Genomic DNA, 72,089 nt, shown 5'->3' with positions numbered 1-72,089 from the left:
CAGTAGTACTACATTGCCAACATTTTGACTAATTAATAATATATACAAATTATTTATGGTGTATTGTTATATTAAACCAAATCCATACAGAGATCACTTGTTGTGTGTCAATTTAAAAAGAAGCTTGAACAAAAATCAAATAAAAGAAAATATCTAAATGTAGATACGGTCAAAAAATTTCATAAGCATATTTGAGATAACTATAGGGGTATTATTCAAAAATGTCATACACAGGGACTGAAAAGTCCTTAGATTAACAAAGAAAATACGCTGTTTTTTTGTTTCTTTAAATTTTTGATCGTTTTATGAAGCAGATCCCCCATAACACTTTTCAAGCCATTGCTGAGCTCGGACAGTATTTTTTTCCTTCAAGGAGCAGTGTTAAATTCAAACTTTAAATTGTTTGTGATCCTTTTTTTTTTAAAGCAATAGTTGCGTAATTTTTAGCACAATAACGCAGAAACTGAAGAGCAAATTTTCATGTAATTTTAACAAGTGTTTTTTTTTTTAAACTTGGTACTAACTGAAACATAGGTGAGTTAAAAAACACATCGTATATGTGTGAAGCCGATAACTTTTCCTCCCTTGTTATATATTCGCAAGCTCCATTGCATGTGAAAAACTGGATGTGTAGTTTCATCTTTTTTGTGAAAACAATGGAATTTAGAAAGTTTGATAAAAATATTTTAGGCCAAATAAGTTTTAAAAATAAAAGATTTATTATATGGTATATGGTTTGTAAATTGGATGGACAAATAAACCCAATAGATTTATTGAAAAGTTGTATTGTGTGTCATATGTTGTCAACCAATTATTTTAATTTTACTTTTTAATAGACAAAACGATTTACCAAAGCAATTTAATTTTCAAGAAACAATTGGCTTAGAAAGTTCAAAAGAAGAACATCACCCCAAAAAGGAATTGCGAACACATCTATAAATGTTCCTCAATCAAGTGCCGATTTCATTTTACCGCAATTTATTTATTTCTCTATAACATCATTATTGTAAAATAAGGACAATTCGAATTTTGATGTTGATATTTGCACAATGTACATAGTTACAGCAAACCGCAAAAGCATGATGCAGAAATGCAACATCAAGGCTTTACAATGACATTAAGTGTTTAGTTTATGTAATATATATATATATATATATAGAAAGAGAATCTAAACTAAGTATAACAATACAAAATGCCGGAGGCATTTTTTAACTCTATATTTATTCAATAGTTGATTCATTAAACAAAACACTCTCATAAAATATTGTATCTTTTTTGTTAATACTTGTTGTTCTCGCATATTAAGCAGTACCATTCCTTAAGGCACTGAACTCCTTAAGATATTTAGTTATGTTCGGTAAATTCTTTTATTACGAGCAACATTCGTGTGGGAGAAGTGTTTGTCTCAACGTCATCTCATCGATAATGTCTTTATTCATGGTATATATGTACACGTAAATTTAAAACAATATTAAAATGAAAAGAAATAATAATAGTTTTAAAAAAATTACGTTATGACTGATGATCTAAAGAGTACTTTAGTCACCAGAGTACCACCTGACTATAAAGAGATATCTGGTAAAAAGAAATAATTATACAAAATCAAAAATCGGATTTAGTTATTTTTTTGCCATTCTTTCTTATGCTTCATGGGCTTTGTGTTCAAAGTAAATACTCATATATATTAGCAGGTGGACCATTGAAATTTGAACACTTACTTATTCATTAATAAATTAAGGTTTATTGATTGAAGTTCATTCATATTTCGTTATGTTAAAGTATTAATAATTAGTTACAAAACAAAAAACAAATCTAAGCCCTCTAGCTTACGCACAAGTCGAGAATATGACCCTTAAACCTATCGACGAATATCGTGCCCTCCAAGCAGTTGGGCGTCTCCAGGCCTACTGTCTACGTCGTCAGATAGTTCAAAGCATTCGAGAGGAAACAAGAGAAAAAGTGGGTGGAAAGAGCCGTGTGAGGTGGAGAGGTCACTTTTGACAGCATCAATTCAAGAAATCCATATCTTCCGCTGCAAAACACTTGAAAGAGATTTGAATGAGGCTTTATGAACTCTTTTTTTTTTTTTGACACTTTTCGACCCCAACCTACCTTAGTCAATCCCTCTCGACTACTCTTTTTAAGTGCATGTCGATGAGAAGGCATTCTGTGTTTGTCATCCAAAAACCAAGGCCCTAAAATCCACTGTCAGCTAGTACTGGGACGTCAGGACAGAACACTATATCTCCAGCCAGTGCCAGACCTTCTGCCGCCGCCTGGAAGCCATCACTACCACTAAATAAGGCAACAATAATTATTAAGTGAGCTCAGATGCAACATCTATTTAAAGTTTTTTTTTTGTAGAAATTTTACAATTAATTAATTGATAATATGTTGTGGAAGTTTATAATTCAAAATGTTTAGATTTAAATATTCCACTGGTAGAATATCGGAGGGAATCTGATATAAGATACCATATGTAATCAAATAAAGGGTATAATTCCAGGAGCTATCTTCTAAATTTGGAATCGTAATGAATAAGCTGCAAATCTTGCAGAGACAGACATAATTATTTATCTCAGATATTCTCTACATAATGTATCACAATTAGCTGACTTTTGAAGGGATGATAACTTTGAAATTTAACAGAGTTAAAAATATTCTCTTGAGCCCAACGTGCGTAGGATCTTGCCAAGGTGATTCTTACAGAAAGAAATATACTTTATGTATATGGACTTCACACAAAATTCCTAGGTTAATCGGAGTAATTGTTATACTATAATGTTTACTTAATTTAGTCAGTGCAACTCCATCAAACTAATTAAAGGAACATAAAAAAATGTGGTATCATTTCCCTAATGTTATGCTCGGGCCCCTTAATGATGATGGAAAAGATATACTTAACAACTCTGATGGTGACCATTTTTAAGGTACCTTTCAAAAAAGTTGAAAATAGGTGAGCCATCAATAATATCAAAGATTATGATTGATGTTTGAACTGGAGTTAAGCGTTCAATCTATGGATTTGTTATAATAGTGTTGCGTGTACTTCATGAATTTTTTTTGATAAATAAATTATTCAAACTTTAAAATAAATAAAAAAGTTGCATAAGGAGAAGAAAGTGTTATTTTCTTATATGGTTTTTCTTCCTTGTCACAATTACGTAGTGAAAGAAAATAAATTCAGGAATATGGCAAAATTAAAAACTTCTATCCACAATTATCTCTGTTGCATAACAAAATGCCAAGAATATAAACTGACTACCCTGCGGCAATGACTTCAAGTTCTTGAATATTGCCATTGAGTGCAATTGAATCGAGTCTGTAGATTTCTTCTGAGGTTATTTCAAGTCGATATCCATAACATATGTAAGGTCCATAGTATTAAGGGTCTACGTTGTGTCGTGAGTCTTAGCTATTGAGTCTAAGATAAGTCACACGCCTTTGATTATGATATCAACTCGAGTCGCAATTCTTCAAAATATTTATGTACTCAAGTCCTGGCCAATTTGCAAAACTCAAGCAACCACATGTCTCTGCCTCTGAAGAGTACTACCATAGAGACAGAATTACATAGAAACGACAAATGGATTTCGATGGGCAGTTTACCATAGTTAGGATGAAGTACATTAAAATATTCAGTCGTCAGCAATGAATGTAAGCTATGGCACATGAAAAATGTCTAAAAAATGAAATATCTTGCGATACGAGTGTAGCAAAATACGAATTTTTATTATATACGGGGATAGGCAATAGTCGATGACGGAACACGAGTGTCACTTCAAGTTTAAGTTTTTTAATTGGTCGTATAGAGATGGACTCTTCATCTATTGCAAGGCAATGGTTGAAACGGCTTCATATTAGCAATTGCATGGAACATGCAGATTCAAATGCGATTTTAGAGGAGACTGAGTCCCCCGGATAGGCTTATTGTAACGTCCTCGCGATATAAGGATACGTGGAAGATTGATTGGCTCATCTCCAAAGTACAAAACATAACATACGCAGTGAAGCTCAAAAACACAGAGATCCCTTTGTGGCTCACTGATTACGTCTCTCAGGCAATTATTATCCTTAAGTCCCCCTCAACTTATGGAAATACTAGTACACAATGTGGAGTGTAGACCAATAATTATTTGTCAGAACTAGCTGAAGATCCTTTTTTCATACAAATTTGATGTTTAAATTTTTTTGTTTATTTCTTTCAGGATTATTTTTTCGGACTTAGACTTACGAGCACCTTAAAAAACATCAAGTATAACTCGTATGTCAAGGTACTACTCTATATTATTTTATTTATGAGATATTATAATTTCAACGTTAGCTGAAGTACAGAAGTTGATATATTAACTGTTTTAACCCCTTATTATTTAATACAGATAGTGAACTGGGTAAAGAATGTAACCGAAAATAAAATATTAAACAGTTGAACACCTATAAATAATTACTTCATCTAAATTTTGTTTCATTTTTTAACCATTTCATGCATTTTGCACTTTAAATATGAATTCAAATGCTAAAAATACTTAAATGAATATAAGACATTGAGAAAAAATATAAATTTTCATTTTAAATTAATCTTAACAACATGGATTCGGGGTTTTAATAAGGTATACTTAAAAATTATTATAGTAAAATCATGAATTTTGGGAATCAAATAAGTATGCATCAGTTCTTAATGAGGTACCGTATATAATATAAAATAATTGCTACAATAATACATTTTTGAAAACTACTGTTGAAGAAAAGAAGATTTCATGAAATCAAAAGGAAAAACAGAAGAACGACTTTTTTTAAACATTTAAATTGGATAATACCCAAATACATCTACATTTAGTCGGAACTACCGACTATTTAGGTAGAAAAAACAAACAAATGTGACGTCATATTATACCCTGTCGTCATATGATACATTTACTCAATCATTTGCACATATTTTATGTATTTTTATTTACTTGTGCCCCAATCCACGAATCAATTTGTTATTTCAATTGAAAATGAATGTTCTATACTCTGAACAATTAAAGTAGCTCGTAAATCAAGGTATTGCCTATATTTAGATATTTGTTTGGAATATCAAAACATGTTTGTCATCTAATTTTGCGAGTACTAACTTCTTATTTAGAATGGAGATATTATCAAGTACAAATTGTAAAATTTTCAGGTTATATCATTATGAATTCCTTCAAAAAACCTTTCATCAATATTAGTAGCACTAAAATGATGATTGATCAGATATATATTTTTATATGCAGCAGTAATATTTTTGTCTCTAAAAACACACGTGCATTCAGTGTTTTAATGCACCAATAACCACTATATAATAACGGTATCAGTCTTTATGTTAGTTTGAAGAATGGAGGTTTGTTTTTACATAACTAATTATGTGTTTTTATGTGCATAATTAAATATAGTGTTTGGTTGTTTTTCTGGACTATTGCCAAAGGGAGTGATGATGATATTCCATCATGTTAACCATCTCATTCAAATAAATATATTCAATGTGTACATAATAAATAGGATTTCATATAATTGTTTGACTTGTAAATGAGCTTGACTCTCTTATAGAAGTTTTGTGGATGTGTTCTTGAAGTTCATTAAAAAAAAGTATTGTTTGTTAGTACTATTATATTTTTTTTTTCTCCTGTCATATCTTTATTTGAAATATTAAATCGTATTTACAAGTTATTACTTATAATTTCCTCCATCAAATAAATATTTACTATTATAAGGTAACAATAAACAAAAAACCAATACGGGTGCCATATCTTTTTTTTTCCACTTTCTCCAAGTATTTCTCAATATCAATATCTAAAAAATCAAAAATACCAACGATGGTGCATCATCAGTGACAATCAATTAATTAATTTGTTTTATACGGGTGAGTATCGTTCTAAAAAACTAGAATATTTTGTACAAACCTAAATATTTTTTCTTGTACAATAAAACTAGGTCATGGTGTTGTGTTATTGCATCAAGTCGAAATCGAATCATCGAAGGCAACCTCTTGGAGCTCTTTCGTTGCTGCCGTCAGGAATCCTTTGTTTATATTCATCCTCATCGCCAATGCTGCGACTACAATCTTTTTGGAACTATGTATAGTACTATTTATTTATGTAACATGTAACAAAGATTTCATATAATAGGAACGTAAATTGCTTACTTTATCTCTTTATAATATACTAGAATCGGGTTTCCCGGCATTCGCCGGGACATTAAGAGATTAAAATTAATTACGAACTCTTCTCCTTAATATATAACAAAAAATTTATAGCTTATAATTAAAACCCTAAATTAAAAAACGATCATCTCTATAAACCTGGTAAACAGATAATGTACATTATGATAACTACATTTTGTCTAAAATATTGTTAAAATATGTCCATAGCTATAAAACAAACATTTAAAATAATCCTAAGTATTCATATTAAAATATTAACAATAAATCAATAAATACCAAATATAAACTTTCAACAGCAATTAAAAGAAAGACAACTATTGAAAATTTGAGGCGTAGAAATTCTTAAACTGTCAATGGATACGTATCAGACGACGAAGAAACTTACTATTCTTATTCGAACTTGAAGGGTAGTAGGGAATAAGATCTCCTGCATATTTCCACGATAAACCACCCAGATCAGGAATTTTGATGGTGAATGCTGAATGCCTTGCAGCGGTCCCAATGAAAATAGGTCTTAGTTCTTCCTTTCTGACTGGTTCGTCTTCAGTTCACATCCCAGCTATTCTACTTTTACAGCTTTAGAGAGCAAACTCCAAGGCATGTGTCTTTATTGGAGTATTAGCGACATTTGATGTGACCCCGAATAATAGCAGAGGTGTTACAAACTTATCCCGTAGTCCAGATATGTTAAGGGAAATAAATTCTTTCATAATGCAAAGAGCAGGGTAGTCAGCAAGCATGTATTGCTGTATTAAATAATTTCCCACAATCTTTGCAAGGATAATTAAAAAATAGAACTCCTGTGGAGATTTGAAATGGCGAATTAAAACTTTTTCCATCATTAATTTTCACAATTGAGCTCTTAATTCTCTTTTTCCATGATATCGATAGGTTTAAAACTTTAAAAAACTTGTTGCATATTTCTTCAGCATCTTCGATAAAATTTGATTCGAAATACATTCTTTCATGCCATGGAATGGCATTATATGAAATTCTGCAGCTTTCACGAGTGGATACAAAAATTTGCACCAGTTAAACGTTGAGTTGTTGCCTAAATCGTGAATCGAAACTTGATAAAAGCCAATCATTTCAATTTTCTTGGTTCTAAAATGTTTTTAAAATAAAATTTCCTATTGCAATTTTGTCCCGCCACGTCAATGGTCAAGGACGATAATAAAGACGGTGTTCCTTTCCATAAAATCCTTAGAATTGCTGCTAAATAAGGAGAAAATTTCTCCAGATGATTATTTATAAAATCCATTCAAAGCATTAGCCAAGTCTAATACGGACTTGATGAGATAGTGGATTGCCACTCAACGTTCGGATGTCGCGTAAGATCAATTAAAAGTTTAAGGTATATTTTAGGGATTATTCTGGCAAGTAGAGACAGTCCTCCTCGGATAACAGATTTGGGTCCATTGATTGAAGGTAAATAAAATCTATAAAACAATCGATCGAGCCAGCTAGATTCTATTCCGATTGCTTTCTCGGCCAGCTAAGGAATAGCTGTTGCTTTGTAAATTGTATTAGGAATTATTAATAAGTTATATATATCGATTCTCTTCTGAAGATTAAACTTTCCCCAAGATCATATTGCTGAAAGAATATGATTATCCAAAAACGACCAGTTCGAAAAAGAGGCACTGTTTATGTCCCATCCGATCCCAAGAATTTCAATTGCTCCCCTAACCACACAATTTGCAATTTGAGAATTTTTAAAAAGGATTCAATTTACCAATAGGAGGAATTGTGGTTTTTAAATATTTTATTTATCTGAATGATAGAAAAACCATTGGGACTCCTTTACAAGGAATGGAACAACATAACGAACAAATGTATTATTTTTCATAACGGGTGCTCAATAAATCATAGAAGTTGTTATCAAAATTTGGATATTTTAAAAACTTTTTGAGAAATTAGATCAATATAAAGGTTGATAAGGATTTCTAACAGATATACCGTGTGTAGAGTTGAAAAGTATACACCCCTGAAATCGTTGCTAAAAAAGGAGGCTGGTAAGCCCTTTGTGAGGCTGGAAAGGCCATTTTTGAATCCAGTCATTAAAAAGACCCATCTCTGACGTTTTCTAATGCATACATTTTATGTGTACGTCTAGCTTAAGTACTTACAATTAAATTTAGCATTTCATCGTATATTGCTTATTTCAAATGTCATATAATAATGGCCTACTCTTGTCCGACATCCCTTTTCCCCTTACGGTATCGAACGAAGTTCCAATGATCGGTATCCACTCCGAAACAGGGGGGAAAATATTAAGGGATGTTTATACACTGTTCATTTTAAATTAAATTTAAAATAATAAAAATTGTTGAAATGAAAAGAACGAAGAGAAAAAAAAATATTGTCATTTATATGTTTCAAGAATTATTTATATTAGTTTTCTTGATAAGATTCTTCAGAATGGTATTAATATTGGAAATGGTTTACCATAACTATTCTTCTTTTTGCTTTGTATGATACATTCTTCTGCGAATCCATTTGAATTAGCATACCTCCATCCTCATAACTATTACAAAAGTCACTATTCCAGCTACAGTGTATATAAGTGTCGAAAACGATTTTTCCACTGCGTCGAATATAAAGGTCTTTGCTTGGTTCAGTATAGTTCCTGCGGCTATTGTAATACCTTCTGTATTCGTAGCCCCTATTTATTTTTTTTTCAATTTTTGATATGAATTATAATTTTCGTTCTTCCTTCTTTTATTTTTTATAGTTACAAGTTTAATGAACCTAGTCTTTCTTCAACAATTTGCATCGTTTCATTTAATAATTTTATAAACTCCTCCGTAATGAGGCCAGGCCCCCTGACTATCTTTTTTAGTTTTCCAATAAGGTCATTACCTTATTTATTACGTACAGGTTTTATAAATATATTATTATTTATATATTCAATTTTCTTTGACATTAAAGATTTTCTTTATATTCATATTTTATATTCAGTCTGTTCAGGTCAGCTTGTGGTATAGCTGCTGCAGAGAGGCCAAATATTAGTAGAGACGTTTTTCTTACAAATTATCTCTGTATAATCTCAGTTCTTATAATCCTCTTTCATTTTAATAAATCTAAAATGGCTTTACATTATTTTTCTATAGACAGGGTTTCCAACAAACGATTTGAGCCTGTCTTGTAGCTTTATACTGGAACGTTTTGGTCTGCAATGCAGTTGATATTGTATTAATTAGTTCTTGGAATTGGAGAAGGGCTATTTTGATCTCTACGTATCCATAAGAGATGCTGGTTATCATCTTCTTATTTGAGATAAACACGCCCAATTTCTTGTCATCTATATCTTTGAACTGAGCCATGTTTGGAGATTGATAGCCACAGCCCATAATATCAGAATTTGCCATAACATTCTAAAAAGATACTTAAACTTTTGATTTGTGAAGATTATTTTTCTTTCTTTATTAATTTTTATTATTTGCACATATAGTTATATACGTCAAAAAAGGTTAATTTTATATTTATTCTATCGTCGAAGAGGCTCTTCCGGATGTCGTCCTTCTTCTATCTTAACTTTATTTTTAACTGCGGCGGATGTGGTCCTTTCGATCTGACTTTTCACAAAAGTCTTTGGCTTTGTGATCTATGATGGCAGAAATGACAATTAGTATGGTTTTGGACCGATAATAGTCGAATTTTGAACCCTAATGAATTGCTGTCAGCTTTTGCCTTTTTTTTTTTTTTTTTTTTTTTTCGGTGTTCTCTTTATTTAAGTTTCCTGTCAGTTACTATTATGGGGGGTACACTAAAATAACTTATCCATTTGATAGTAGCGCTTTGGTTACTTCTTCAGCTGTTTTCTTTTTTAGTGGCAGTAGGATGGGTTATTTTGAATATGGGTCAATAACGTTGATGATATAGTGATAGCTGTTCAAAGGTTTGCCCATCAATATTAAGTGTGCATGAATCCTTTTGTTAAGTTTTGCTAGATTTCAACCTTTCATTTGCGCTCCTGCATTCGCCATTTGACATAAGTTCCATGACATAACATAATTTTCAGCTGCTGATCTGTCATTATGAATATGGAAGTACATTCTTACTTTATTTAAAGTATGTATGATCCCTTGGAGTCTTCCAAATATCATGTTATCGGGATACATTTTCAAAATTTATAATACTTGAGCTCAGGTGCGACGATCACGGTATCCTTGCCCTTCCGCTAGCATAGGGATATCATTATAAATTGCCAGGATTCTTGTCCTTACATTATTTTGATTAGCTGAACCAAATAGGTATTGTTTTTCTGAAGATATTTCAACTTGTCTTGCGTTACGTTTTTGAGTTGAGTATCTCAGTGGTAAAGCTTTTCGATTTCTTCATTTGAATATACGCCGATCCTGCTTCTCCTCCTCTCTCTGGATCTCTTCTATGTAAATTAACGTGCCTTTAATCCATACATTGTTGACGTTCTGGAAAATATTCCGTGTATGGTATTTAATCCAAATTTATAAAAACAAAAACCAGTCCCTGTAATTCTTATTAGATATCTTAAATGAAACTTAGTACTTTTCTATTAGTTCACTATTAGATCCGGATGCTGTTTATAAGATTTTTTTTGTTTGTTTCTTTACTTGTTCTAAATTTTCTTATTTTTGAGTTTTGGGAGGAAGAAGCTATGGAGGAAGGAGACTGATGTGTCGATATCACCTAAGGGATGGATAGTTTCCATCTAACTATATATTGGTAGGGTTGGTAGTTCGGTGGTCAAGACTTAATTGATGCAGATAGTCATGATTGGAGTGATGACCGCAGCTTCGCCCCCACTCATTTTTTAAAACCTAATTCCTGGATTATAGCAACGTTGAAGCATTATACTTTAATATTTTCTATGGCTATTCTACACGTGTCCACCGTATGGTTTTTCATTAGTTTATATTGGCGATAAAGGAATTTTGGTGTGCCCCAAATTACTGTAGTACTTTATTTCTCTGACCCTCTCCCTCGAAAAGGTCATCTACCTCCAAATACATTATTATATGAGGGTCTACTAAAATTTGAGAACCCTCTTGAGTTATTTGTTTTTCAATTACCTCTTCTATTAGCGTTATCCTGGAACCCCTCAAAAGACACCGTCTCAATGTCGTCTGTTATTTCTGCAATACCTTCATCCCCTGTTTGTGTTTATATCTCCCTTTTTTTCTGTTAGAAAGGTGTTAATACCCTTTCGGTGATCTGCTTTTCGGTCCGAATCTTGCATATGTCACTAAATCTCTCACTAAGTTTACTGGTATTGTCAAATTTTCTGGTGTACACGTCCTGTTCAGTGCGGCTATTGCCTCTGGGTGTGTTACTAATAATTGTAATGTCTGCCTAGAAAATTCTAGATATGTCTCGTCTAAAAATTTTTAATAATCGCATGGGTTAAACTGCAAAAGGTTTTTAAATATACTTCTTGGAAGTATAACAATAAATCATCTTTCATACCTTTCCAATCATTTCTACTATCATTTGTCTAATCCCTTAGTGTTTTGATTTGGCTGGAGGGTTCCCCCTCCAGAAAGCCTATAGCAAAGTCCGTGAACTCTTTCCCCGAGAAACCCCTCAACCTCGTGATCGATTCCACGATCCTTATGATTTTATCCACCTTAATTCCCTGTAATGTTCCTTGAGAGGTAACAGGGTGCTATTGTGTGCAGAGGTTGATGCATTATTTCCTTCTGTGTGCGGTCTTTTTAATTTATTTTTGTTATTTTCATTTGTACAAACAAATTAACTTTTTTTTTTATTGCACAAAATTTATGTGCATATAGATAATTAATTGGCTTTTTAAATCTGAAATAAAATTTTGATGATGATGTTTTTAAATTTTATGGAAATCGGGGGAAGAGTTTGAGAAATTGAGTATTTGTATTCTTATTGTTTTGTTTTTTTTTGATTTTTTCTGTGAGAGATATGATTCACCCTTATTGTTCCACTTGTAGTAATTTGTATAACTAGTTTTGAAATAGATAAATTGAAAATATTAATAGATACATTCAAGGGTACTTATACAGATAATACTTGATATTACACGATCGATAAATACCCGGATCAAAAACATTTTTTAAATTAAATTGTAATTTATGTGAGATACCCAGGGTTGGAGATGGAGCAGGAAAATGAACGGCGTTCATTTTGTCGTTGTTTATAATTGTTTATATTTACTTTTTTTTCCAAATTTTACAAAAATATTTTTTTCTTATCGTGAAGGTCCTTAAAATAAAATAAATATATTTTTTAAAATATTATGTAACTAACTTTGTGTGTAAAATTATCAAATACTATGTAAAATAATTACTTTTTATGAAATGTCTCAAAGCACATAATTTCTATATCTCTTGACTATGGAATTTTTGTATATGAAATAACATTAAAAGTTAGATTAGAGCTCAATTTTCTACATACCCATTCATTTCTTATTTTTATTAGTAAATACTTATAAAAATTTGAATTTTTATTTAAAAAAGGATGATGAATGTACTGTAAAGCAAATAAATTATGCATGTAAATGTATAAGGTAGGAATTTTTTATTGCCCAGAAATGATTGTCATCAGATGATGTATGACCAGTTTTTTTAAAGTAGACGTTACAGCAAAGTTTCCCCTTATGCAATTGTAATCATTGATAGTTACAGAAGTGCCATGCTATCAAGGATTAATACCATTTCAGCAAAATTATCATATAACTTGAAGTTATCAAGTTTTACTCATTATGAACAGGACCTTCACATTCAGATACCCCAGAAAACAAAAATATATATTTATATATATATTTGGGAAAACCTATAACAAGGATTCTAACTTTAATTTTCATCATATCTATATCAAAATGAAGGTAAGCTTGTCCTTCTTTCTGACTATGGAAAGCACATTTTGACGAACCTGTGTTGTTAAACCTCAGGGCTTCATATTAAAAAGAAAAAGGAAGTATAAATTTTTAAAACGTGAATATAAAAATAACTAGAATAGAAATCAAGAAAAGGAAAAAATATTCATTTTTTCTTTCATCATACATATATACTCAAAGCCCAATGGGTCATGGGTCATATTAATCAATTATAGACATGGTTTAAAATACCCCATACTCTATACTTTTATTATGACAATCAATTTTTAAATACAATTTGAAGGTCATACAAAGAGTTAATAGTAATAATTTATTGATATAAATGAACAATAATATGTCGATTAATATAAATTTAATTCTCACTCAACTTAAAAAGAAATAATTCTAATTTGCTTTTTTACTTCACGGCATATATATGAAATTAAAAAACAATGAGTTTGACTTTAAATTAGGTTTGGCAGCAAACGTGTGGTGCTGAAGCACAGCACATCATATTAAAATAAAATAAAAGTGAAGTACTCGTACATATCTACGTTTTTAAAACAAAGTTTATCGATATGGATATTCTCCACTTGATTATCTCCACCAATGCAGAGTACTCTCTGTAGTACATTTATTTTCACAAGCTCTGACGTTATTGGATTTGTTGCCATGTCTTGGAGCAATCGTTCTTACCTTTCCAAGAAAATTTTATTCTTGCATGCTCTTTTTTTTTTTTACGCATCCGAAATGAACGCGGAAAAAAGTGAAAAGAAATCTTTCACAAAATGAACAAGTGAACAAAAGAATCGAAGAAGGAGAACGGGTCCAAGCCTGGAGATATCAAATTTAATTTAAACCTACCATACACGATATAAGTTATTGTACACTTTTTATACAGATAATAACGCTTAAATTTGTGGTAAATTTCATAAAACGGGATAAATAACACAAAACCAATTTTCTTTTAGGTGTTTATTGAAGAAATAAAATCAGCTGTAGGTCTTTTACAAGTTCCAAAATACAGAAATGGAAAAACTTCGTCAAAAAATTGTTGCACGTATCAAAGCTGGTAACAATCCCTCCGTGATTGGCGTAACTTTGTGATCAGTAGGACAACTGTGTACAACGCCAAGAAACTCTACAACGAAACCAAATCCTTTGTCAATTGTCACAGGTCGGGAAGACCAAAATCAGTCCGTACAGAAAGCCTCATAAGGAGTGTAAAAGCAAAGATAGACGCAAGCTTATATTACAGCATCTGCCAGATGGCTAGATACCTCAATGTTAATTAAACGGCTGTCCAGTACATCTTTAAGGAAGCTTTGGGCAGCAAGTCTAGGATTGTCACAAAAGTTCAGGGTTTGACGGCTTTACATAGATAACAGAGGTTGGAACGATCGAAGATTCTACTTAATAAATTGAAGAAACCTAATATGAAATTCCTCATTTTTTTTTTTTTTATGAAAAAATTTTACAATTGACCCAGTCACAACTCCTGCAGCCTTCAGTACATTGCCAAGACCCCAAAGACGACCCTTCCAAGGTAAAAATCACAGGGGGTTCGAAACAACCAGCCATTGCTCGGTGGCATTTGTTCAGACGGTACGGCGTTGGATAAAAGATTTTTTTTTCTCTTGAATGGCAATTAATATAAAATTGTCATGGCCAAGAAGGTGTTTCCCTCCTTCAACGAAACCTATGGCATTAGAAATTGGGTAGGGAAACAAGACAGAGCACCGGACCACACATCCAAGGTCACCAAAAGTATTTGGTAAAGAATTACGAGCGAATGGATTTTGGTCCAAGGAGATGGGGCTGCCCGATTCCTCCAACCTGAACCCACTTCGGTACTACGTCTAAAGAGAAAGACCAACGCCCACTACCACAGCAATGTGGAGGTTATGAAGCCCGAGGCGGAGGAAGAATGGGCCAATATTCCGGCAGACACCCTTAGGAAAGTTTTTCGTGGGTTTGAACCCACCTGGAGCTCTGTATTGTGGCAGAGGGTGGAATTTAAAAAAAATAATAGAAATTAAAATATCATATTCAGTCAAATGTGTACAAGGACATATGACGCATACACTATATATATGGGATCGTCACAGTACTTCTATTATATACATATATATTTATTTTTTTCAAATATCAGTCTTAAGAATCTTGCTGGAATTAATTTTTCCTTCCATTTTTTTTCTTTTTTGATAACGTAATTGAATGAAAATAAAAGAGAAAAGAAAAAATATAGTCCGGGATTCTTTTGATTATTTTATTACGTCTTAATGAAGCATGAAAAAATCTTAGTGCCGTTTGTTAATGCTTTTTATTGTTTCACTTCTTAATGGTGATTATGTAAATATTACAAAAATCGTATTTTTAGATTAAAAATTTCTGAAATATGTTTATAAATGTATTCGTAACACGTCCAATTCAATAAGGTTTCTGATAAATAGCTCTTTTAAACAGGTCAACGCTTATGGTGATAGAGATAAAAGGTAAACAATATTATTTCTTACTATATTTATTGTACTTGGTTGTGTAGAGGCGGGTTCGTAATTGGCTGCCACCAATGTAGGATCTAAGAAATAAAGCACTTGCCTAGTTGGAGTTCAAATGAAATCTAAATATATATTTCTATCTCCAATATAACATTACAACTATATACGTACGTCTTATTGGAAGACATTAACATCATCCATCTTAGGATCCCAAGAAATATAAAATAAGATACATTTGTTACTTAAATAATAATACTATTTCAGCAATATTCCATTTGAACTCGGATTTTGTTTTCAGACGATTTCCAAATCAAATCATAAGTCTAACTAAAATACTTACAATTAAATATAATACTTAATCGTACGTTACTTATTTCTAATGTCGTACTTTCGTCCAACACTTACATATTGCAAAAGGACGCCGGTAGTTAATTATTTCAGATTGTAGGTGTCATTTATATATATACAAAGGCGTTGGTAGCTTTCATTCTCGAAGCAATGGGCAAAATGGACAAGGAGTTCCTCATCAAGGCCTATGCCAGGTTCAAGGACAGGTTGAAGGCTGTGGGTGAAGCTGAAGGATGCTGACTTGATGTATTGACTAATAACGGACTCTGCTCTGTAAGATTCGTACTAATTTTGGATAAGAATTGCATTATGCCTAGTCATTCAGGTAACTCTGGACCCTTTTATAAGTACGTCCAAAACAATAAAGAAAGCATTCAACACGGTTATTTTAATTTTAAAGTGAGAGGTTGAGCCTTAACATTTAGTAGGTTGCGCAATTTTTAATTCAAAACAAGTACAATTGTCTTTAGAATTATTCATACCCTTGTTAATTTTTGTGATGGAAAATGTATTTTTGTCATTGTTTTTTTTTTTTTAATTATATGTGACCTGGAAGTGAATGAGTGAAAGCCGTTGTTTTTTATTACTGCTTCTATACGATTTTTGTACAAATCAACAAGCTTCCTGCATGTGTCCAGTAAAATATTGGGGCACTCTTTCTTGGCCTCAAGCTAGTTGTTTGTTTTCCTAGACATCACTTTTATCTTCAAGTCGCGCGACAAGTTATCGACAGGATTCAAGTTTGGACTTTGACTCGGCCATTCTAGACTGGTCATACTGTTATCTTTGAGCCATACTTTAGCATTGTGTTTTAGATCATTATCCTGGTGCTACGTCCAGTTCTGACAAAGCTGGACTTTTTCAGCAGACTCCTTCAAGTTTTCATTAAGGATCTTGATCTAATCCTCCTTTTTCATGATTCCTTGGACCTTGGCGAGGTTCCCTGTGCCACTGGAAGAGAACCATCCCCATAGCATTATGCTATCACCATCATCCTTCATGGGGTGAACAGTGTTCTTCGACTTGTATGCTTCTCCTTTCTTCCTCCATAGATACTGAACATCCATATTGTCAAATAGCTCTAACTTTGTCTCATCAGACACCAAGAGGTTGACCAAAATTTAGGATCTTGCATGAACGACAGTGTCTTCCGTGGCCTACGTCCATGGATAACTCCTCTATACAATACTCGCTCGATGGTGTACCGTGACACCTTTGTCCTTGTCCGGTCAAACATTTCCGGAGGTTCTTGTTGACCTCTCGGTATAATTTTCTGGCAAGTTTGGGAGACAGCTTACGCTTTCTGCCACGCCCGAGGATGTTTTAATAATGTTGAACCTCTTTCTCTTGTCAATTATGCTCTGAACGTTTGCCATAGGGACATCATACTGCTTTGAAATGGTCTTTTAACCTTTTTCTTTACTGTAATCACCCACAAGACGCTGATGCAGGCTCTCACTGAGCCCCTTCATCTTTGCCATGACGACCAAAAATTGAATGTGACGAGACACTATTACACTATGTATACTCTCTATCTTTTTAAACAGTTGGTCATCAAAAGAAGTATTTATTTTATTAAGATATCTTGAAAGAATTTTAAGACAAAGATCAACACGTTAGACAAATTTTCATTAAAATTATTATCACGGAATGAATAATTTTGAACATCGCATTTTTGGGTTATCCATCAATAGAATACCTATAAAATCAAAAGTTCCTTTAAATGTGTTCATTGATGTCATTCTATCACTTGTTGGTATATATTAAAAAAATGACCCCAATGAATTCGTTCAACAAAAAATCACAATACAAAAGTTAACAGGGGAATGAATAATTTTGAGAACAAGTGTATGTAAAAATAATGCATATTCTGATTACGACATTCCTCCAGTTATAGCAACCCCTCATCGTTACTTCATTCATTTGTCTAGCTCCAATGAATTTTTTGTGGTGGCTTGCATGTCTAAAGTTCCGCCTCCATTCGTCGTGGAATTTCTACATGGAATGGTTTATACGATTGGAGATTATTTTAGTGGGGATTACTCTGAGAGCGTCATTAAGAAAAACTATTCCTTATTCTATGAGTGATTAGATGAAATGTTGGATGTTTAGCCCCTGAGTTGAATATACTCAAAGAACTCATTAAACCCCCTAATATTCTAAGAACAGATGTTAACACAGTAAAGGGACAAACGTGAGCGAACCCTTACCCACAGGACAGCTCTCTAATGTACCTTGGAGACACTCCAGCGTTAAATACACAAATAATGAAGCGTATTTTGATGTCATTGAAGAAGTCAATGCATTTATTGAACAATCAGGAGATACAGTTTCAGCCGAGATTCATGGATATATCAACTGTGTTGTCAAAGTGACTGGTATGCCGTATTAAACTATGTCATTTATGAATACAAGAATGTTTGACGATACTTTGTTTTACACATGTGTTTTATACTTTATTCCACCGGATGGTCATTGATCAATTAATATCATATCTGGTTGATTCCCAATCCGTTGTTGCCCTTCCTATTTATGTTTACAATTACTTACATATTTTCTGTTGGGTATGGCAAACAAGTAAGGCATGCATTGACTTTGGATTGTTACCAAATACTCATAGAACGGTATCATTGCAAACGGATACAATGTCACCAACAATGGACGTATTGTTTGTCATAAATCATATGGCTGTGTCAGGCTTAGAATTGAGCAGATTGGAACTCTATGGGTAGAAATATAAGTCCTTCAAAAGGGTGAGCTTCCAAGTTAGGATTTAATCAATTGTATCCTTTTTTTTATTTTATCTTCACTATTATATATTGCATAAAGAGACTCCATTTTAAAATGTCTACATCTCTCTCTTGACAAACTCCATTTACTTTTGAAGGGGGGAAAAATACTCATTAGAATTGCATACTTAATAGTTTTTGTATCATTCTTGTGTTTTTCTAATGATGAAATTTTATTATCATAATTAATAAATTTGTATCGGTTTTATGTATCCTATAGATTACTTCTATTAGAAGGCTTCTGCCAATTCGTGCAACAGCATCGCCTCCTTGAAGGTTTCCATCATCAAGTACTGAAACAAAGTCTCCCCTGCAGACGTGGGCAAGACCTGCAAATCCTTTAGGTATCGAGTGAATAATTGGCCAAAATGGCAAACACATTCAATGATTTTTTTTTCTTTTGTATAATTTGAACTTGTAAATAATTTCAAACCTCTATTTGTTTTCTTTACTAATCAGGATGCAGTTAAGGGTAGTCCAGATTTATTTGAACGACCCATCACGTTATTTTTATTTTTTTAGATTTAAAATACTCACCCTGTATAGAAAAATGCTCTAAGTATATTAAAAAGAAAACATTGCAAATTACTAAGTCATTGTAATTTATTTTTAAAAGTTGACATAATTTTAAATAAATTAAGCTCTCATTTAATGTATTATAGTAACGACTTGTTGACTATTTTTTAAACAAATGATTTTATGTAGTGTCAATGAGTAAAATTTCAGTAAAAAATGATACAAATCACATATATTTAATTAAAATATAACAAAAGATCACACTTAAATCACTTTAAAATAATAATAATGTATTACATTTACTCCATCTGAAAAATAGTTTTCTTACCTTTTGATCACTGGTACCCTGGTAATTTAAAAAAAAAAATGATACGCTTTGCTACTTTTGTAAAGAAGAAAAAGAAACAACATGCTACCTGTTATATACAACAATAAAACTACAATATTGGTTTGATACAATCATTGCAACAAAAATTTAATTTAGTGTACCTATGTTATATATAGAGAAGAAATTATTTGTAGTTTTTTTTAATTTATTTAATCATTTTAATATTTGAGAATCATTCTTCTGATTTATAAGTAGTTTATGCATTTTAAATATCGATACATTTTCATTATTTGAATTCTAAAATAAAGTAATACTGATTAAAAAATGCTTTACAATAACATTAGGGTTAGTTTTAATATTTGTGAGGTTTGAAAATTAAATTATTATCTTAATTTAGTAGTAAAAATTAAATACCCTGTATGTATATCGGGGAAGTCTTAACTCCTATCCTTGGTTGCATAAATCTATTTTTTTTTAAATGTATATAATATTATTATATACTCAGGAGCAGTGTTGTATAAAATATTTCACGCCAGTACCACAAAATCCATTAAAATCTGAACACTTAGTAATTCAATAATTAATGAAGGTTGAGTGATTGAAATAGATTCATACTTCGATATATAATATCATAATCAATTAGTTAATAAAAAAACTGAGCTCTCGAGCTTACGTGCAAGTCCAAAAAATTACACTTGAATGTTATCGACAAATTTATGTTCACACACTCCAAGCAGTTGGGAGTCTCCGAGACCAATGTCTACGCTGTCAGCAAGTTCTAGACGATGGAAAGGAAGAAGGAATAGATCAAAATGGTCAAATTGGCCCTGGAGGAGCTAAAGACAGTAGACCAGGCCCTCAAGTCCATGATAGCCTATGCAAGAGATCTGGGGATCTCACATAAGACCGTCCAAGAGAACTATAAATAAAGTGGGGGGGAGAGCCTTGTGAGGGTGGAGAGACTAATTTTGTCACCAGTATTGAAAGTAACCATACTTCTTCTTTGCAAGAATCTAAAGAGTTCTTTTGAACTCTTTTTTGAGACTTTTCGGGTCGTGTCGTGGGAAAGACCTACAGAGTCCAAACACCAAGGCCCTCAAAGCCACTATCAGACAGAACAAGGACGCCTTGAGAGAAGACTACATCAGAAGCAACTGACAGATCTTTTTCCCCGCCTAGAAGCGATCATTTCCTCTAAGGGAGGCCATATTAATAATTAATAAATAGCAGCTACATTTTATGTTAGATAAGATATTTCAGAGTGTTAAGTTGTTATACTTTTAGGACAGATCATACAAGATAGCTCATAACTGAGATTAATTATTTTAAATTATTAATTTGGATTCTGGAATAGTCTTAGGATTTATATTTTATTTTGTGACCCTATGGTTCTTAAGTTTGGATTTTAAAAAAATGTAATGTCATTAAAATATATAAAATAATATATATCAGCTAATATCGTAAACATTAAATCTTAGTGTGTTTTTGCTCAAATCACTTAAAAAATTAAATATTATGAGCATGCAATATAAAAATCATTTAAAACAATTAAGGGGCATATGCCATAGTAAAATAAGTCATTAATTAATCAACATATACGGGTGCGTCAACATAAAATCAATCTTATGCTCCAATATAGAAAAGAATAATATCCCAATTTGTTTTTTTGCTTTGCATATATATAAGTATATATATAAGGCAATATTTCATTGACATATTTGAGCCAATTATAGGCATTATTTTCATATTTGAGGGATCAGTTGATAATGCAAAAAATTTACCAATAACTTTTATTATTTTTTTGATTTAAAGGACTTATAGTGAAAATTGCAGATCAGTCCAAATGTTGTATGCAATAAGGATGTATATTCAATGCTTGTTTACTTAAATAATAAATAAAGCATTTTGCAAAATACTTTCTATTATAATACTTAGGGAAATAAATTAAATTATATTCCATTAAAGTGTATTTTAGTTCAAAGAAGTAATTTCGTTGATGGAATTGGTGTGTATCTATTCAAGAAATATAGGCAGTGATTGTAATCTGGAGTATTTTGGTTATATTATAAAAAGAAAGCAAAATAATCATATTACCCCTGAAAATTTGAATAACAGCTTTCAAAATTACAGCTTAGCTGTCATAATGTTGAATTAGATGAGCTACAAGCAGCTGTGACGAGATAGGTGGAGGGAGGAGACTCCCCCCCCCCTCCCTCCAAAAATTATTATCATTCTCAATTATAATCTTGGTCCAACAATGGCTTACCCTTATAGGTTTGCAACAAATCTCCGTCTTATTACTCTCTGTGTTTTATGGGACATGCAAATATTCAATCTGGTTGTGTATAGATCAATGATATGTTGTATTATGTAGAAAAAAAGTTCACACCTCTAAAAACTAGACTTGTAGTAATAAATTGCTTTACATCGTCTGCATTCTAAGAAAAAGCTATTCACTCCTAAGATTATAGTGTATTAATTACAAAAACACTCATGTCGTTGAATTTAATTATGAGAAAGTTTTAAGTTTGATGTTTTATATATAGTTATCAGGACGGAGCGTTACTATTATGTTCAGACCTTGAGCGAGGTAAATCATATGCAACATAATTAGAAAATGTTGTTGAATGTTTACGACTACTCTATTGACAATAAAATCTTTCAGTCTTTCGTCTCTGAAATCGGAGCCAAGAACTTTACTTTTTACACATGAGCCAAAAATTCCGATGGTTAACAAAGAAAAAAAAAAATTCGTTCAAAATTGGTTCAAAATCATCAATAAAATCTCCATCAAGAGCAACACAATCATACTAAATTATATTCAATAATGATTTCCCTTCTCAATGTAGTTTCTTTAATATTATGTCATGTGCATCCCAAAATTATTAGGTCATAACCTTTCCAGCTAATTATTGGGTTTTTGAGTGCATTGGATGAGGTTCACCTGTGGCTGTCCACTCAAAGGATGATCGTCTTGAATCCGGAGGCATATGATGGATCTATGTTTCATTCATTGTTATATACCAATGCAATAATTCCAGTTTGTTACGTTTAAACATGGACAAACACTACTTTAAATCGTAAGAACATTTTTGTTTTTGGTAAAAAGTGAACAAATGTGGGACCCACTTTGAATAGAGCTTTTTCATGCAATGTAAAGGTATCACGATCTTTTTATATCAGTACAAGGACAGCTAACTCACAAAAACTCACTTTTCGATAATTCAATACACTTTTATAGGTTTTTTATATTATTTTTTTGTTCCACCCTTGTTTGTACGTTCACTGCGTTCTGTATCATTGGTGTCTCTACGACCACCAACGTATAACTGTTGTTTCTGATTGAGCAGATTCCTCATAAACATTTTTCAAGCCATTGCACAGGCAATATAATATTTATCTTGAACGTGATATTTTACTTTCAAGAAGAAGTGTAAAATTATAAGACGAAATCGGTTTTGATAAATATTTTTGGAAATAACGTAAGTAGCCTCACAATAACTCACAAATTAAATGAGAGACTGTCATGAAATTTTGACAGCTGTCTTTTGAAGGTAATGGAACAAGAGGTATGTAAAAAAAATTTAAAACACTTATATGTGAAGCTCATGACTTCTCTGCCGTTCCAGCAACATATGCAATGCCCTTCAAATTAATTAGATAAAGACGATCCACACAAAATAATTATCAACAAGAACAATATTTACTGCAGTATTGGATTTCTGTCGAGTGTCCGTAGTTTACTCTAATAAAATAAATAAATATTTAACCTCAAAGGATTTATGGTTCTTAGATTATGCTATTTTACTTCGGTACTTCTTTAACTTGGTGATAAAGAGGGAAAAGTGAATAACTTTTCTAGTGTGAAGTTTGATGAACTGAACAAAGTTCAGGTGGTTCTCGATATAGAGTTAAATATTGCAGCAAACAAACATGTTCTTCATACAAGTAAATTGGAAATATTCAAATTTGAATTAATTTTTTGCCTAGTATTCAGTTCCAAATTCCTCCTGTGACTCAGAGTAGATTTGAAGATCGCCAACCGAGTAAATTATATATATATCCTTATTAGATACAAAGTGGGATTTGTGTTTATTTCATTTCACTCACAGCTGCTTGGAGGTGATTTAAAAATACAGCTATGAGAACTAAGCTGTTCTTTTTCAAAATATTCTTATATTTTTGAGGATTAAGTTATCATTTTTTGGTTTCATTTTGAGTACACCAACAAGTCATATTTTATATAACACTATATATAGCTTCGTAAGAACCCACTAACAATAAGTCAAATATTTATTTTCAAGAAATAATGAATGGTGAATATAATATATATATGTATGAGAAAAAGAACTGTAGGTTGAGTTTGCACGTTTTTAGCTCCAAGACATGTTTCTGGATTTAATATTGAATTGAGGAAGGAACAGAGATGAGTCTTAATAATTTACGTGAATTAAAGTTGAACTTTACTCCTTCACTCTTCTAAGAAATTATTTTACTGCTATTTGCAAATATTATCTTTTATTTGTTTGCATGATATGTAGGAATAGTCATTATAAAAACTATGATATTTGAATTATTTTAGGAATCTTTGTAACTCGGCGCGTCTTCCATTCCGAACAAGAATATTTCACACCCACAATTCTGTACAAATTCAGTGTACAATCATTTTTATTTACTTTAATTAATATCAAATTTTCTTATTAATACCCATAAGTTTTACTCCTTGGTATTCATATTCTTTACCCTATCATCTGATTGGCTCGGACCTATAATTTGATTGACTAACAAATTGAAAGAATGGATTTAAAATGCAATATATATACACTATTGAGATGATGGTGTGGAAATTTCCTTACACTGCAAGTAAAAGTCAAGGCTCAAATCTCTGCTCACAAGTCTTAGTTCATGAATATTTGCATGGAAGACATTTCAAGTCCTCAGAAAATGAAGGAGTATCTTATATCTATTGAAAGAATTGAAATTACATTCGAATTAAAGTGTAAAATATTCAAAATTCCTCAAAATTTTCAAAAATTCTACTTGATGTCGCAGCATGTGAGCTAGAATGTCGCACTGGTTTCTCTATTTGTTGAAGAGGATGGAGAAATGCCTTGGAGTAATTTGAGATTTCACTCTGTTGTTTCAGAGGTTGTTCCTTGTCTATATACAGGGAGCAGGGATCAAATTGTCGCCAAAATATTTTTCTACAAAAAACAACACAAAATATACATTTTTTAACTTTTTTATTGGAAATCAAAACTATGACGAGCATATAGGTATAGAGTAGCCATTCATTCGATATAATCACCGTTGGCATCAATAACGGCCTCAATACGGCCTCTGAACCGGCCGCAGGCTCTTCTGACCATCTCATTGTCCATGTTGCCGAATACCTCCTTGATGGAGTCCATCAAGCTGGCCTTGGTGTTATGGGAATGTCTGTTGATGTCTCTCGACATAGCCCCAGACAAAATAGTCCAAAGGATTAAGGTCGGTAGAGTTAGGAGGCCACAAATCCTTGGTTACGACGTCATAAAGTTCTCGGTTAACCACTGCATGGAGATTTTGGACACATGGCAGGGTGCTGAGTCCTGTTGCCACACCCAGGGCCTATCTCCGGCCACCCCTTGGATCCAGGGCAGAACCACCTTCTCCATAACATCCAGGTAGACCTATGTATTGATCTTTAAGCCCGTTTCAAACATGTGGGGAGGCATAACATGACCTTTACTACTGACAACCCGAACACCATGACTATTGCAGGGAACTTGGTCTTCATAACCAATTCTTCATTCTGCATTATCTTCATGATCATTACAGAAATTCTTTTCATCAGAGAAAAACCACAGCATCCCGGGCTTCTGTGGGTGCTTGAGCTTGTTGAGCAATTTTGTTGAGTTCATCAGCCTGTTGTCCTTTGCCTTCTGGGTCAAGATCTGGCCCACCTGCATCTTGTAGCTCCTCCACCTTAAATCCTCAGATACACAGACCCTTATTGTTTTCTCATGGCAGCCCAGATCCCTCGCCATGGCCTTTCATGGACCTGGTAGGGTCATCCTCAACCACCTTCTTCACCTTGTTGACAAAGTCGTTGTCCATGACCTTCCTGTCAGTGCCCTCCTCCTTGGGTACCCTCTTTATGGTGGCATCAACATCCTAGGTGTCCTTTAGCTTCTTACGGATACGCTGAACAGTCCGTAAATTCATTCTTAAGGTTGAAGCAATCGTTGAATTGGAGATTTCACCTCCATTATTAACCATGGCCATGACTACGGCGGACCTCGAAAGCTCTTCGTTCCACTTATAGCTCTCATCAGCTGACGAGAATAGCTTTCCTATTTGGTAACTGGTTTTTTATTTGATAATTTCGTCTTCAAGTTATCAAGGTTTAAAGTAGGCGATAATTTGATCCCCGCTCCCTGTACTTTAGACTCCAATATCAAAGGAAATCAATTGTGTAATTTTGTACCGATTAACATATATTCATCTTCATTAATTACATTTATTAATAAAGTAAAGTTTGTCCAAATGACCCAAAATTGAATAATTATTAATGATGACTGGAACTTACATGGCTTTACATCATTTTTTTTTTACATAACTACAGTTTGTGAAAATTGTGATTTAGGCGTTTACAAAATTTATTAGCAACAAATAATGGCTATTGATATTCTCAATTTGTGAAATAAGAGGGAGTCCAATGATGATGCAATAATAAAACGATGTTAATTGTAAAAACGAACTTATTTTGCATAATTTGGGAACAATTGTCCCTTCGGACATGTTATACACTGTATCAACTAGTCCAACAGAACAATTTCCCTGTCCAGGACAGTTGAACAATGATGTAAAATATTGACGTACCAAGTAGTCAAGAGTTGTCAATATACCAAGTGGTTTATTGAAATCTGAACACTTACTAATTCTAAAGTTATTGAAGGCTGAGTAATTAAAATGAATTAATATTTTGTTATATTAAAACATAAGCAATTAGTTACAAACAAAACAAATTTGCTCTATCTAGCTTATGGACAAGTGGAGAAAATGACACTTGAAATTAACTGACGAATTTCCATTCGCGCACTCCAACCAGTTGGGCGTCTCCAGAACCACCATTTTCTCAGTCAGCAAGTCTAAAAGTTGGAGAAGAAGAAGAGCTCTGTCATAAAGGCCAAACTGGATTAAAAGAAAACAACTCAGACCAGTCCCCTCAAGTCTATGAGGGGAATGCAAGAGATCTCGGGATTTCACCCCAAACTGTCCATAGAGTTATCAAAAAGGTTGATGGAAAGAGCCTTGTGAGGTTGTAGATTCAATTTTGTTGTAGTCGGTATCTACGTCATTTTACCTGTTGTAATTACTATAAAATACCAAGAAGGACTGTTCCTAAGACTAACTTATAGGACTGTTTTTTTTTTTTTTTTGACCCATCAAACATTATTTGCATGTGTTCCTTAATGTATAAAAATAAACTTTACCATGATTGTGCATTTAATGTTGGTGGCATCTTTAACCCCACTAAAAATTGTATTTGTCTCCTATAAGATCAAAACAAGAATTAAATGTCTAAAAAGTTAATATAAATATTTACCATTAAAATAATTCATGACCTTTTTTCATGATACGAAATAAGATGAACGAACAAACATAAAATGAATTATTTTGCAAGATGTTGCATACGTGTTATATTTACATACCTAAAGTTCATGAATGCCTCACAATTAAGGAAATATGTAGATTCTTAAAGATATTAGTAACTACGAAGCGTATACAGTATCACTTTATTACCATTACTCAACCAAAGGACCGCTGAAACAAAAATAAACAAATTTTGTTTTGATTCCGTGTATCAAAGTGTAAAACTGTCGAAGCAACAACAAAAAAGGCACAACGTTTGCGATATACTCGGCACCAGTGTCAGTGCCAAGAAGCATGCAGGTACGCTTGGCATTTTCACACACACAGCTTACAATATCAATAAGTCCATTACATCTCAATACAGCCAAGAATAACCAAAATATATGCAACAAAAATATGGCTAACTTCTGGGGTGCCTCCATGTGGCCCTCCTCCAGTCCTAACTTCAACACCCTGTACTTTGTAGTTCCAAATTCTTTGGAGAAGAATGTCTGCCGCACCCCTTATCCAAACTTGGATTCTCTCTGAGCTACCATAATGATAACATGATACACCATAGAAACAGCCTTCATTGTGAAGAGCTGTCAATCTGTTCCCCGACGTGTGGTGACTGTAATTGTTTGTGAAAGAAAATAAATTGAATAAAAATACAGCTAAATAAAGTAATTCAACATATCACAAATGAGTTTATAGTCATTATTTCTTGATTCCGTAAAAATCAGGCTGTGCAAAATTTGGTCGTGTTACTGCAAATTCCCACTCTGTATATACATTCTGGCTCTGGTGAGAAGTTTAAATTGGAACCTATTCTTGTGAAGTACGTTGTCCATGCCACCCAACGGAAGAGTATGTCAATTTTTAGAGAGAGTATACTTCAATTTTTCATAGATGATCATACAAACAGCCGAATGGAAACAGAAGAAAGTTTAAAGACCCTTCTAACAAATATTGATGACCTGAAGAACACAGTCGATCAGCAATAGATAATAATGTCTAAGGCATAAATTTTTCGAAAAAAACGTATATGGAATATACTTTTTTAGGGTCTTTTTATATTTTATAATTATTAGTAAATTGGAGTTACACTGATTCAGTATATGTAAGTAAACATTAGGTATAGTTAAAAAATTACTCTATCTGACTTAGAAATTGTCTATGAAGTTAATATAAATAAAGTAAGAACGACCAAGTATCGAATTCATTCACATTGTGTTCAGGAGAATAATTTCTCCCGAGCATATTTTCGATTGAACTAGATCATTCCCAAAAGATTGGAGGTTATCCAATGGTGTAGCCAATGGAATAAATGTTGGTAGGTTATTTATTGTTTTTAACGCCACTTTTTTTTTAAATTAATAATAAAACATATTTATATCAAATGCAGGCAGTATATTTAAATTATATAAGTGATAATGCTTGCCGCACTGAAGGGGTCTTAACATTAAAAATAAATAACATTGGCCATTATTCTTGGCACGAACAACGTCGGGTAACCCTTTGCCAGTAATATTTAAAAAAATATTAAATGCAATTTAATTATTTTTTTTTAGGGTTTGTTGTTCTTGATTAAGTCAAAATGTATAAAGAGTTTTTGTTACACCCTGTACATACCTACAGTATACAGAATATCATAATTGAAAATTCATTAATTTAGTCTACATTATTATATCTTAAATAGGATATATAATATAAATATACATCTGCGAAAATTTTTTTGATTTTAAATAAAGTAATTTGCATATTTTCTTGCTATGATCATAACTTATGTAGAAATATTCCGATACCGGAAGAGTAAGTGAATTAATGTTATGCATATTTCAAAATATACTGCATATACATATATATATATAACATAATTATTACTATATGCATTTAAATTTAATCTTTAGCCATTTTTCACGATTATTCTTGCAATATGTTGTCGAATGAAGAGATTGGATCTTAACTTCTAATATTACATTGTGATTGTATTCTGTTTTGTATGTATCTATTAAGGTTTCTCCCTCAGGATACTGGGATATCATTTTTCTTGGGGTTTTTTCGGATTTTACACCTACGAGGAAATTGCCAGAGTTTCCACATTTAGATATTTCATAATAATAGATGTAGTAAAGATAAATCTATTCAGTTTAATGTATTTATCTTCATTAACGTTGATCTCCTTGGCAATCAAAACATTACTAACAAAAGGGCTGGACTTAATATATTTCCATAATGTCGTCAACATTTTCGACAATTGGTCTTACATAGCCTGGTGAATCATTTGACATCAAAACTACTGAAATATAATCAACGAAACTAAAATACCACGTAATTATCAAGTATCAAGACCATAAACACTATTAATATTTCCACCTGCTTAGCTTACAGTTTCCCCTTCTTTGAAGAAAAAATGTAAAATATAGCATTTTTTCTCATAACTGGGGTTCATCTTTGACAAACTATCGAACAATATTGAATCGAACAATCACAAAAGACTCTCAGAAGTTTCTTATGTGTGAAATTATATAACGTAAAAAACATATTACTAAAGCCATCTCTAGGAAAAGAAATATTTTTGTTGTACTGCACCTATTAATAAGTTTCAATTAAATATACAGGGTTGTGCACTACAATTGGAACAAACTTTGACCTCATTTAGATGTCATATAATTGCATAACGGTCGAGTTTTTCCTGCTGATACAATAACTCAAAATAATTTTCCGATTGCTTTCATTTTTATGTCAGTTGTCGAGATGGATCATCTGAGAATAATCACAGTTGCAAAAAAATTTCCATGCGTGCCACAAAGTAAAAAGCCGTTGCCAAACTCTCTGGTTACACCAAAATAACAATCTCGAGTGTTGATAAGAAAGTAGAGACCTCGGGCAACATCTCCAAGACAGGTCGCAGGAGAAAATCGACTTCTACATAGCGTTGTGTTTAACATTATTTACTTAGGTCAAGTCCAGTCTTAGGAGGGGTCCTCTCAGTCCTTTAAAACAGTCGATCCTTTGGACCGTCAGTACTAGAACACATTAAAAAAAATCTCTGTGACAGTATCAACTACCTAAGTTTATCAGTTTTAGGACTTATATTTAGGCTTGAAGCGGACAGGACTGCACATTCTAAATGAGGAACGAGACAAAAGTTCTCTCCTATCTTCAAGGCTGGGTTGAAAAAATACATCAAGGCTCCCATGACCAGAACCCCTTTGACTTTTATGTCAGGTGTAGTTGGAGAGACATACCTGAGTCAATCATACAAGCAACAGGAAGTGCCTTAAGGCCACCATGCGTGTAGCTACTTAAACTCCCCCTTGCAGACATAATTCCGTTGGAGGATTGAGGCCAATGGAGATCATATTGAAAATTAATATGTTATTGCCACGGATGCTATGAAATAACAACAAAAAACTCGTCACAATGCATTTGTTCAGGATCTGGATTAGGTCAAGTTTGTTCCAGTTGTAGTACACGATCCTATACTTAATTCTCTGAAAATTAGATTTTCATTACATACTATTGAAGTTTTTTACTTAGTAGGTTGGATCAAGTTACACAATTCCAAAAACTGAGCCTACAGGCTATAAAAATCGACCTGCCCACTATTAAGGATAATTATAACAAAGAACATGAGAATTGATAATGTACGGATAGGACTCACTAAAATTTATTGTTTATTCACAAAATATTAAAAAAAATACTTAAATTTCACACTTGTTATATTTACTAACAGGATCTCGATATTAAATGCGATGCCCTTACTTAAAACAAATATTTTCTGAAATTCCACTAAAATATGAGGGTACATTGTATAAGCTTGCCCGCACGTCATATTTTATCTGTTTATCTCAAAATTGGAGCCAGCGATAGCGGATAGATAGAATTCAATGATACAAACTTTTTAATAATGAGGAAATATACTATAATGAAAGAGAACATATAAATAACTCCAGAATTTAGTAAAACTTATCGATCGACAACATGATAATTAGAAATATGTTCCTCCTTCGAATGTAATGAAGATAAATACTAAAGTCTAAGACTAACTCGCTAATTTTTTAACTTGTATTCAATATACGTTCTCCCTTTTTTTGTTCTTTAATCATTTGTTTTGTAATTTTTGGGGGAGCATTTTTAAATCGACAAGCCATACCTTAAAAAAACTTTGAGACACGGGGAATCGATCTTGTTTTATGAAAAAGATAAACTTATTTGCGAAAAAACAAACTTGTTCTCCAGGGCTCTGGCACTTAACGATGTGGAATTCGCTTTCATGTGCTGATATATCGTAGAAAAAAAGTCAAACTTTCATTATAAAATTAAAATGTCAGAGTATTGGGCTAACATGATCGGGAATTCTTTGTGTGGAGTTGATAAAGTAAAAAAAATTATGTCTCAATTCCGGTAATCAATAGACTGTATTGTTTACTACGATCCCTCTAAAGACTGTAGAAAGTTTTTAATACAACTTTCTATACTTTTGTCGAGTGCACTTTAGTGTCTTCTTTATAGCCTTTGTTTTTCTAAATATAGAGGGGGAAAACGTTAGTACCTGAAAGGCAACAATTTTGTTCGGGTTGCCTTGTAGGCAAGCCGAAAAAGTGCAGAAAAACGGGCAATGCATTTCGTTCTTTTGAGTCAGAAAGCCCTTCTTGGCAATAAATTCATAAGTGGAGAAGCAATTTTTAGAGAAAACCTAAGAGCAATAGTTTTGTCAAGGATGGGTAGTGATTCCGGGGACCATACTTTTGATATTGTCAAATATAAATTGTCAGATTTAACAAGTCATAAACCTTTTTTTTTTTTTCATTTTGACATATTTTGTACAATGAAGGCAAAATCCCCATCTTTAAGTGCCAAGGCCCTGGATGTAAATGATTTCTTGCAGATTTTGTAAGATGAAAACAATATTTTCCATTATTTAAAAGGGTGGTGCGGTTCAGGTCATAACCAGTAACTACATCATCAATTATTGCTTCCATTTCTATGTCTGTATTATTTTCTATACCCTTGAAAAAATATATTTTGCATGCATTTTGTCTCACGATATCCCCTTTTGACGTAAAATCAAAGACAGGATCCCCTGTCTATGTAATTGTTTTTACAGCCGCCCATGTTTGAGAGATGAACTCCAAAAACTATTTGATGGGTCAGAGCTGAACATAATCGAAGAATATATACTTGAATTACATACAGGCGATCTCCATTCAAGATCGGGTTTATTGGACATATCAAATAAAAATTTTACACATATGTTTGGTAAAATTCTGCTCAAGAGTACCAATCCATCACCAAGATATTTTCTAAGTCTTTTAAGAGCCGGTATATAAAACTTGTGAAACAGACACATGAGCCATTTGCTCTCCCCTTTGATTCACAAATCTGCCAATAATGGTAGAGCTGATGCCTTGTACAGGACTAAAGGAATTATAAGTGTAAAATAAATGTTAATACGCGTCTGGAGATTCAAACTTCGGCAAAAATAGATTGTTTTATTTATTAAAGCCGTAAGTGTCACCCAATTTGAATCAGATTCCCCTTGACTTTCATACTCAATTCCCAATACAGTAGGTTTTTTTTTTTTATATAGTGCAACTCACATGTTTTGATCCTATTACTGGACTCAATTCACATAATGACAGAACCATCATTTTCTTTGATTAATTTCTAACCCAGACTTCCTTTTAATTTTTTTTTTATAAAAGACAAAATAGCCTCAATTCTCCTAATGAGTTGGGTTGATGAGTTGGATTTTATAAACAACGTCACAGCGTCGGCGTAGAGATTAATTACATGGGGTTTGTGTCATCAAAGAAAACACTATAGCCACCATACTTTTGCTTAATTTTTATGGCTAATTCTTTTATGGCCATAACAAACAATAGAAGTGCAGTCGGACGTCCTTGACAACAGCTTCTATCTAACATCATCGGATTACTTTTATCTCCCTATATATTATTATAGAGGTCCCGTTAAGAAGTAAAGATCAAACAGGGTTGTAAAAACCCTTGAGAAGATATTTCTCCGTAGTATGAAGAATGTGATTATGATTTACTGTATCAAATACCTTACGAAAATCAAAGGCAATTAGTGAGCAATATTTCTTTTTACAGAATTGATAGCACTTTGGATATTTCGTGAGACATCTGACACCTTTCTTCCTTTTAGGAAACCTTTCGAATGTGCACCAATCTTCTTATTCAATATTGGCTGAATCTGATCGGTAAGTACTCCACATAAAATTCTACATGTCTCATTTAGCACTGTTAACGCCCTCCAGTGACCAATTTTAGTCCCATCTCCCTCTTTTGAAGATAATACAATTCTTTCATCTATGATTGATTTAGGGAGCATTCCGTATCTTTCCATGGATTTACCAACACATAGTAAATATGGAACAACTTGAAACACTACTTTAATGATTGTCTAATACTAAGTGGAAACTTATTCGAGTAGTTGTGATCAATTAAGTCGAGATCACTCTCTTCCTAATCCAATAGAATATCCTTCGTGAATGTCCTAAATTTACAATTGAGTAGACAAACCTTTTGGTTCCTTTTTGACCTTTTCAATGACATTCAGTCTCCAGCCTCTCCAGTTTCCTAATGAATTTCTTATGCTTTTATATAATATGTAGTATATTCTTCTCTTTCAAATTGATTTACCTATTATGAAGAGGTTGCAAAGATTGGATTTCAACTATCCACCGTCAATATCTCCCATTTTGAAATCGAAAGAGAAAGTAAGATATTTGGGTAAACCTATAAAGTGTACTCATAGACAATTCCCTGGGAAATCATGCAAGTAACACTATTTGTTCCTTTCCTTGGATTTTGTCGATTTATTTGTACTCATAGATTATACAATCAAGCTCAATTTACAAAAAATACTCAACGTTTTCCATATTTGAATCCAAGAAACAATGGTTATATTTTGGTTTTAAAATATTATATTTGTTCATGGATTAGTAAACACTTTCTATCATCAATATTATACCTACATATATATATATTTTAAGTCTGGTAGAAATTCAATCAATGAGTTTCTTCATATGTAAACTCAAGGTCATCATATATTCGTATTGAGCATAATGTCAAAGCAGTCTCCTAATCAGGCCTGTCTTATACCTAGCTTTTTAAATCCTAGACATTTTTCTTGTTCTTGGCAACCAAAACAGTGTTTTTTGTATTTTCTAAAGCAATATCATTGTTTGTTTATTCATTATAAGAAACATCAAGGATAAATTGAAACCCTGGGTGTGTGTACATTGTTGGCTTTTGTTTGACTCAGAGTAGAGTAACAATTGTATTCATTTCATTCCTCTCACAGCTGATCACAAAAGATATATTAAACATATAAGTATAAAGTGTTACCTTGAGTGTGTTTGTGCATGAACAACGAAGAGAGTAAGACTGAAAACTCTGTTGGGAGTTATAGAACGTCATCCGTCTAGAATGCAACACTTTTTGAAAATTTTAAAAAAAAACCTGTCATGGCACATAAGAATGAATTTTCCCTCTAACTCTGAAAAAAGGTCTGTGAAAAAATCTGTTATGGAAACTTAAATTTTTTGAATTTACTTAAAACATGGAAGAAGAGAATCATGAGTTCTAATATCTAATATCAGGGATGGAAAGCGATTTACTGCCCAATTTCAAATATCCTCAGGTTGTCTATAGTTATTAATGCGTTTGGGAGTTGCCCGGCACTCCAGATTTTGGGAGATGTTATCACACTGACCGTTGGTGGAATTACAGAAACATTTATAGCGCTTTTGATTTTATCCGGCCTCTCCTTAAAATTCAAAGTGCACTAACAAAAATAAAAGCTGTGGAGTTTGCCTTATTAAGCTGTAAAAGCATGATTGCAAAGAAGTTGGCAGTAGTGAAGCATATCAGAGTCGAAGAAATCAGAGCTATTCTGATCGCAGCCGCATCCTGATATTCTGCGTTCTCTTTTAGGATTCCAAGTTTGCATCCGTCTTCATTGAACTATTCTAGGGACATATTGCACCATTAAAATTCATTGGCAGATCAAAAATTAAACTTCTTGCCCCGTATAATACAAAATTATAATAAATTTAAAAGCTATTCCCTATCTACAGAATGATTATTGTTTTATCCTTTTATTTAAATATTATGTAATTATTACACATTCTTTTGTATGAAATTTTTAGCTTTTTTGAGGCTTTGTTTGTTTATTTATTTACTGTGGAATTTTATAGAAAGAACTTTTTGTTGAAAATGAATTGATAACTAACATTATATATACAAAATTTCAGGATGTTTGACTTTGATTTAGGGAATTAATGTTAAACTAGAACGTTAAATTACTTCTCTAAATATATAAAATCATAAAAAATTGTTATATTACAAATAATATTATCCAATTTGAAAAAGTGAATTCATAAACTCAATTAAGGAACACCTTATTTACATAATCAATCAATATAGCCGCATTTTGCATTAATGACCAGTTCCAGCATATTGTGGAACTTTGTGCAGTAGAATTTTACAAAACTGTGATGATAGAGGCCTTCAGTTCGTCCTTTGTTGCTTATTGTACTCCCAAAAGCTTCAGATGCTCAAAAATATCAAAGCCAAGGGGGAACTGTTGGGGGCTGTGGGGAGGCGGATAGTCTTACTTTTAAAGCTTTTTGAAGAGGATTTTGCACCGGGCCAGCCACTTCAAATCCTGTCAAGGAGTTCTTTTGTAGGCATTAAGGGTAAAGTCTTACTTCACCAAGCGGTGCATGGTGGGTTGGCTGCTATCAAATTCACGAGCAAAGCCATTGACGGTCACCTTGCCTCTTCTGCCTTCAATGTTGTCTTTAAGTGCCCCAATCAAGTCATTTGGGTTATTTGGCTTTGGGATTTACCCTGTGAAAGTTTTTGGTGTGTCTTTCACAGTCAGACGGTACACAGTAGAGCAGTTATACCCAATCACTTAAGAGATTTCTAATTGTGATTTTCCACTTGCAGATAGATTCAGAATTTCAGCTATGTGTTGCTCCAAGTTTTTGGATATGATGCTGTTATATCTGTGTTGAGTTTGCTTTATTATTATCCTTCCCTTGTAAAAAAAAATCGTGAGTGTCTTTGCAACTATTGCTTCAACTTTAATATAATTATCTCCTCTCATTTTAAGAACAATGAGACTGTCTGACGCCTTTAGAGTTTTGTTAAACCTATCGGTAATCATACTATCCTCCATCCACAATAGAGATATTACTTACTAACAGAAATAAAAGAGGTGAAAGAACCGCTTCTTTAAAGAAAAAACATCCACTTTCCGTTTAATTTGACTTGCTTGTGTATATCAAGAATATCGCCAGCATCGAATCACTTCTTTGACCAAGTTTTAAAGGGGTTTCATTGTATTATTCTTGGATCGATTGCTTCTTCTTCCCTATTAAGTTTTTTCCAGCGTTTTGCCACAAACAAGCTTGGTTCTGATTTTTCACTTATTTTTTGTTTACAATAAGTTATTTAGGTTAAAAATCGGAATATAACAGATAGAACAAAGTTGCACCATTTTTTAAAGTCTTGCAATTTTAGACGAAAGGCCTGTAAAAGTAAGTTCTTGTTGGATTTTGCGTAGAATTGATACAAATGATATTAAATTGACTATCTAATAGTTATTAGCTTTATAGTTCCTAAAATCAAAGAATTATCTTAAGGTGATGTCAATCTTTTTTCATATCTCAATATTCAAATAGTCGAAATAAGAGGTACATTTAATTTTGGCTATATATCATAAATTTTGTACAAAAACGTGTCAAAAAAAATTATAAATCAAAATTGACAAATGATAATGAATGTGTATTCACAAGAAAAATACCTAAAGACAAGATATCGGGTCGTGCAAAAGTTTTGAGATTAAAATGAATGAATTTTATGATACTATATAATTTTGTATACATTTCATATCCAAAATAATTTTGTTAGTTGTATCAATAATATAACATTAAGAATAACTAATCTTCAAAAAGACTCCTGTAGGCAGTAATAACTGCTTTCAAGTGGGGTGGCAGTATAATTTGCTGCAGGTATTTCTAATGTGGTAACTCAATGACAGAGTCCTTAAAGGGACCAACAATTGTGTCTCCGTTTCTGCAGGCTTGGGACTATGATAATGTAATCCAGGGTATTCATATCTGGTGATTCAGGAGGCCTATAGTTCACTAAAAAAACTAGAACCGAACTGAAGGTTAACAGATTCACCATTTCTGCTTTCAGAGGTGCTACTTTTTGGGCTCGTAAACCCATACCAACAGCCTCTTTGGTTTGTCTTTGCATGGTTGACCTTGAAACGTCCATGGCCATATTTGTTATGGAGAGATTGGGTGGCTCGTTAAAGCCTTTGACTATTATTTCGGTTGTCAATTTCCTTGGACGACTTCTTCTCAGGCTTTTCCGAGGTCCTCACCTTTATCCAGGCGCTTTTTAAGATGGTAGATATTTGTCTTTGAGACATTTTTGACCACAATATCTGCTTTTAGAGACATTCATACGGGGGAAAAAGTTTTAAATCTTTCTCTTTGTTGTTCTTGCAATAATAAACCTGTATACATCTTCGTTTCAGAGTACAAAAATCAAATCGTTTTAGAGCTATACACTGAGCTTTTAAGCTTAGAAAATCGTCTCAAAACTTTTGCAAGACCCAGTATAGCAGATTCACTTTCTTCATAAAAAATGATCGAAAAGTACTCCAGATTTTAAAGAACCCCATCTCCTCTCTTGAAAGACTCTTTTGAATTAGTCTTTTGAGTTATTGTCAACTCTTTTTTGACGCCTTTTGCCTCTCTAAGCCATGATGACTACACCTTTTGGGTATATGTCGAGGGGAAGGCCGATCGTGTCAATCATCAAAACACCAAAGCCATCAGAGACACTATCAGACAGCATTGGGATACCATGAAGGAGGGCTACACCGCTGAAGGTAAACACCATTTTGCTTCCGCCTGGATACCATTAATGATTAAGTGAGCTCAGACACATATCTATTTATAGTATTAATTTTGTTGAAATTCTATTGACTATTAATAAATTATATCTTGTGGAAGTTTAAAGTTCAAATTGTTCAGATTTTCATGGACCACTCGGTATTTATATATTACTTTAAGTCTTTATTTATGATTATTTTTTGAGAAAAAGTTGCAAAATATAAAAAAGGTAACAACAGGGTACTTTACCGTGTTTGCTTTTTTTATATCTAATCATAATACATCAATTTACCAGGTAATGAACAAAGAGCTGCTGCATTACGAAATTTAATAAGAAATTGTTTCTATATTAATTAGATTCTTAAAATCATAAATACCCATTGATTTTACAGAGTATGAATATTAATAAACTTCTTGGTATTTCCTTGGTAATAGTGGAGTAATGAGGTGTTCATTTGTATTACTTTATTTTTTTTTAAATATAAGAATAGTCTTTATACTATGTATGTATAGTTACTGTTGAAAAGGGTTCTTTACAGACGCTGGCATATTTTTGATTACATTAAGAGTTTGAAACGTACAATGAAATCTCTGACAATGGTTATTATAGATTTTGAAGCAAAATTACAAGAGATAATTCATGTTCTACTGATAGAAATAATGTATATTATAATCTTTTGCATGAAGCAAGTCAGTTCCTTTAAAAATGAGAATACTACATAATTGTTCAATTATGTTAATAATAGGTGTATAGCAGGGTTCCTTATTTTTCGGAAAAATTTCTTTGAGCCGGATCTCCAAAAATATTTTTAAAACTCCGGGATACCGGGGAAATATTGGGATCATATTTCTTAATAATAAATACTGTGTAGTGTTGAGACTCGATCCAACACCGGTTTTTTCCCCAGTTCTGTCTAAAGTGATATTTAAAGAACTGATTTGGACGGGTATTGGATGGTAGACCGAATTTAATTGTTTTTATAGTGTTGACCGATTTTTTCGGTCTCGATCCCCTAACTGATTTTCTCCCATATTCTGATTAATGAACTATACAAACATGGTTTATGCTACACATTTACTTACATATGCCGTTATTACCGTTCCATGATTACAATTTTGAAACACAGCTAATATCATAAACAATTCATCGATAGAATCAGTCAAGATAGAATGTTAAAATCGATTTTTTTTTTTTTTGGGGGAATGATCTTAAACAAATAATTCTTTGAGACTGTTCTATGCCGAACGTCTTTCAAAGTCTGAATTAATTCGGTTCACCAAAAATCATAACGGTCCCAGTCCAGTTTAGAATTTTTAGACTGACATCAAACACTAATAGTTTCCTAGTATTTTGAGTAAAGGGACTTTATTTAAATTACTTTAGTATTAGGTTACACTTGACAATTTTGTAAAACAATATATAATTTAGAGATAAAAATTATTTTTATTACTATTTAAATGTATATATTTTGTCATTTGAATTAATTCAGCCCATAACGTTGAGCGCAAACTTCCACCTATGGTAATTTTCCTAAATATGATTATTTGTTATATGAAGCATCTTATTAAATCTACATAACTCTGTATCAAAATTCAAATTAGTATTCGTTTCGTAGATATAGTGAACACTACCTAAACAGATGAGGAATCATATTTGATATCCAATCATTTTGTTTCATAACATAGATTTTGGAAGTAGCCATTCTGATTCCACCTGTTATTGTGCAAGGATGTATGAGAAAAAATTATTCATTTTAAAAATATAAAATTATTTTGTTTCCCCATCGTACTCCCATTCAGAAGATGATGAATTTGAATTCGAACAGTATAAAAATATGTCCAACCACTTCAATCAAGTTCTTCTGATGTCTATTTGAAATTTTTTGACAAGCCTGACGGTACGATGTTATTTTGTTGAGCACCATTAGGTTTTACTACATACTATATCTATTTATTTACAAATAATTGGTATATATATTTATCATTTCAAAAAATGCCAGGATGCAATCAAATCTCTAAATTTCCACCTCTAAGAAGCATACATCAACCGACGTATATAGGACAGTCTATGTAAGCCAATAACACAATCTGAAATCAGAAATTAAGAGAGTTCAGTCAGTTTTATGCAAGAAAACAATTTGACGGAATTCCCAGGCCCATCATCATTTGCAGAACGTAACATTATTACAGATAAAAGTATTAAAAAAAATAATGCTTACACATTTTTGATATCCACTGTCGTTTAAGGGAGGTCGTTAACATCTGTCATTCTAGTGTTAACATTTTGTTTCTAGCTTGACCTCTTTAAATTTAATTTCCTCTTACTGTGACCGTATATAATCTTTGGACTAAGTCAGATCAAAATCGATCAATAACTTTTCCCGTCATCCTGGTGACAAACAGAGGCAAAAACATAATATCTTATCAATGTCGTTAGCGGAGGTACTAATTATAATGTATGGGTAATGTTTAACCGAATTACTTATTGATATTTTATTCTTTAATGTTTTATATATTTCCAATAAAAATGTTACAAAAATATACTAATGTTTGACTTCCGCCACGCTTTTTAATATTGACGTCATAGTGTATGAAGGGTGGGGTGTTTTGCAAAAAAAAATATGTCTTTATTCCCGAGCAGTCGTACGATACAAATATACAGTCACTTTGGTACGATTCATCAAATTTAAAATTCTAGAAATAGTGACGTCTTAGACAATGACTGGTTGTGTGTTTTGTCAAAATCTGTGCGCCTTACCCACCAATCGATACGATACGTCAAATTGAAAATTCTGGAAAGCCAAATTACATGATGGTCTAACCTTGTATTTTATAAACCTTGATTGTTTACAACCTAACTACCTACAATTACTCTAAGGTATTTCTATATTACATTCTGTTATCATCGGCTGATACTAGGGCATTAATCTTCTTAAAGAAGGATGTAAATGACTTACAGATTTAGTCCAAATCTTTTTCAATCTAGGGTTAGTCGACAGCTGCTTTATTGACTTTACACTTCCATAACGTTCTCGACATCACCCTATCTCAACATTCTGCCAAAATAAATACTCAAGAGGATTAGAATCTGGGCTATAGGGCGACTTACCCTAATGATATATTTTTATTTATAAGCGTTGCTAGTGGATTTATTGCAACTGTGATCCTTCTTTTCAAAGTTTCCATCTTCTTCCAATTTATTTTGTACATTATAAAAAGTCTTCGTTGCCGCTAAAACTAGCCTTGAAATTTCAGCAGGATATTGACCTGCACGAATTAAAGCTGTGATCTTGAGTCTTATTTAACACTCTGATACTATTCATAGCTTGATTAAAAATAAGAATTGTTTTACTGCAAGTTAATCTTATGAATTAGGTGTCATATAAATTTCTAGAAACAGGGATTAATAACCTCAGGATGTAGAATTGTATGAGTCTGTAAATTTTAAAATTTTAAGTCAACACACGGTATAAAAGGGCGTCCGCAGGATTTTTATGTTCTTTAGGCTTTGAAATTGTTTGTAAAATATACAAAAAAAATCCGTAGTTATTCAAGATACATCACATTTTTGGAAAAAAATTTGAAATATTGATGTTTTTGAAAAATTTCGCAAAATTAAATTTATAATTTTGATTTTTTTGAAAAATGAAATATTTGGAAAAAAATTTAAAATTAAATTTTAGAGAAAAAAATTTAAAAAATCCATAGCTATTCACAAAAAAAATTAATATTTTGCTCTGCTTCATAATTTGCCACAATGAGGAAAAAAAATTATAATAAAAGGCACAATTCCTTAATTTTTGTTTAAGATACAGGACCTCCAGCCAACACCTGTGGGTGCCCCTGGTATATATTGATCATTTTTTGACTCTTTCGTTTATGTTTTGTATGCTAACAAAATGCCATTAAAGCCTGACTCGAAGATTTGTGGTTTCTAGTGGAATAAAAAAAAGTGTTGGTTTAATCCTTTTTTTTACTCAACTTAGAACAAATGACATTCAAGGAACTTGATCAAAAAAAGTGAATAGGTATGAATATAAACATATGTAACATTCGAATAAGAATACTTATCTAGGTAACCACATTTAGTCAAGACCTTGAAACAAGAGAATCAATATCTGATGGTAATTGGGCGTTTAATAAACATTTCCATTATTATTCAACAAAGAGCCCTATTTCTTTTAAATTGGAATTGCAAATTAAGGAGTAGCTATATTATAATATTGATTTAACATCTGTTGGGAGATATTTTTAATTTATTTTTATCCAATAATATTGATTTATTTTCAAATTAGTCATCAACTAAGTATGTCTTTACTTTAATATTATATGGCAACCTTTCGTACGAAAAGAAAGAAATATATGCCCCAGATCAGTTAGTCAATTCTTCTTATAGAATTATTTTGAATAAGTTGTTGGAAATTATTCACAGCTTTAACAGAACTAATTCAAATTCGATCAAGACACATTCAGAACACTGATCAGGAGAAAAGAAGCAAAAAGATCGACAACTGACAAAAAAATAATTAAATTTTTGTGTTAGCAAGGTATACAGTGAATACTTTTTAATCAATGACATTGATTTATTTTAATAAGATAATTCCAAACTCTTTTTTTTTGTATGCAATTAAATTCATTATTTAATTAAGTCAACTAATAAAAAAATTAACTGCTGGAAGACATTTTGAATTTGGAAAAAATATTAAATGTATATTTATATTTTTATTTCGCAGTCCCCAGGTGAAATTTTATCCCAAAGAAATATATGTATCTATAAATACTCCAAAGGAAAAAGCTTAGCACCCCACACAACGCAGATTTGATATACTAAGAAACCAGAAAAAAAAACCAATTTATTTTTAATTTTTCTTCAGTAATTTTTATCTCTATTCCACTTTATTTGTTAACTGTAGAACTAGTCCATCCCTTTAATAACATCGATATATAGTTTTAAAATGTATGAAAGGTTAGAGTCTTTATTAGTACTCTTTGCATAAATGTTTTGCTAACTTTTAGTAAAAATAGCATTAACTTTGCTTTCCTTCTATCTACAATAGTTTCCTAGAAATTTATATACAGCGTGTGCACGCTATCTATGCTGCTATTTTAGCGCAAACTCTTGGACAAACATGGACACTTAGGTAGCTGACTTTCTTTTCTTTCGATAGCTTGTTCCAAATATTTGGAAAAGGCACAAAACCAACTATGAAATCCTCGCCGAGAGCGACAAGACAGCAATTGATCGAAATCTGGGACTCAGTTTCACGTTCATTCACAAGGTTAAGAAGGAATTTGAGACCTTTAAAGGTGTTTTTGAGGCAACATTATTGTCAAACATCTAAAAAAAAAGAACCTCTCAAATAAATCAAAGATAATTATAACGATTTCATCGTGCCGGACATTTGGCCTCGAAACTTATAGAATCTTAATTTGATAGATTTTTTATATGACGGGCAAGACTGAAACACAAACAAACCGAATCTCCAGCAATACCAAAAATTAATTGATCAATCGGATCAAGAAGGAATTCCAGGATTTACCATGTGACTAAGAGACAGTTATTGAGGCTTGAAGTTATTTTATTGATTAAAATAGATCAGAATCCATCAAGCTAGAAGAATCTTGTTTTATTTTATTTATTTTCATTTGATAAGTGGTTGAAGAGAAAATTGTGTTTGAAAAAAAAAATAATGGCGACACAGTTAGCTTCCACCCCTGTATATCAGCCTCTGCCCAAAAAATTTCGAACAGGTCATGTGAGATTAACTCATAAGACTCCCTTAAAAGTCCCACTGTTCCAGAAATACGACTGGTAGTCTTGCTCCTTACATTGCAAAAGGGCAGATACTCGTCTGGTATTTGAATAATTTGGCTCAGAGTAAACGATATCTGAACCATTTTCGAAGATGTCAATTATTTATTCTTTGGTAATTTGACTCTGTTATGTTTCCTATTCATCTTCTCAAATAATCAGTCAAATGAACTATTGTTGGTTTTTTCTAAACACAATTTATATAATTTCAGAAGGAAATTTGATTTTATTCCTATGGTAACCACTTTTGAATTGATAGGGCCATGTGAAGGCATAATTCTTTTTAACCGAATATATTATGTATTTTTATTTAAATAAATTACCAATTCTTTCACCAGAGTAAATTAATATTACCATACTACGTACACGGAATGGGTTTTGTGCTCATAGAAAGTATATTTGTACAAAGTACTTCCTTATAAAAAAGTACTTAATTGTATTCTATCATGCCCTCACTACTATTTTTAAGGTGACTCTGCATAATGTGAAGGGAATATAATTTATAAAATTTTTAATAAAAACGGAAAAATAAAGATGGTTTTTTTTTTATTAAAAAAGGATATCCTTATGATGGTTGATCACAATAGACATATCCAAGGACTCTTTGAATCTTTATGCCACGAGTCTCACCTTCCTTCAGGAAATGTTTATTTATTTCTTTAGAAAATATAATTTTTTGGAATATTATTATTGATTGTTATTTTTGTTGTTTTAATTAACATTTAAAAAGTGTAATGTATTTTGTCTCAAGGCCTAACAAGTTGAAGGATAAATACACATTAGACTGGGTCTTATCAATATTAAATGTTTGGGGGGGGGGGGGATCAAAAATATTACTTTTTATAAAAAAGAAAAAATATATTAAAGTTGGAGCCATATTGATCAAGATTTAGAGGTTAAAATACCCTTTGAAGTAATAAATATCACAATTCTAAAAAAATTGAGTTTTTTTTTTACAAAATAACCAATATTACTCATAATAGAACACTTAATAACTATTTAAGATAAATTAATAATATTTAATTTATGGAAAATGTGCATTTTCAAAAAATAGTGTTTATTTCTGGTCTTAAGTCCTTTCTTTTTATTTCATAAAGCCCTTTGATGAAGTTTCATCCCCAAAATTTAAACATTTTATGTAGTAAAAATATCAACTTTGAGCCTTCAAAATGACATCTCCGTCAATTAAGTTATGATATATGACGTCCCTGAAAATGCTCTTTTGTGCCTTATAATGAATATTTTGAAGTTAAGAATTTTATTTTTTCGTAAAATAATGAAAATAACTACTTTAAAAATTGATCAATGTAGCTCTAATTTTTATTTCTTCATTCTTTATCAAAAGAAACCTTTTGAGACATCGATAGAGAAAAATAGAATAAAAACCAATCTAATACGTATTTTCCATTGGGTTCAACATATTTATATGTTTAAATGCCAAGGGTAGATAAACTTTCAACTAATCAATAAGTATTTTATCACTACACTCAATATATTATTTTTTGTACATAAAAACTTTGAATTTTATTCGATTAAAAGGCACTTGAAGGTTTTTATCTTAAATGGTAATTTTCTTCATTCTCTTCTTCTTCTTTTTTTTAATTATAATTTGATTTGATTATTATCTTATAATTCTAAAGGACATCAAAATAATTTAAACTAGTGTTGTATCGGTCGTTATTTTTCTAGTCCGGTCCAGTCACAGCATAGGTCCTAAAGACTGTTTTTTTTAGTTTGTTTTTTTTGCATTGTAGAATGAAAATATTATTTTTTTACTCAGTTATTGAATTTATTCTATTATATAAGCTGTGGGGGGTTCACAGGATTTATTTATTTTTTGGTGGGGAGGCTTGGTTATATGACTTTTTTAATATAAAGTCCAAAAAATAAATTTTTTCGAAAATCATTACAAAAATCAACAGCTGTTCAAAAAAATTAAAAATTTCAAAAATCCATAACCATTCACAGAAAATTAGTTTAAAAAACAAAATCAAATAAAATGTGTTTGTAAAAATAAAATAAAAACTTAATTTGCGGACACCGTCAGTAACGAAATCATTTTTAACAAGAAAAACACCCTACACGACAATACAAGGGATCGATTTTACCTTCTTAAATACCAATAAGCAACACTAAACCTTGGTCATGAATAATAAAGATTGAAATAATTGAGACTATGAAATAATGATCATTAAATGATATTTAGTCATATAATTCATTATTTTTTTACAGTTTTAATAGGCTGAAAAATGAAATTTTGTTTAAAGACAAATTAAAAACTTTCAAAGTTAAAAAATGAATTTTTATCTGTTACATTTAGGCTTTAATACCATTTTTGTGTCATTTTAGGCCCATTTTTTCTGATGTTCTTACTAAACGTTACTCATTCAGATAAGCACTTCAAATATGTTGTTTGTCAACAAAAAACAAACTATAAAGTTTTTTCTCAAAAACAAAATGTGCATTACATTACTATTTTTCCGCAAATAATCGTCAATTTATATCAACAAATTATTTTTATAAGTTCTTTGGGTGTATTGAAAAATTGAACTATAAGTAACCAAAACTGATCGTCACAATAAAAATAATGTCAAATTGATTGGTTTTATTAGAAAGGAACCAATATAAGTAACTTTAATCAACTAAATGTTCTAAACTATAGCTAAAAAACTTGGGTATCGCAACCCATTTCATCAATTTGACTAAATAGTATATAACTGACTCAAATATATGAATATAATTTTGGACTGTATGTATATCTGAAATTTAAAAATTAATTGGGATTTTCTCTTTTACAAGATTTTTGTTCGAGATTGTTTTTATGTTGACGTAATTGATTTATGGATTCAACATACTTCAAACTAACAAAAGAGTGGGCTGTAGTCAAGTGACTCATATTTTAGATGTTAATTTGATGTCTTTGACTTGACTTGCCAAAATGTTAATATTTTGATTTTAAAATACATATAAAAAAATTAATTTAAGTCATTTCTAATATTTTTTTAAAATAATTCTTATCACTAAATTATTGATAATTTTACCAAAATATGGTTTGCAAACTGTTCAAAAAGTAGTTTCAATCCAATCCCTTTATTCAGGATATTAAGTAGGTATTGGTGTTTACTTTTGGTCTAAAAGTCGTATACTGGTAGGGTACTATTGTTATGATTTTTAGTGGGCCGAACTAATTTCCTAGTTGAAAGAAGTTCAGTCTTAAAAGTAATCTCGTTCCCAAAATATTGGGCTTCCTTTATACGACTTTATTTTATGCATTGAAATCGGAACCTGTTGGCATCTGGGAGAGTAAAATATTCCTTAAACTTGACTGACAATCGCTTCTAATTTGAAAGCAATTAGAGAATTTGGACTGGTTCCTTTGGCCCAATCATCTTGCACCATATAAAGTTTAATGAGATACATAAATAATTTTTGTACAACTCATACCGAAATCATTGGAGAAATCAGAGGAGAAAATTGGTCCGAAGATTGAGATCAAAAAAGTATGTATATTAAGTGTTTCATTAAAATATGAACATTTTGAATTTTTAAACTTCAAAAGATATGATTATTAATAACAAAAAAAATGATACTTTAAACAGATTTGTGCCTGAGCTCTTTTCATCATAAATATAGCTTTCCTTAACGGTAATGATGGCTTCCAGGCGTTGGCAGAAAGCCTGGAACCTGCTGCAGATATAGTCTTCTGTCATGGTGTTCCACTGCTGGGTCATAGTGGTTTTGGGGGTATCTTTGTTTGGATGATGGCCACTGCAGGACTTCCTCTCTACATGCATCCAAAATATGTAGTCAAAGGGATTGGCATCAGGGTTGCAGGGTAGACAAAAGTGGAAAAAAAGAGTTCAAAAGACTCTTGCCACGGGGGGGATGGGTTTCCTTCGAATTTGGTTTCATAAGTGGACTGGCTGTCAATTTCTATCTTCAAATTATTATTTGGGTATGCCGTAAATTGGACTTAGAGTAGCCTAAATGTAAGGAAACCCCTACGATTGATAAATCTCCGGAAAAGGGGATGCAGAATGAGAAATCTGTTTCCTAACCCTCAAGACAGTCTAGTTGCTGAATGAGAGTATATTCATCATGTTGGCGTGGCCAGGGATGAGTGGAACGGCAACTTCCTTTCTTTTGGTTTATAGTCCACTTAATAATGTTTAATCCGACCGAAACAGCCAGCTGCAGTTCTAAAACTATCTCACGAACAAGTTAAACCTGGAAGTCAAACAAAAAATGTCTATGAAACTTATTTTTTTAATTTTTCAATCAAATAACGTTCAAAGACTTTTCGAACATCCGGTGGGGATTAAATCCACATATTACTAATCTTAATTATTAATATAAAAACACATTATATCATCGTGTATTTGAATAAAATATAAAAACACCTCAAGGCAGAGATGATGCAACATGACTGATTATGCAATATCAAAAAAATTATAAGTTAGTAAATTAATTGGTACAATCATCCCGAAATGTAAAAACGTTGGCTGTAATTTATGAAGAGATTACTAAAAAATTGAAAGGGGCTAACGGTATGTTATGATCTCTTTTGGTAGAGAGATGATGTCAAATAAAACGGGTGTGGAAGGGGCAAGAGGGGTTGAGGCAAGACGCCCCATTTCCATCATGATCCAAACATATGGACTTTTGAATATCTGCAACCAGTAAAAACAAACAACAATTTTTTCTTCGTAGGAAGCGTGCGTGCCTGAAATAGTGTTTGCAGGTATGTTTTTTATTTTACGAATACCAATGGTTATATATATATTTATTATACAATATACATATAGATAATTAAACCACGGACTTTTTGTTGTGCCGCACACCTAGAAAAAATGAAGATGTGAATCCCGAGAGTGCCTGAGTTTTAGTTGAAACCAATTACTCAGTGAGATCAGTTGCTCATAGTAACTGAAATATATTCCCTCAGAAGAAGAAATTTGGAATATTTTTTTGTGGTTACTTAAAGGTAAGTTCTTATTTAAAATATGTTAATAGTGTAGGAAGAAGTAAGGATGTAATAAAAAAAAAACAGATTTCAAGAATATTGACTCTAATATATAACATATATAATTATAACATTTCCTTGTTCAAACCCTCTCTTCTCTCTTTTGTAATTACTTTAATCTACTTGTAAATAAACTAAAGGCAATTATTGGTTAACCAAGAGATTTTTATTGATGGTTACGATCAAGCATATTTGCAGGAAACTAGGAACAAATTATTGATCCTCAAAAAACAAAAACTAATTTCTTAAGAGGATAATTTGTTATAGCAACAACTTTTGCAAAAAAAAAAAAATCTCAAATGTAATTAATTACACGGTTATAAATAAAAATACATGCATAAAAAATAAACTAATAAACAATAATTAAACGCCAAAGTAGCCCATGTTATAAACTATGCCGCAAACGAATATTGAATAGTCGAAATATCGTGTATGTCCAAAGTTTATTTCCCATCAAAAAATAATTATTAATATATGTCACCCGTCAACACAAAAACAACTTTAATATGATTTGTTTTATAATAGAGTGTAGATTATGTTTTTATTAATGATCGTCTTCTTTACAGATAGTATTTGTATTAAAACATTTGCTGTGTCCTCAATTGCATTTAAATTTGCCGAAATTGATGGCCGAATACTTGTTTCTTAAAACCGATATAGGTTTTAAATTAAAGCAAAAACTCTTAAGTATCTTAACTCATCTCATAAACTTGAATATAAAGCTTTCATTGTACTCAAGTATGCGTTATAAATGTTAGCTGTATCTATATATGAAAAAAAAAAAGTAAATTTTCTCCATTTCTTGATTTTTGCTCAAAATTGTTTTTATGTTGACGAAGCACATATGTAAGCATTGTAACTCTTGATTTATTTCCATTCAAGTATTGATTTTCTTTGGAAAAAGGTACAGAAAAAAAGCTGATTTGACACAATTTTTACTCTACTTATAGATATTTGTGGTTTGTTTTACCAAAAGCCATGACTCATAATATTTTCTGTACCTATAATAAAATCTAAGACTATTAATGAAGAATGAGTTAATGACTTTACGCCTTTATTTAATTCAAAATGATTTCAAACGGATTCATGTCATGTTTTAGAGTTAAATTGCACTTCAATGAGATATATGAACGTCATAACAGGCTTTCTTTAAAAGTAATTTTTTTACATCTTAGAGTCCATCCTGATCCTTAATGGGACTTAAGAACAAGAATAATCTGAGTCTCTCAGCTCTAATTTAGTTCTAATCACAATTCAAATTCAATCATATAAATGGTGCTTAAATAACCATAATAATATGAAATAAAGGATACTTTTCTTCATTGTGAGCCCCAAGCCTTGTTGAGATATTCCAGTTGGAGTAAAGTCAGAAGATTTTGAAATCATATTAAAAGACTTTTGACTTTTAGACTCTAAGTGGAGGTTTAAGCTATAGTCTATGTATACTTTTGTACAACTCCGGGTCAAGTAGTAAGTAGTGTTGTGTCGGTTCTAGACTGAAGCTTATTTCAGTTTCGGTTTAGACCAGTTCTGTCCTGCATATCAGTTTTTAATATTTATTAAGTTCGATCCTTGACAACGTCACTCAACTTTATTCCTTCTTTTTTTAATCTGTTACTGACGGTCTTAAGGACTGATAATACCGGTCTTAAACCTAGACTGGACCGAATAAATAAAGGCTGATACAATGCTAGTAGTAAGAACAAACCCAGTATCATCTTTATTTGTATTCACTCATCCTTTATCTGATGATATTAATTTAAGATGAAGGTTGTCCGAAAAAAATTCTGCAGAATGTTAGTCCATTTTTTAATTGTTTCTCCACCAATGCAACTACCTCCATGTTATGTATTAGTAAATAAAGGTAGCAACAAATGGCATGCAGAATATACCCACAATAGACTGTCCTGTTCTTGGATTATTATTTTTTTTCCACCAGTTGAAAGACCTTATCTGCTGAAGACAACCATAAAAATTAATTAAGGAAAGTTTGTGGTCTCTAAAGCCATTTTTGGCTTGGTAAAGAACATTTTAGTTATTAAAAATGTTATTTTTGGGTCAAAATTGTATTCTACATAACAAATCAGGTCTTAGCCATAGTTGAATTGATAACAGTTGAACAAAAGAGAAAATATCCTCTGTTGTTTTTTACTTCAATTATTTTACCATCCCTGTTTGTAGGTTTGTTTATTTGTCAGTCATCAGGATTATAGCAAAAGTACAGATCAATTTTGGTCAAACTTGGTACGATATATGGTCACCGTAAGAGGTCATTAATTTTAAAACTCAGATTAATACACAAGGTAAAATATACATCATACAACATAACTTGTATGTTTGTGAATCCCAAGGATTACTCCAAATGTTACGGATCAATTTGGCTCAAACTTGGGACAAATATTATTTATTGCTACAGAAAGAGGCCATTAAACTTTGAAAGGTCAAGGTAACACAAAACGAAAAATTTGCATGAACGACAATAACTGAGGATAAATTGAGATCCATACCTCAATTTCATTTTAAGCGGAAGTTCTGCACTCTACCGAGTGCCCATTTTAGTTTATCTATGTGTTCCTCTAATAGGGTCAGATGGAGTTAAACTAATTAAATATACGTAAACATTATAATCGTAGTATTACAATTACTCCACTTGACCTAGAAATTGTCTTAGAAGTTCATGTACATAATGTATATTTTCGTCTATTGGAACAAACGAATATCGAACCTAGGGTCTGAATAATGTCTCAAGAGCAGGTTTATAGTAAACTAAGTCTCTCCATATCTGGTTTTATGTTTGATAGAACATGGAAACTGCAAATCCTTCAGCACATCTTAGGCCTCTTAAACTATTAAAAACAAAGTTCAAAATATTTTAACTCATACACTGGATACTAATCCATATAGTAATTACAATTTATGACTCATTGCATAATATTTGGGACGGCACAAGAGGCCTCAAAATGGGCAATTTTTATCCAAAAATACGTTGTTTTTTTTATAAATAAAATGGTCTCCCCATGTCAAAAAGGGTCTGAGAGTTATCATGCAATACCGAAGTTAATTTTTTGAATGGCGATAGCACAAAAAGTATTTGTGGATGTAGGTGGAAAAAGTATTTGCCCAAAACCGGGGCAGGTTACTGTTCTTGAAACTATGAATGAAGCGAAATAAGTTATAAAATGTGCTTTGAAAAAAAAAACAGAAGAAGTTCAAGTGGTGTTGACCTCTTTTTTGATCGTTCAAATCTACTTATACTTAGTATTTTATCCGTTATTATTTATTTGGCCCAGTCCAGTCTTAGGACCCGTAACAACACTACTTTTTGTTTGTTCCTATTAAAAGTCTGGGAGGCTTTTATTCACATTGCCACATCTTCATTTTTACTTCCACAGTTTTGAATAATCATTATTCTTGGAAATATGATGATTAAAGGAGTGTTTACTCTAATCAAGTTGGTAATGAATAAGCAAATTAATATGCTAGATAAGATATTTTGCTAATATATTTAAGTTTAATTTCTTTTGTATATTTATTAATAGGTATGAATTAATCATCATATTCTTTACACAATAAACTACGCCTCTAAATTTGTGTTCATTACTCAACGAGTAAGGGACTTAAATGTGCGAGGCTGTTTTAGAATTATAATTAACTAACTATTCCTTAACGTCCATTTGCGTTTATTTATTTTACCTAAATGATACATTATTATAATATGGGCATTATTGCGACTCCACAACCCTTCATGATTATGATGGAATTAAACACAAATTGTTCTTTCAATATGAGTTAAAAAAAGATAGATTGAAAAATGTTTAAATGGTGTAATTTTTTCCCTGAAAAAAAAATCTATTTACATTTTTTTATTCGTTTGAATTTAGTCTCTTATTAAATTTTAACTCGAAAATCATGTAAATCCCCCTGATGACGTCACCATTATATACCTTGGCTCCTGAATTGAGAATACTTAATGGCACTGGTATATTATACTTTAATATTATATGGGATAATTAACCCCTTCTCCAATTTAATGATAACTAAGCAACATTCAGACCAGTAATTTGGTGGCTTCAGGCAATGTTTGACTTTGCTATAGGCATAAAAAAGAAACTTTAACGGTAAATGTCTTAAGAATAAAAACAAATATCTTAAAAAAATATTTTGACATAAAAAATATTTTACTTAAAATTAAATTAAATTTTTTTCTACGCATATGTGATTAATCATTAAATAGCTGCTTGTTTGGCATATTTTTAGATATTTTATACGGTGCCAAAATATAAAAGAAAAAAATTAAGCAATAGCAAGTTTCAAACTAACAAAATGTATTATAATACTATAATTCCTTTCATGTTTTTGGTGATCAAAATGTTATCAGAGTTATTTTTTGCTTACTTTTAATAATTGTTTACATACAAATAGTTTTGTCAAATTATTATTTTGCTTTGGGATCAATGCATATACTACTTACCAACGAAGGACATAGTTTGTATTTGTTTTTCAACAAACTAATGCAAGAGGGGGAAATACTGTTGTAAACAATTCAATTAAGGCTGTCTGGGACTACTAACTAGGACTTAAAAGTGCGACAAAATAGCACATAAATACCCATGTATGGCTCTATATTTGAGTTAAAATGAATCAAAGGGTTTTAGATGGACAGTCACTTTTTTATAATAAAATAGTTGACTAAATTAGCAACATATCCTATTAGTTGATAAAGTATTTAGTTATTGGTGACTCTGTAAAGGTTTTAAAAACGTTGAGCTTTCGGGAATAAGTCTGGTTTGATTATCCGGCTTGAGCAAACTGCTCCAAATTAGAGTATTTGCATAACATTGAACCTAATGGCACCAGGTGAGCCCCTTAGTATCATAATCAGAGGAGTGATTTGCGTTCAAAGAAATTTGCAAATTTCAAACTTTGAAAATGATTTGCAAGAAATTGTAGTTATCAACTGATTTTCATAAATTGCACGAATAAAAAGTTACGATAGAAATAGACGTAGCTCATAGACAGCACGCTCAGGATAAATTATTCATTTGAACTCAGTATGTGTAGAATCGCGCCCAGGTGATTCCCAGAGAAAGAAATATACTTTATGTATATGGACTTCACACAAGATTCCTGGGTTAATTTGAGTAATTGTAATACTATAATAATTACTTATACTTAATCAGTGCAACTCCATCTAATCAATTTAAGGAACAATTAAAAAAATATATATATCATAAGAAACATTACAATAAATTTATATTTATAAAATATGCTGTAAAACAATTTTTAACGACAAACGCACGTTCCTCACTACTCAAATGAATGATTAAAGAAAAACTAAGTATAGGGATTAGAAAAGAAAAAACCTTTTATCCGTACGCTTATTTTTTGTTCATTATTTAATAAGTCGTGAGGGTGTTAACATCTCCCTCTAGTAAAAGAATTCTCCCCTATATCTATGCTGTAAATTGATTAAAAAATTCATAATAAAATTAATAAATATAAGTTTAAATAAAATTTAATTATTTTCCTGCACTAATGCTATTTTAAATGTAGAAGGGGCTCTTTTTTATAGCAGTAATTCATTTTCTTCCACCCCCCCCCCACAAATCATATAACAGATATTCGATATGCAAAAGGGTCGTTATTCATCTGTGTCGTATGTCTTACTCCTACCTTCTCCTCGAGCACTTAAAAAAATCCCATCTCTATGGAAGATAACAACTGACTGTATTCCCAGCAAAACTTTAGAATCTCGGTTCTACCGAGTGATCCATTAAAATCTAAACACTTTCAATTTTAAACTTCAACAAGATATAATTTATTAACTAACAATCAAATTTCAACAAAGTTAATGCTATAAATAGATGTGCGTCTGATCTTTCTTAATAATTAATGTAGCAGCCCATACCAACAATTATGGTTTCCAGGTGGTGGTCTAAAGCACCTGGTTCAGATGTAGTTCTTTGTCTCCTGGCATCCCAGAGCTTACTGGCAGTGGCTTTGAGGGCTTTGTGTTTGGATGACAGACACAGCAGGCCTTCTCCTCCACATGGACCCAAAATGTGTAGTCAAGGGGCCAAAAATTTCAAAAAAAGAGCTCAGAAGAACTCAAAATACTTAGTCAAGAGAGTCTTACAACTGAAGAGATGGGTTTCTTTCATTGTTGGAGTCAAAGTTGGACTTTCCACCCTCACAAGGCTATTTCTACCCACATTTTTGATGCTCTCTAGACAGTCTGGTATGAAATACCGGGATCTCTTGTACGGGTCCTTATGGACATAAGGGGACTGGCCTGGGCTCTTTTCTTTAATTCTCCGGATCCAGTTTGGTTTTTTAGGAGGAACCCTTCTTCCTCTCCAACGTTTTAGACTTGATGACGTCGTAGACAGTGGTGCTGGAGACACCCCACTGCTTAGAGTGCATAAATGGAAATTCGTGGATCAGGTTCAAGTGTATTTTTCTCTACTTGTGCGTAAGCTAGAGAGCTCCGTTTGTTTTGTTTTGTAACTAATTGTTTATGCTTTAATGCATCGAAATATTAATTAATTTCAATCACTTAACCTTTTTTTATTATTGAATTAGTAAGTGTTCAGATTTCAATGGATTACTCGGTAGAATGAAAACGCTCTATACTTTTATACTGATTCCCACGCATTACTAAAAAGGACGTTATGTTGCCACACCCTTTATTTTTGAAATAATGATGAATGAGGTGTTGAACGTTCCATCATTACCCATTGCAATTTTATTTAACTTTTTTTTGCATTAATACCTTACCAAAATTATAATAATAAAAACATTTTCTTTATTTCCAGGGGAAGAATTTCTACTACTCTATACTCAATATGAGATCTCCTCTTATACAAATCCCCCTGGTGATTTCCCTCCTAATCCAAGGCAGCTACTCCCAATCCTGCTACACATTTGATGTCAAAATTGGTCAATGTAAGCCCTTAGTTAAATGTGTGCGTTTCGTTAGAGAGATCCCTGAATTAGAGAAACAGCCATGTCTTTTATACCCCTCTGGTGCCCCAGGAGTCTGCTGTCCACACCTTTCTTTTGGAAGCAGGAAAGGTATTTTCACTTTATTTAGCATCTGGATGAATATATTCAAATTCATATTATTTTTTTAGTAACGGCTCTTCATGCACCCATTGTCCTTGAAAAGCCTGCTGTCTCTTCATACGATCCCAATCGTGTACCCATTCAACCTGGTACAGAGGGCTATGTTGTAGATAGTGCCCTCAAAGTGGGTTTTAGGCAATCTGGAGAGAGAAAAACGTTGGCAAGTAATTTGTTCAATTCGGGTGTTAGGCTTCCAGCCTCTTCTTCTGCCAGACTTCATCGATTGAATCAGAAGAGAACTCGATCTGCCGGAAGGATAGGAAGTAGTGCGCAGAGTGTTGAGTTTGCGGCTCTTCATATTTCTGACGAGTTAAGTAACATGGGGATTGGATTTGAATCCACTTTCAGAGTTATTTCAATTATGATTGGCCAATTTTTTTACAATCCACTCATTCTTTTTATTTAGATTTCGTTTAACCCGGGATCAAAAAAGATTTGGACTACCAAACGTTGATGTAAACAACTCTGCCATTCGTAATCAGATTTGTAGCTCCGGGGATTTTCGCCCCCTTACATGTAGTACGTCAGAAATATATCGACGTATTGATGGATCCTGTAATAACTTCAATAATCCCAACTGGGGAAAGGCCAATATTCCATTAGAGCGACTTCTTCCAGCAACATATGATGATGGCATTTCCGTTCCAAGAGGTGAAAATTCGGATCTACCAAGTGCTAGAAAAGTAAGTGACGTTCTAATTGGAGATAGGGATGCTCCAAGTCCAATTTATACCCTTCTTCTTATGCAATGGGGACAATTCATGGATCACGATATAACACATAGTCCTATCGTGAGAGGTAGCTATTTTTGTTCTAAACCCTTAAAGGGGCCATGATCAATTTTGATGTATTTCTTATCAGGAGATGATGACGAAGAGCTCATGTGCTGCGAAGATGGAAAGATCCTTGATGAAAGTCGTCGACACCCTGAATGTTTCCACATTGAGATCACAGAAGATGATACATTTTACTCTCGTTTCGGACGACGATGCATGGAGTTCGTTCGTTCCTCCCCCTCCCTTCGAAGTGAGTGTAACCTTGGACCTCGTGAACAGGTGAATCAAATCACTGCATTTATTGATGGAAGTCAGTTATATGGATCTGAGAAGGCAGAGAATATTCGACTCAGACTGGGAAAGCAAGGACGTCTACGTGTCACCAAATATGGACATCAAGAACTTTTACCCTTGAACCCTGAGGAATGCTCTGATGATGATGAACAGCGGTATTGCTTCGAGGCCGGTAAATAATCAGGGCTCTTTTGTGCATAAGTGTTTTTGCATCCATGTTTTATTATAGGTGACACTCGAGTGAACGAACAGCTCCACTTAACCCTTATGCACACAATTTGGCTACGTGAACACAATCGCATTGCAGGAGAACTTGCCTACCTGAATCCTTATTGGAATGATGAAAGACTATTTCAAGAAGCACGAAAGATCGTTGGAGCACAACTACAACACATCACCTACAACGAATGGCTTCCTCTTATTCTGGGTAAAACATATTTTGAAATAAAATACCATATAACAACGCTCATGATTTCCCTATCTTAGGTGACAAATTTGTGAATGAAGAGGATCTTAGACCCTTGGAAAACTATGAATACAGTGAATCCTATGACCCCAGTGTTAATCCCTCAATTACAAATGTATTTTCTACCGCTGCATTCCGTTTTGGACACACCTTGGTCCAAGGTTTTCTTCAGTAAGTAATGCAAGAGCTAACATTCAGTAAATGTATGTGGGTACAATGTAGGATCTATAAATTACAAATTGGGCGTGGTTCTAAAGTTTGCATGTATACCAAACTGTTGCAAATAAGTATTTGCTATATTTTGAGAGGCAGGTACCTCATTTAAAACTACATTGCCTCATAAAAAATGAATCAAGGCATCATAAATACTCTATAAAGTCCGCCTTCAAAAAAACATGATCAAATATTTAGCTAAAGGATAAATTTTTATGTTTTTGTTTTGAAGAATTGTTTTGCTAGCTAGAGAAAGCGTTGGTTTTTCAAATACATTTTGTACAATCTTATTTGCATATTTCATAACAGAAAGATTACTTTCAAAGGAGTAGCAGAAAAATGTCTATTACTATTTGAATCTTATTAAAATATGTTTTTAAACATTTAAAATATTTTTTTTATACATTAAACATAAATATAATGCTGCTTTGCTAATCTAAATAGAGGCATATAATGTGAATATACCTTAAGGACGTGCATTGTACAATTTCTCCATCATCATCCCCCCCCCTTCAAATGAAATCTATAGATATTAAGGTGTGCGGAAAATCAAAATGTGATAAATCAATTATGTGCGGGTATTTGGAAATGTGTAATACTATAGCAATCTAAATAACAGGACAATTGAAGGTATTTTGTTGGTTTCCCTTGAAAATTTATCTGAAAATATTTTAAGAATATATTAAACAGATCTCAAAGAAAAAATTGGTCTAAATTGGTATTTCCTCAACTTATTCTTTAGATAAATTGATGATGTAAAATCCCTAAAGACAGAACCGAAAAAAAGTTGTTTCGGGATTGTGTTTTAATACTACCAATTACGGTTAGAAATTCGATTCCTGATGTAACTGGACTGGTATTTTTCACCTATACAGGGTTGATCATATTTATTGGTACACTTATTTAAATTTTAATAGATCGTAAATTGATTCGTTGATTGTTTTCAAGCTCGATGAAATATATTCTCACAAAACCTCTTGCTTAAATTTTTCTCTTGACAAATTTAAAAAATATTAAAATGTGTACCACAATATGAAATCAACCCTGTAATTATAATCAAATGGTTCAAATTTCGTTCTTATTTAAAAAAAAAGTTATAGTTACCACAAACAAAGTTTTGTATATTTTTAGTTATCAAGAGCGAAATAATAATGTCGCAATTTTCTTCTAAGATAATTATTAATTATTATCACTTAATAAAAATAAGTAGTGTGACAGATAGAACCATTTTAGAAGAAATTAATTCTATGAAAAAAATATACATTTTAAAAATGCTTAATATTTTGGGGAAATTCTGAAACTCACATCCTGTAGTTCATATTTTACAGTAACTATTTTCTTCCAACCTTTTCCCGATACCCTGTTTTCGAAATTCGACACAATTCAGCAAAAACCTTCAAACTAATTAACCCTATTTTGCATTCAACATAAATTGTTTAGAGTAGACCAATATAATAATTGAAAGGAATGTGAATTTCAACATTATCATGCGTATTGCAAAAAACATATTTGGCCCGTCAACACAAAAGTAAACCAGAATCATTTTTTTTGGTAAAATTGAGTGTATATCTGTATTCTTTGACAAATATTGTCAGTTTTTATCAACAAATACTTCTTATGATTCTGTTGATTGTGTCGCAAATTGTTTTTAAAGTAGCCCAAATTAATCATCATGGTAAAAAAAAAGAAGAAAAATGGACAGAGTATATTTGAAAGGGGCCATTTTGGAGAAATATTAGTCTTTTAAATCAAATAAAGGTTTTAAACTATAGTCGACATTACTGGGTATCTTGACTCATCCCAGAAATTCGAATACAAAGCCTGTAATAGACTCAAATATTTATAGAAAATATTGGGTTGTATTATGTATATAGTAAAAAAATTTATTGGTATTTTTTTCTTGTCTTGATATTTGTTCAAGGTTGTTTTATATTGACACACCATATATGTAAATGACTTTTCATGTCAAGCAATTTCAGTGGTAGTTTATGTTGTTTTTCGGTGTGTTTTTTGTACATTTTAAGGGTTCTTAATTTTCCATTTAAATGCAAATGATTTTTAGTCTTTGAATAAAAAACACATGTATTTTGGCATAGATCTAACACATGCTTGGATTACATATTATACGATATCTCATTTAGATGGATTTAAGCCAATCCTTAAGAAGGATATTTAAGATGATTTTTTTACAGCCTACACATAAATACGTACTTTAAATATTATGAATTGGATTTTAATGATGAATTTTATTACATTTAATACTTCTGATCTACTCCTTTACAGTTCACATAGAGGAGATGGCTTCGATCGAAAAACAATTGTCCTTCATGAAACCAACTTTGAGCCTTATGAAATGTACTTGAAGAACGCCATTAATAACCTTATCAATGGTATAACTACACAAAGATCCCAAGATTTTGATGCAAGCTTTACTCAAGAGGTGAGTCTTTGAATTATATATTAGCTCTATCCGTTTGGTTTTCATACGCACCCTTTTTCTACAGATCACTCGGCGCCTATTCCAAGGTAACGAGAGTGTTGGAATGGATCTTGTCGCTCTCAATATTCAAAGAGGCCGTGATCATGGAATCCAATCCTATGTCCGATATAGACGAGTATGTGGTTTATCAGAAATCCGAACATGGAGAGACTTTAGTCAAGTTGTGTCCTCACCTGAGCTTGTTCCTAGGCTTCAGCTCATTTATAATGACGTAGATGATGTTGATGTTTTTATCGGAGGAGTCATGGAACGAAAGGGGGAAGATGGTCTTGTTGGTGAAACTTTCCGTTGCATCATTGGAGATCAATATAAAAAGCTGAAATCTGGAGATCGATTTTGGTATGAGGAAGAAGGGATCTTTACTCCAAGTAAGGGGGGACTTATTAATATGATGAGAATTAGTTGCATTTACAGACATGTCAAGAAAGAAAAGACCAAAAATCAACACAGTAGCCCCAAATTTTTAGAGAATTTTTTGAGGAAAAGAGGTGCAGCTGTCATGACAGTCCAGTTTAGTTATGCATATCAGTCCTAATACTTATAAGTTTGGTTCTTTGTTGACTCCACTCCGCCTTGATTCTTCTTTTTTTATCAGTTCTAGTAGTGACCGGCCGAATGACCTGTACCAAGGACTGATAGGACCGGCCCTAAGCCTGAATTGGACTGAACCGAATAGATAAGACAACACTAGTTACTTAAATGACAATCCTCAGTTTTACTGAGTTGCACCTACAATTATAACTCCTTGGGGGTTGTTACTCTTTGTCTTTTAATTGTATATAGCTTATATTTTACTCGCAGTAGAAAAATAAGCTCTCTCTAAAGAAATTAAATAATAATGACAACAGTTTTACAAAAGAAAATTCCATCTTCAAGTTACAAAAAAAAACAGGCGAGCTAAGAAGGCTACCAATTATTATCAATTCTTATTATCATAGATGAAAAGGCCACAGCTTTGTGCAGTCGTTACCGAATATATGTTTATTTTTATTATCCAAAGCTGTTATCATTATTATTTTATTCTTGAAGAGAGAACCTAAAAGTATAAAGTTATCCCTTGTGCTTCCAAAAAGAAAAATAGCACATGGATATTGTTGATGAGTGATAAGTGTAAGCCCTTTTGGCCTTGGGAGTAGAGTTAAGGATCTACATCGGAGTAATTCTTGCCTATATAATTGCTAGATACGGAATGGGATTTGTGGTTATTTCCTTCCGCTCATGGATGCTCGCAGCTAATTCAATTAAATGTCAAGATAGCTATGTTGCTCTCCTCAAAAAAATTCTTCAAGATGTCATTGTGACTACTTTATTTCTCGGTTTCTTTTTTTAGCACACTGTTAGATCATATTGTTTACAACTGTATTATTATTATAACCAATGATATTGTATTCTTTTATCTATGTAGGCCAACTCCAAGAGATTCGTAATGCAAATATTGCTAGAGTCTTATGTGATAATGGTGAGAACCTGGAATACATGCAACCTCTCGCATTCAAAGTTCAAGATCTCCGAGGATCGTAAGTTTTTAATATTGTACAGTGTACGAGATAATATCGTGGGATTTTTCATAACGAGAAAAAAGGGAAATTTTTACAAGAATGAAAAGGAGCTTTATCACTGACATCTTTGTAGATTTATAATTTTCAAAAAGGATTTCCTTTGTCTACTACCATGGCCTAAATATGCCGCAGTATTTCTTCATGAAAACTTCGGAAATAGCCCCCCACTGCAGCTTGAAAGAGACCTTGATTTCATCCAAATTTCGGTGAGGGATAGCACAGGCTTTCTTTTCGACTATGTTCTATATGTTATATTCGAGAAGTAACAGTATATGGAGATGGCCCATTATGCTTTATCTAAGTCAACCATTTCTGGCCTCTCTTGACCCAGTTGCCCCTGGTTACTGTTGAAAGCAGTTGCCGATGTAGTCATACATAAGAGTCCTTCCAAATCCTTCACATATCTCATCACAGTCAAATCAATAACATTGAGAACCTTGGCTTGATTTCATCGACTTGGTCGGACTTTTGGTGATTACAGTGTCCACGTTTTCTTTGATCCCGATTTTCCGGCCATTACCGCTGCCAAGGGGGACTCTTGGAGCACCCTACAACCTGCATGATCTCTTTGTCAGTCACTTGGGCGTGAAGCAAATTCGACATATTTTATCTATGTACCTCCATGCTGACAACTGTTGAATTTTGAAGTTTTTTTTATTGTTTATTAACCGGAATAGTACCTACTTTCAATAATTTAACCTAATATTTTAAAATATTCAACATAAAGTAATCCAAGTTAAGTTCAAGTACACGATTTTACCTCACACATCTATCTCTTCAGTTTTATCCGTTACATTCATGTATCTATGATTCATTTCAGAAACGCACGAGTTCCTTGTTCTAGTCCTTCAATTCCAAGAATAGATTTAATCCATTGGAAAGAGTTATAAAATATTGTAATTGTAATTATTTGTCACCTGTATATCAACATTTATATCATTTTTCATTTATGCATTTTTTTAAGTTATATACCTTTTATTATTTTTGTGATTAAAAAAAGAAGATGTGTACCCATATATTTAGGATAATAAATTTAAGTATGCCTATGACTTGTAAAAAAGAAAGTGATACCGACACTAATTTTCTCAACGACTCTTCAATATGGCTTTTAATTAAAATAAACAGATTTGAATCTCCACATCCTTGAGATATGACAAGTAAATTAAGCTATAGAAAATGGGAAAAACTATTATGAAATTTCCTCATCAATTGATCTGTAACAACCTGTAGCGTAGCCAGCTTTAATCCATTCATGCAATTACAAATACTTTTCTTCATGTTGGATTAAGAGACGAACATTTTGTTGTACGTAGTGGGGATCCAAGACTTGTAATTCCATTTAATTACAATTGTATCCCTGTTAATTCATTTATTAATTTTTTTATAATAATAATTTAAGTTCAATAGTCAAATATTGTCGAAGGTGGAAACTTGGACTCCATAGTTTAATATAAAATATATATTTTTACATTAATTATGTATGAAAAAATAAAACAGAATAAGTATCATAATGTTTGAACTAGAATTAACAAATTATTGGTTTATTGGTGAGCATCTTTAAAAAGTAAAATATATTAGATAGCATCATAACTCTTAATTTTAAATTAAAATACTTATTCATGTTAATACAACGTCATTCTTGCTACAAGTTCATATTATATCCATTTAATGTTTTGTCAAAAAAATAAAACTCGCAACCTAGTCATAACCTTGGATTTGGTGGATATGGGGGAGCTGCTCCCTACACAAAGAAGTACATGGGGGAAGGGGGATGCCCAATGACCTTAGAGGCCAAACACTGGGCATAAATAAAGTCAAAAAAAGTCATTCTGACAAACAGATTAACGTTTTTTTTAGCAGTGTGGCATCTAGCAGAGTCAAAATTAACCTCAGAATTTTAAAATTCCTATCTGACTCTCCAAACAGACTCTCCTTTCCATGCTTAAGAAGTTTGTACTCAGAGCATTGTCTCGTCTGTCGCGGATCGCAAAATGGACACTCTGCCTATTCAACAATTATGGAATAAGTACATTCTTGATTGATGCCATTTTTTGAACGGACGCCAAACCATTCGGTCTGGCCGCCATAATAACAAGCAACATCCTACGAGCACATTTGCTCAATGTTGGTTGTTAAACAACGGCCGTACACTGTACAATAACTTTACTTGTTACGAAAATAAGATTTTATAGAAATACAAAGAAAACATAGTAAGGACCTAATTAATTCAATATTGATGTCATTTTTATTAAAATAAAAAAAAGTGTAATTATTGTTCCTTTAGTAATAATGACTTCAGAAACCATTTACTGCTTAGATAGATTAGATTTCAATTTTGTTATGTAAGCCTGATAAAGGAAACCTATTAGATTCAATATATTTGGGCTTCATTGTATCTACATACACTCTAGAGATTTGTCAAGATTTTCTGTTCTTTAAAATTTCGAAGTGTATTTATCAAATTAGAACAAACATAATTGATTAATGTGTTCAAGAAGTAAGGTTCAAATTTGACGGGCAAAGTATATTTGGAATGCTAATTTTTTCATGTTAGTAAATTAGAAAAAAAAAACCCACATATTTATGGTTTAAAGAGATATAATATGTTCAATTTGTTTGTGAGAGGCAAAATGATTATAATTATTTTAGCTTTCGGCGATTTTTTGCTAAACGTCATTTCATAGGTCTCTCCAGTTTTGGGAATAAGATTAAGTTAGATAACCATATACTCATGATTCGTCACAAGTTATAACCCTTTTGAGCAAATTAAGATGAACATTGACGCCTTCAACAGCTCATTAGTGATGCACATGATTCTTCTTATCAAAACTAAGAAGTTTTGATACAAACTTATCTGATACTTGTCTCATGCCCAAAACATTCGAACAAAATGAATAGTACGAGCCAACAAATATGTCACTATCCTCATCAACTTCTATGATATTCATTCAACTATTTGAAACAACAATTTTTTTTCACTGCTTTAACGTTTTAAACGTGCTTAGACGCCCAGAGCGAAACTCATTATTGGAGTCTTCCCAGTCATCTTGGAAGATTATTTACCAATTATAAGCATTTTATTTTTATTTTAATCAGAACAGTTTCACCGTATCCCCTCGGTTAACATTTCAAGTGTATTGGAGCACTTAATTTTCTTTTTTTACATATATTTCATGCATAAACTGTTGATCACTTTTAAATAGCAAAAAATTGCTGAACAAGCAAAATACTTCAAAAACCATTATGGCTCTCACAAACAAACTAAATATATTTTATAGGCTTAAACAATAAAAATGTGTTCTTTTTCGAATGTACTTACATTAAAAAAAAAAAAAAAAAAATGTAGCATAACAAATACAGGTTGCCCACAAAATTTGAAAAGTCAAATTACTGTTTGAACACACTTTGTATATGCCTCTAGTCTCAACTTCCAATATATATATCCTCTTTGGTACTAATACAGATATGTGTCATTCAATTTTGAAATTGTATCAATGTTCTGATATAGAAAATAGTAGGTGTTACCTTGATAACACAATAAATTACACTGTATTTTCTCGTCACCTGTAGAGGCTTTCGTTTCTTTTCCTCTAATCCACAATTATTGAATGATAATTCAAATGTTGGGGGAAATTATGTAACTACTAACTGATTTTGATGGTGTTATACAATAAAATGTACCGAGTACTTTTACCTTAATCTATGTTATCTTAAAGCCATTTAGCTTTAAGGGTATTTCCCCATAAGGTATGAATAAATTCAATTTATACGTTGTTATTGTTTATTTTTGGTTGAAATTAATGTTCCCTCTCAAATTTTTATTCAATAACGCTTATTTACGTATGCATAAAGGTGAAATATCCTTGAGGTGAAATGGCTTCATGTCTAAATGGCTTAAGGCAAAACGTCCTTGGTCAAAAAAGTATAAAGGAAAGGTACCTAGTCCCAAAATAAATGTAACTTCTTGACAACCGGATAGGCTAATATCCAAAACAACAATGAATGATTACAAAAATCCAATAATTTTCTTAATGGGGCATAAGCGTTGTTCATTACTATTATTTTATAAACCAAGCGACATATAGTGGTGCCATCTTTTGGCAAAAAAATACAACTCCCCGAATGATCAACTTATTTTATAAAAAATACTCCAAGGAATGCTATAAACTAGTTTCTAGTATACCTTCAATACCCACATAGAGATCGCTGTGAAAATTCTTCTAAGTGTGTGCCATTTTAAAATAAGCTACAGACAGTTCAACCTCCCTGCGGATATTTTATATATTTTTTATTTTGCTGATACCTGATTTAATCTTCAATTACATGTCAACGTGATAATGAAGGTTTTTTTAATGATTTACAGTTAAATCCGGATACGCACAATATTCAGTCTCACTAATGATAAACTTTACGATATAAGACAATTTTTCCTTCTCTATAAACGATTTTGTAATATCCATTTTTGGTTTAAAAGTTTTGGAATTATCTGAATTTCATTTTACATGTATTTGAATATATATCTATGTTTCAGAAAAACAAAATTTTCAAACCTCTTCTTTTCATTAATTGATATTTTTATGACTTAAGACAAGTTCAAGTTCAAATATTTTGCGTAGTTAAGGCATATTCCAAAATGTATTTGTCCATTTATAAATATACTAATTACTTTGATATATTTATTATTTGATTAAAGACTATAATATACAGTCCTATATAATCAATGGTCTTGTTTCAACAACACAAAAATATGATCAAAGCCTACCTAAGAATATAATTATAAAGATCAAATGCAATAAATAATTCATAAGCATTTGTTTGGTAATGTTCATGTAAGTTGAATTCACTAAATAATTGATAATGGTACTGAATGAAAGAAAAAAGAAATGTTAGAATATTATTTGGCATTTTTTATGAAAGATACTTAGAATTGAGAATAATGTTTTTTTTTAAAAAACGTTTTTGGTTATTGCTAATATCTTTCAAAATATAAAGATTTACAAAAAAAAAGTCCTAGATATAATTAATTCTAATAACTTTAAAAGTGAAAAAAAACTGTTTTATAGAAGCAAAGGTTTTTGTTCAAATAACATTTGATTATGTCAAATATGGCAGACACATACATTGAGTACAGGGGGGTTATAGAGGGATGCTACATCTCCTGACTAAAATCTTCTTGTCAAATTTGTCGTAAAGGGAATGTTTTTATGCCAAAAATGAAAATATGGTCTGAATATTTTTTTTGTCACAATTTGAAACATTCATTTTTGTCATTTTTTCTTTATTTATCTTGAAGAAAAAAAGTTCGTTTCTCACAAAAAGTTCCTTGAAAGTTATGAACTTTTGTCAAAAATACGACGAACTATTTTTAAAAATTTTGCATATTATAATCTTCAGATGTCAACAATTTTCTATCAAAATTCAAAATGATGGGATTTTGTCATTGAAAAATCATCATCGTTCTACATTTAGGTCAAATTTTCAAGTGCATGGGAAAAAAAATCGTTTCTGAACTAAATGATAATATTCAAAAAGATATAAAAATATCTTCTATAATGAAAACTAACAAATCAAAGAAGGATTCAAAAAATTGAATAGTGGGGATTACAATGATGATTTATTGATTTATTTTATAAGGAATATTGATAACGATCTTAAACCTTTATAAAAATTTGGCTTTTGTAATTGTACAGTACAATTATTATTAATATTGAATAAATTATTTTCGGAAAAATACGCCTATATTTTCACTCAACCTCGATATATGAACAACCAGTACAGCATATCAAACTAATTGCAAACTTTATTGGCATGCCTTCAAATAATCAAGTCACGTACAAATAGTTATATCGTTTTTCAAAAAAATATATATATATTTGTTTCTTTGTATATCTTACGAATTATAGATTCATGAAAAGCAACGTTATTGAAGTTAACAAATGGGCATCATATTTTAACTTCATTTAAAACTCATTTAATTTTTGTTATTACTGTTGCTGAGCAGACGGCTTGTTGATAAGCATGTCTATATTTTGCAAAACAATATTTAACTTACATAGAAGACTCAACTTGGCCCTAAAGGAATTATTGAGTGTCTGGTAATGTAGTCGTATGTCAAATGAATATTTGTTAAATTGTAAGTTGATATGCATTTTTAATGAGTCAATATGAGATTATAGTTAGTAACAACTGAAAATCTATGTTAATACTTTGTAAATATGTGGCTTGTTAAAACATTAGCAAGTGAGAATAGTTTTTCTCAAAATTGAGAGTGGATAACATATGTATTCTTCGAGAAATTATCGTCAATTTATATCAATAAATTATTCATACACCCCTTTGGGTGTGTCTCAAATTGCGCTTAAAGTAGCTGAAATTGATCATTTCAATAAAACTATGGTTTATTGATAAATTTTATAACAACAGGGCCATATTGGGGCCATATGAGTACCTGTTATCAAATAAAGGTTCTGGTCTGTTGCTAAAACTCTTAAGAATCTTAATTAATCCCACCAAGTCGAGTAATATGACTCAAATATTCCTATTAAATATTGGGCTTTATCGTATATATGAAGTGAAAAAAATCTTTGGATTTTCTCCTTTTCTTGATATTTGTTTACAATTATTTTTATGATGACGCACCAGATATACTTTCAACTCGATCCTATTATTAATTCATTTTAAAAAAATGTGAGGCGTACATGGTTCAAAAACGTTTATTTTGATCGAAATATGAAGTTTGAGCTTTATAAATCAATGTCTAAATGATGAAAATCGTGTATATTTTGGGGATGTTAAAAAAAAGAAACCAAAAATCAATATGGTAACTCTGATAATTTGAAGAATGTTTGGAGGAGAGCAGCTTAGCTGTGACAAGAGGGGAGAAGGAAATAAACAATTTGCATTGGCAAGAATTGCTCTTATATCAATCCTCCATTCTACTCTGAGTCCAAGAAGGACTTATAATGATAACTCCACAACGATTAGTCAAGGTTGCTCTCTGTCTGTTATGTGCACAGAAGAATATTCAATCAGGTTTTGAATATAATTGAATGGGCCAGAAAAAAAAAAAAATTTCATTCTTCAGATTTTCTATTCCAAAAAAACGGGTAAGATAAAAAATACAACCATATTACATCCCTTTTAATGTTTAAGGTTGGCACAGAGTCTTTGAATTTTCAAAATGTCATAATTTGTCGGAAAAAATAGTACTCTCACCACAAAATAATCAATATTGATCACAATAAAACAATTTTTGCGAAAGAAACTATATCTGATAAATAAAAAGCACTTGAAAAGTGTGTTTATATTATTCTCCTAAAATAGGTGTACTTCGTCCTTCATGTATAACATAACTAGACATGGGATTGCTGGAGAGCGCAAAGAGAAGACACTTATGGTAATACTGACTTAAGAACCCTTGTAAAGTCAGCTACTTGTTATATCATTTGTTTAAGGGGGTGGTGGGGGAGGGGGACTGTCTACGTGAAAGGAAAATTTTATAATTATGTCTATATTCACATAATTTCATTTTTTATGTTATGGACTTTATAAACAATTTATACCAAAGAAGTCGAGAATGCTTACTTCAGATGGAGAATTTAACACTACGACGACTGATTAAATTATAAACAAAAAAGAAGAAAGAGCAAACACAAAAACCGTCTTTCCTATTATATTTTTTAAAGATCTGCCTCACATTTTGTATAGAAAAAAGAAAAAGAAACAGAAGCTGTCGAATACATATTTCATACAAACTCCAAGTCATGTCAGTAATAACCCTTTAACCTCCTTTAAGGAACTGGGATATCATACCCACCAATATTTATAAACAAGTTTCATATTCCTTTGAATCTACATGTTATTGTGAATAACTTTAAGTATGCTTCTCGAACATTAAGCATCCTTATTAAAGCCTATGGGCACTAGTTTGATTTCCAAAATTGGTATAAAGAACTTTTTATCAAAAATAAACATTTTAAGTTTATACTATAAGAAGAACAAATTTAAATGACGTAATTATTATGATTGGTTAACTGTTGTTAACTATCATGAAATTAAATACGTTTTAGGGGGCTTATTTGTACCCAGTTCACTCATAGCTTTATAAAAAGGATGTTCATTAATGAAGGGTTTATCTCAAATACATTAGAGAATGAATATATATCGAGTAGAACTTGAACCTTATACACTTGTATTATTTTTATTTGAGAGGTTCTGTTTAATAAAATTAGAATTTTTTGTAATTGTATATGTAGATTTATATCTACATCAGCAGCTGTTTTTTTTTTTTTTTTTTGTTAAATCGGACAAGAAATGTCATCGCAGCGAGATTCAAGTCATGGAGCATCAACTTTTCTTTGTACGGATCACATTCAAACAGAGATGGGTATGTATGTAAGACCGTCTAAAATGTTAAAAAGAGGCTAGATCACGAGACCATAGAGATGAAGGAGGGCTCCAGAAAAAAGGCCTTCCTTTATTCAAATGGCCTCATGACTATGAAAATTATTCAAACCTTCTTAGTTAACCAAATCGCTTTCTGGAACAAGGGAATGTGGCCATCATACAGTCCGGATGTCAAACCCTTCCACGTTTCTTTCTGGTTGCACATTGAGAAAAGGGTCCGTAGCATCAGTCACCCGAATGTTGAAGTCGTGAAGGCCTCTATCGATTATGAAAGGCTGTAAGGGACCCAAACTTCATTTGCAATCATTGCAAATGTTTTCGCAAGTGACTTGTCCCCATCTGTGAGGCCAATGACGGTCGAATAGAATAAATCAGTTTGACATTGGCTATGAATTTGAAAATATTAATAACAATTTTTGTTAAATGTATAATTAAAGAATGGGGGCTATTCTTTCTTTTTCTTTTTTTTTTCTTCCACGTGTGTAAGTTTCATGTTTCCAACCGTTATATATAAATCTATTCAATACATATTATGTATTAATATATGAGAAAAAAGTAACGAAAAGTACATTCTTTTCTTGGGAGATAAAATTGAATTGATTCCGCATAATTCAATATTTTACCTAGATATAAGAATCTATAAATATTTGACTCCGTAGTTTTGATGTGAATTTGATTATCTTGATTGAAATCTGATATGTTTGAAGTTTATTTTTGAACAAGAATGGGATTTCAAAGACAATATTCCAATAAAAAAAACTACATTAAATAATGATGACCTTCAAATGAGCTTTATTACACATAATATTTTGGACTTAAGAATCTAATACAAGGGGAAATTTAATGATTTTTAAATGTTTAATCAAAAGTTTGTTTGAAATTATAAAAAGTAGTACACAAATAAAGGAAATTGCCTGAAAGTGTGTAGGTTTTTTTGGGAGAAAGTAAATCAGAGATGATAATTTGAATTGGATAAAGTATGACTGCAATACGGTCAAGACTTTTTTCTGGTTGACAATATGAAGGGCGTTTTTATTTTTATTTTCCTTGTTGGTCCTTGATGGACTAAGAGTATAATTGAGAATTTACATCAGTCATTCCTGTCGATATGGCATTGCCATATAAGGAGTGGGATTTGAGTTCATTTTCTTGCTAACATAACTGAGTTGGCAGCTCACACTTAAACGTTTTTACCAAGTCTTCCAAGACTGGGGAGTGCCGTGGCGGGTCCTCAACACAATTCTTAATTAAATAAGAATATATTTAATTTTATCCATGTATTCATTCTACTTCAGACTATTACCTTGTGATAACAGGATTGAGCCTAAAACTTGGGTGAACATTCAAAAAAAGTGGCCAGGGTTGTATGCAGAGTTAAACCAATTGGCTACCAATTCATCCAAAGATGTCTGATCTGTTAAGACAAATTAAATTTTCTGAAACAGTAATTTGATTACTCTCATATACTAGCTGAATGTACATAAGAAGTTGCAGGGACGCCCTCAGGGATGACTGTAGCTGTACACCCCCCTCCAGAAATATAATTTTGCAGACGCTCCTGGGTTGAGAGAGATAAATATATCAAAAGGGAAATATAAACCAATAAATCAACTGTAATTGAAAGAGGGTTGGGAGAGGCAAAACTTCGGAGGGCATATCCAAGAGGTTAGTGTTGATCGATTAAACATTGTTCATTTTTTTAACCAAAAGACCTAATTACATATTTTAAGGGGGCCCTAACTGTCAAAATCAAATTTAGTAAAAAAATTACCTACCAACCTTATTTTAGGAGAAGGTTTTGCGCTCTACCGAGTGCCAACACTTGTTTTCTTTTTCTTTTTTGTAGAAAAAGCTTAGA

At 31.9% G+C, this 72,089-nt stretch overlaps 1 protein-coding gene and 1 pseudogene across 2 annotated transcripts; both read left to right on the top strand.

The window, feature by feature from the left end:
- The first annotated feature begins 1,845 nt into the window (after window positions 1-1,845).
- Window positions 1,846-20,393, top strand: LOC121122235 (AP-3 complex subunit mu-2 pseudogene; annotated as a pseudogene).
- An 11,266-nt stretch (window positions 20,394-31,659) lies between these two features.
- LOC121121352 (salivary peroxidase/catechol oxidase) lies at window positions 31,660-62,889 on the top strand. 2 transcript variants are annotated; one of them, XM_071889872.1, is made up of 15 exons: window positions 31,660-33,202; window positions 33,281-33,335; window positions 33,460-33,854; window positions 48,441-48,610; window positions 48,675-48,853; window positions 55,708-55,966; window positions 56,026-56,326; window positions 56,424-56,815; window positions 56,879-57,259; window positions 57,317-57,514; window positions 57,574-57,724; window positions 60,050-60,206; window positions 60,271-60,634; window positions 61,672-61,783; window positions 62,646-62,889. In XM_071889872.1, the coding sequence occupies exons 6-15, from the start codon at window positions 55,738-55,740 to the stop codon at window positions 62,713-62,715; spliced, it is 2,355 nt and encodes a 784-aa protein (XP_071745973.1). In that variant the 5' UTR covers window positions 31,660-33,202; window positions 33,281-33,335; window positions 33,460-33,854; window positions 48,441-48,610; window positions 48,675-48,853; window positions 55,708-55,737; the 3' UTR covers window positions 62,716-62,889. The 2 variants fall into 2 exon arrangements, with proteins under 2 accessions (XP_071745973.1, XP_040572178.1); XM_040716244.2 differs by lacking the exons at window positions 31,660-33,202; window positions 33,281-33,335; window positions 33,460-33,854 and having other exon boundaries at window positions 48,328-48,610.
- Window positions 62,890-72,089: the final 9,200 nt, after the last annotated feature.

This window comes from Lepeophtheirus salmonis, chromosome 7 (genome assembly GCF_016086655.4).
Source record: "Lepeophtheirus salmonis chromosome 7, UVic_Lsal_1.4, whole genome shotgun sequence".
Lineage (NCBI taxonomy): Eukaryota > Metazoa > Arthropoda > Copepoda > Siphonostomatoida > Caligidae > Lepeophtheirus > Lepeophtheirus salmonis.
This window is presented reverse-complemented; position numbering and strand designations above follow the sequence as displayed.

Excerpts from the sequence above, each read along its gene's own strand:
- LOC121121352 (XM_071889872.1), top strand. The coding sequence starts at position 55,738 with ATGAGATCTCCTCTTATACAAATCCCCCTGGTGATTTCCCTCCTAATC. Across the intron at positions 56,816-56,878 it reads ACATAGTCCTATCGTGAGAG|GAGATGATGACGAAGAGCTC; the intron begins GTAGCTATTTTT and ends ATTTCTTATCAG. Across the intron at positions 57,260-57,316 it reads GCGGTATTGCTTCGAGGCCG|GTGACACTCGAGTGAACGAA; the intron begins GTAAATAATCAG and ends GTTTTATTATAG.